The sequence below is a fragment of the Pristiophorus japonicus genome, chromosome 7, assembly GCF_044704955.1.
Source record: "Pristiophorus japonicus isolate sPriJap1 chromosome 7, sPriJap1.hap1, whole genome shotgun sequence".
In the NCBI taxonomy this organism is placed as follows: Eukaryota; Metazoa; Chordata; class Chondrichthyes; family Pristiophoridae; genus Pristiophorus; species Pristiophorus japonicus.
Window position 1 is genome coordinate 89765832 of NC_091983.1, and position 72089 is coordinate 89837920.

Consider the following 72089-nt stretch of genomic DNA (forward strand, 5'->3'; position numbering starts at 1 on the left):
GGGGGGTGGGGTGGGGTGGGGAGAAGGGGGGTGGGGTGGGGTGGGGTGGGGAGAAGGGGGGGTGGGGTGGGGTGGGGAGAAGGGGGGGTGGGGTGGGGTGGGGAGAAGGGGGGGTGGGGTGGGGTGGGGAGAAGGGGGGGTGGGGTGGGGTGGGGAGAAGGGGGTGTGGGGTGGGGTGGGGAGAAGGGGGTGTGGGGTGGGGTGGGGAGAAGGGGGGGTGGGGTGGGGTGGGGAGAAGGGGGGTGGGGTGGGGTGGGGAGAAGGGGGGAGAAGGTGGGGTGGGGAGAAGGGGGGTGGGGAGAAGGGGGGGTGGGGAGAAGGGGGGGAGAAGGGGGTGTGGGGTGGGGTGGGGTGGGGAGAAGGGGGGTGGGGTGGCATGGGGAGAAGGGGGGGTGGGGAGAAGGGGGGTGGGGAGAAGGGGGGGTGGGGTGGGGTGCGGAGAATGGGGGAGGGGAGGGGAGAGAGGAGGGAGGGAGGGAGGGGAGAGAGGAGGGAGGGAGGGAGGGGAGAGAGGAGGGAGGGAGGGAGGGGAGAGAGGAGGGAGGGAGGGAGGGGAGAAGGGAGGGAGGGAGGGAGGGGAGAGGGGAGGGAGGGAGGGGAGAGAGGAGACGGGAGGGAGGGGAGAGAGGAGAGGGAGAGAGAGGAGGGAGGGAGGGGAGGGAGAGAGGAGGGAGGGAGGGGAGGGGAGGGGAGAGAGGAGGGAGGGAGGGGAGGGAGAGAGGAGGGAGGGAGGGGAGGAGGGGAGGGGAGGGAGGGGAGGGGAGAGAGGGGAGGGGAGAGAGGAGGGAGAGAGGGGAGGGGAGGGGAGGGAAGGGAAGGGAGAGAGGGGAGGGGAGGGGAGAGAGGAGGGAGGGGAGAGAGGAGGGAGGGGAGAGAGGAGGGAGGGGAGAGAGGAGGGAGGGGGGGGAGAGAGGAGGGAGGGGGGGGAGAGAGGAGGGAGGGGGGGGAGAGAGGAGGGAGGGGGGGGAGAGAGGAGGGAGGGGGGGGAGAGAGAGGGAGGGGGGGGAGAGGAGGGCAGGGGGGGAAGAGAGGAGGGAGGGGGGGGGAAGAGAGGAGGGAGGGGGGGGGGAAGAGAGGAGGGAGGGGGGGGAAGAGAGGAGGGAGGGGGGGGGAAGAGAGGAGGGAGGGGGGGGAAGAGAGGAGGGAGGGGGGGGAAGAGAGGAGGGAGGGGGGGGAAGAGAGGAGGGAGGGGGGGGAAGAGAGGAGGGAGGGGGGGGAAGAGAGGAGGGAGGGGGGGGAAGAGAGGAGGGAGGGGGGGGAAGAGAGGAGGGAGGGGGGGGGGAAGAGGGAGGAGGGAGGGGGGGGGGAAGAGAGGAGGGAGGGGGGGGGGAAGAGAGGAGGGAGGGGGGGGGGAAGAGAGGAGGGAGGGGGAGGGGGGGGAAGAGAGGAGGGAGGGGGGGGAAGAGAGGAGGGAGGGGGGGGAAGAGAGAAAGGGGGGGAGGAGAGAAAGGAGGGGGAGGGAGAAAGGAGGGGGGGGAGAGAGGAGGGGGGGGGGGAGAGAGGAGGGGTGGGGGGAGAGAAGAGGGAGGGGCGGAGAGAGAGGAGGGAGGGGGGGAGAGAGAGGAGGGAGGGGGGGAGAGAGAGGAGGGGGGGGGAGAGAGAGGAGGGAGGGGGGGAGAGAGAGGAGGGAGGGGGGGAGAGAGAGGAGGGAGGGGGGGAGAGAGGAGGGAGGGGGGGAGAGAGAGGAGGAGGGAGGGGGGAGAGAGAGGAGGGAGGGGGGAGAGAGAGGAGGGAGGGGGGAGAGAGAGGAGGGAGGGGGGGAGAGAGAGGAGGGAGGGGGGGAGAGAGAGGAGGGAGGGGGGAGAGAGAGGAGGGAGGGGGGGGGAGAGAGAGGGAGGGGGGGAGAGAGAGAGGAGGGGGGGGGGAGAGAGAGAGGAGGGGGGGGGAGAGAGAGGAGGGAGGGGGGAGAGAGAGGAGGGAGGGGGGGAGAGAGAGGAGGGAGGGGGGAGGAGAGAGGAGGGAGGGGGGAGAGAGAGGAGGGAGGGGGGGAGAGAGAGGAGGGAGGGGGGGGGAGAGAGAGGAGGGAGGGGGGGAGAGAGCGGAGGGAGGGGGGGAGAGAGAGGAGGGAGGGGGGGAGAGAGAGGAGGGAGGGGGGGAGAGAGAGGAGGGAGGGGGGGAGAGAGAGGAGGGAGGGGGGGAGAGAGAGGAGGGAGGGGGGGAGAGAGAGGAGGGAGGGGGGGAGAGAGAGGAGGGAGGGGGGGAGAGAGAGGAGGAGGGGGGGAGAGAGAGGAGGGAGGGGGGGAGAGAGAGGAGGGAGGGGGGGAGAGAGAGGAGGGAGGGGGGGAGAGAGAGGGAGGGGGGGGGAGAGAGAGGAGGGAGGGGGGGAGAGAGAGGCGGGAGGGGGGGAGAGAGAGGAGGGAGGGGGGGAGAGAGAGGAGGGAGGGGGAGAGAGAGGAGGGAGGGGGGGAGAGAGAGGAGGGAGGGGGGGGAGAGAGAGGAGGGAGGGGGGGGGAGAGAGAGGAGGGAGGGGGGAGAGAGAGGAGGGAGGGGGGGAGAGAGAGGAGGGAGGGAGGGGAGGGGAGGGGAGAGAGGAGGGAGGGAGGGGAGGGGAGGGGAGAGAGGAGGGAGGGAGGGGAGGGGAGAGAGGAGGAGGGGAGGGGAGGAGGGGAGGGGAGGGAGGGGAGGGGAGAGAGAGAGGGGAGGGGAGAGAGGAGGGAGAGAGGGGAGGGGAGGGGAGGGAAGGAAGGGAGAGAGGGGAGGGAGGAGGGAAGGGGAGGAGGGAAGGAGAGGAGGGAGGGAGGAGGGAAGGAGAGGAGGGAGGGAGGAGGGAAGGAGGGAAGAGAGGAGGGAAGAGAGGAGGGAGGGGGGAGAGGAGGAAGAGAAGAGACAGAGGGAGGGGGGGGGGGGGGGGGAGGAAGGGAGGGGTGAGAGGAGGGACCTGGCTCCGCCCCCTACAGCTCATGCTGCGCTGCGCCCAGCTCCCAGAGGGCCTGCAGGGATCCGGGAGAGTAGGTAATTTTTTTTAGGCACACTTTCTGGTGCGAGAAAGGGCGTCCAGGTCCGGCGCGGCCCGAAACTTTGGCCTATTGTGTCCAACTTATTTTCTAACTCCTTGGATGCCTCATCAGATTAATCTGCCCTTAACCAGATATCCAAATTAGGTATTTGGACTGAATTTGACAGGTTTACATTGAATTAGAATTCAGATGACAAATGCAAGTTAATAGAAGGGCTCCCACCAGTAATCCACGCAGCATTTACTCCATACCAATATTATTCTCCCAACAAGTAACCTCTGCTTACCACTCAGCCATTTTTTCTATCCACCCCAGGTTTTACTTTGAATACCCAATACATCAATATCAAGTCGTCGTTTGTGCAGTTCTGTGTCAACGGTTTTTTGGAGGTCTTGGCACACTGTACTGCATAGTTTATGATTCGGGATATCACTGCCTCAAAACAATCAAGGGAGTTGATCAGGCATAATCTAAATCTTCTGAACCCATAAAAAGCTAAATACTGCAGATGTTGAAATAAAGAGAGAGAATGCTGGAAACACTAAGCAGGCCAGGCAGCATTTGAGAGAGAAATATAGGGTTAATGCTTTGAGTTGAGAACCTTTTATCACTGGTGATACGTCCTTACTATACAGTATAAATGCACACGAGGCCCATGCTTGAGAGAAGGTCAGTCTATGACCTGTCCTTTATTGTTCAGCTCCAGAGTGCCTCCCAGGTGTGGTGGTCACCCTTATATAGTCCTTATTACAGGTACTACCAGGGTTTCCCACCGCAGCGCCCTCTGTGGTGTGGCATAGTACTTACAATACATTTAAGGTACTGGGACGATACACGCATCATTACATAACATCACCTTCCCCCCCCCCCCCCACCTGGACGCAGGACAACGATACACACATCATTACATATCACACTTGTCCAACGGAAGGCAGGTGGGCATAGACAGTGCGTTAGTATGGTACATATTATCTGGTACATTAACTGGTTATTGACTGGTAGCGGAACCTTGATTTCCTTGTTAACCGTTATCATTAATTGTACTTCATCCATTATTTTACACAAATACAGTGGCCATTCAGCATAAAAAAAGTAATTCTTATTATAAATTCACTATCTCACATTAACATAGCTCATTTTAGACTCGCTATGCCAAACAGAAGTCCTTTGTGGGGACCACCTCTTTGTAAGGCCCTTTTAAGACTCCCGGGTGCATTTCTTCTTTAAGGCGCCATCTTTGATGCAGGAGGATTCCACGAGGCTTCTCCTTGGGAGCCGCCATCTTTGATGCTCTGCAGCTCCGACACGCTGCCGCCGCCATCTTCTTCTCCGCCGCTTCGAATGCCCTCCGCCGTCGCAGCCTCTGCTCCCCTCCGCTGCCACCTGACTTGCCGCCTCTCCTGCGGCCGTCGTGGCCTCTCCAGCGGCCGCACTTGCCACGTCCCCCGCGGCCTCCGTAGCGGCTGCCATGGCCGCCGACCAACACTACCAGCTCCTCTGCGGGGCCCTTCCGAACAGCCGGTCCCTGGATCCCTCAGCACCCCTCCCGCAGCGCCCCGCCGGCTCAACCCCCACTCCCCCTTGGGCCCCTCTGTGCAGGGCTGCTTGCCCGTGGGGGCTGGGGCTGCAGGGTCTCTGTGTGAGATCCGGGCCTGGGGCTTGCCTGTGGGGATTAAGGCTGCAGCTCCAGCTCGGTCGGCGCTGCTCTCTGGGGACTCAGGGCACGGCAGCACCCCGGGGAGCAGCAGCCTGTGGAGTGATGAAGTCTTCCCAGCTCCATTTCTGCAATTTCTGCAGGTATTTTGCTCATCTCTGCAAACTCCGGCTGAATGTATGCCTCCACTCCTCCAGCATGAGTTGCGGTTTGAAACAACAGGTCCCTTGCCTGTCGATCGTCCCTGACTGCCCCTGTTATTGTCCTTGAGTGCACCATTAACAGGTGTTGATGGCCCCATTACTGGCCGCATTGTCCCTTACAATGGCGTGAATCGCCGTTCAGCTTGCCATTGTCTCTGTCGAACTCCCCCTCTGGGTTCGACTACATGTTGGGGCATGCCTGACTGCCCTTGTCTGCCTGGAGAACTGTGTGCTGCTTTAACAATGTTGAATCTCTGTCCCAACCATTCCTTAACACAGTACCTCTCGTCTGTTCTGCTAGTGGCCATGCTCGCGTGGTTTAAATCCCAGTTTCTTGTCGCCATTGATACATCCTTACTACACAGTATAAATGCACACGAGGCCCATGCTTGAGAGAAGGTCAGTCTGTGACCTGTCCTTTATTGTTCAGCTCCAGAGTGCCTCCCAGGTGTGGTGGTCACCCTTATATAGTCCTTGTTACAGGTACTACCAGGGTTTCCCACCGCAGCGCCCTCTGTGGTGTGGCATAGTACTTACATTACATTTTAGGTACTGGGACGATACACGCATCATTACATAACAACTGGGTTCTGACAAAAGGTCATCCACCTGAAATGTTAATGCTACGTTTCTCTTACCACAGATGCCACCTAACCTTCTGAATCCATGCTGATAGCTATTTACAAGGTTGCTATCGTACAGGTAATTCTTACTTCTGATCAATTCTATTATTTTACTTGGCATTGGTGAGGCTGGCGACTGTCTGTTTCAGCATCCTTTTTGAAAATGTGCCCTCAGCAGCTTACGTTTATTCTATTTACACCTTTCCAGCACTGATCCATTTGCTCATAATAACCATTAACATGCACAAATCTTCTTCTTTGGCTCTCAGCACTCCAAGAAAAACATTCTGGAGATTTAGGGTGTGAAATTGGGCTCAGTAGCACCCGTTGCATGTCAGCAGGCTGCTTCCACTGCAGCACTCAGTCATTGGGTGGCTACTGCTTGTGCTGCAATGGAAGCTGAGATGTCGGCCATCAGGCAGTGCATCACGGTCGGCTCCACAAGTGTGCAAACGGATTTGACCACCATTAGCATGCTGGAAAAGATGGGCTCCAAGCTCTGTGCAAAGTCCTGTGTCACGCTGGTGCTGGGCTCCTCCATGCTCCTCGACATTGAATGCAGGCTTTCTGGCAAGCTTCCCAATGACCAAACATTTTGTTGTGTATACCCATCAGCCTTCTTCTGTCGGCTGCCCCATCAAAGTCCTCATCTGCGTCCTCTACAGCAGAACCCATGTGTGAGCTCCCTCTCTGGCAAGCTGGCATCTGCACAATCCTTGCACCCTGCCCTCACTGAAGCACACTCATGCTCTAATTTATTCTCTAAACAGTATCAGTATCTGAACTGGCAGCTGTGAGTATGAAATCAAGTGACAGTTCTGTGTCTTCGTTGTCACTCTCTTCTTGTTGTCCCACAACTGCATGTCTAGATTGCACCTACAGAAGAACAAAATAACATAAGAAATAGGAGCAGGAGTAGGCCATATGGCCCCTCGAGCCTGCTCCGCCATTCAATAAGATCATGGCTGATTTGATCATGGACTCAGCTCCATCTCCCTGCCTGTTCCCCATAACCCCTTATCCCCTTATCCTTTAAGAAACTGTCTATTTCTGTCTTAAATTTATTCAATGTCCCAGCTTCCACAGCTCTCTGAGGCAGTGAATTCCACAGATTTACAACCCTCTGAGAGAAGAAATGTCTCTTCATCTCAGTTTTAAATGACCAGCCACTTATTCTAAGATCATGCCCTCTAGTTCTGGTCTTCCCCCATCAGTGGAAACTCTCTGCATCCACCTTATCAAGCCCCCTCATAATCTTATACATTTCGATAAGATCACCTCTCATCCTTCTGAATTCCAATGAGTAGAGGCCCAACCTACTCAACCTTTCCTCATAAGTCAACCCCCTCATCTCTGGAATCAACCTAGTGAACCTTCTCTGAACTGCCTCCGAAGCAAGTATATCCTTTCGTAAATATGGAAACCAAAACTGCACGCAGTATTCCGGGTATGGCCTCATCAATACCCTGTACAGCTGTAGCAAAACTTCCCTGCTTTTATACTCCATCCCCTTTGCAATAAAGGCCAAGATTCCATTGACCTTCCTGATCACTTGCTCTACCTACATACTATCCTTTTTTGTTTCATGCACAAGTCTCCACAGGTCCTGCTGTACTGCAGCACTTTACAATCTTGCTCCATTTAAATAATAACTTGATCTTTGATTTTTTTTCTGCCAAAGTGTATGACCTCGCACTTTCCAACATTATACTCCATCTGCCAAATTTTTGCCCACTCACTTAGCCTGTCTATGTCCTTTTGCAGATTTTTTTGTGTCCTCCTCACACATTGCTTTTCCTCCCATCTTTGTATCATCAGCAAACTTGGCTACATTACACTCGGTCTCCTCTTCCAAATTGTTAATATAGATTGTAAATAGTTGGGGTCCCAGCACTGATCCCTGCAGCACCCCACTAGTTACCTCTTGGTTATCTGAAAGGAAAAAGGCATATGGATAAGGTTATGGGAGAAGCAAGAGGTGCATGCTTACACCAGCTGCAGCTTGTAAATCAGAAGAGATTGTGGGATGAGGGGGGGAAGTGGCATGTGAGGAGGATTAGGCATGAGGATACCGTTATCTTTGATGGTTTCATCCCTGCCACTGGCCATGGCCTCAGAAATGGCCAGCACCGTCTCCCCCATGCGAGTGAGGACATGCAGGCACACCTGTCCCCCTCTGGTTAACTCCTGCCGCTTCGGTTGCGCACCACCTTAGAAACATAGAAACAGAAATTTACAGCGCAGAAGGCGGCCATTGCGGCCCACCATGCCTGGGCCGGCCGACAAAGGGCCACACGACCCTCGGTCAGCAGCCCTGAAGGTTACATATAAATCGATGAACAACGAACAATGGCGGGCAGGTAAAGAGCATCCGGCCCAATCAGCCCGCCCCACGCAACTACGATACCCCATGTATCGCAACACTTTACACTCCACCCCACCCGGAGCCATGCGATCTCCTGGGAGAGGCAAAAAACTAGATAAAAACCAAGGCCAATAGGGGGAAAAAAAAAATCGGGGAAAATTTCTCTCCGACCCATCCAGGCGATCGAAACTAGTCCAAGTGATCATTCTGGCCGTATTAGATTCCCTAAAGTACTTACCATCGTATCTGCGCCAGTCAACAAGGTATCCAGTCTAATAACACTTACCAGCTCTAGGTCCGTAATCCTGCAGATCACATCATTTGAAGTGCCTATCCAAGCACCTTTTAAATGTGGTGAGTGTTTCTGTCTCTACCACCTTTCCAGGCAGTGAATTCCAGACCCCCACAACCCTCTGCATGAAGAAGCTTCCCCTCAAATCCCCTCTAAACCTTCTACCAACCACCTTAAACCTATGGCCCCTCGTAATTGGCACCTCTACTGAGGGAAATAGGCCCTTGCATTCCACTATATCCAGGCCCCTCAAAATTTTATACACCCCAATGAGGTCTCCCTTAGCCTCCTCTGTTCCAAGGAGAACAAACCCAGCCTATCCATTCTGTCCTCATAGCTAAGATTCTCCATTCCAGGCAGCACCCTCGTAAATCTCCTCTGCACCCTCCCCAGTGCAATCACATCCTTCCTATAATACGCTGACCAAAACTGCACACAATACTCTAGCTGTGGCCTAACCAGTGTATTAAACAATTTAAGCATAACCTCCCTGCTCTTGTATTCTATGTCTTGGCCAATAAAGGCAAACATTCCATATGCCTTCTTAACCACCTTATCCACCTGACCTGCTACTTTCAGGGATCTGTGGACAAGCACTTCAAGGTCCTTTTGTTCTTCTAAGTGGCCTACCGCTTAATGTGTATACCCTTTCCTTATTAGCCCTCCCCAAGTGCATTACCTCACAATTCTCCGAATTAAATTCCATTTGCCACTGTTCTGCCCACCTGACTATTGATTGATATCCTCCTGCTCTTCATTATCAACCACATAGCCAATTTTAGTGTCATCTGCAAACTTCTTAATCATACCCCCTATATTCAAATCTAAATCGTTGATATATACCACAAAAAGCAAGGGACCCAATACTGAGCCCTGCAGAACCTCACTGGAAACATCCATCCAATCACAAAAACATCCATCAACCATTACCCTTTGCTTCCTGCCTCTAAGCCAATTTTGGATCCAACTTGCCACTTTGCCCTGGATCCCATGGGCTTTTACCTTCATGACGAGTCTGCCATGTGGACATTATCAAAAGCTTTGCTAAAGTCCATATACACTAAATCGTACACATTACCCTCATCGACCCTCCTGGTTACCTCCTCGAAAAATTCAATCAATTTAGTCAAACACGATCTTCCCTGAACAAATTTGTGCTGACTGTCGCTGATTAATCCTTGCCTTTCTAAATCTAGGTTCATCCTGTCCTCCAGGGATTTTTCTAAGAATTTTCCCACCACTGAGGTTAAGCTGACAGGCCTGTAATTATTCAGCCGATCCTTTTCTCCTTTCTTAAACAAGGGTACCACATTAGCAGTCCTCCAGTCCTCCGGCACTATGCCTGAATCCAAAAGGGACTGGAAAATGATGGACAAGGCCTCTGCTATTTCCTCTTTTGTTTCACTCAACAGCCTGGGATGCATTTCATCTGGATCTGGGGACTTATCCACTTTCAAAGCTGCTAAACCCCTTAATACCTCTCTCACCATGTTTATTTCATCCAGAATTTCATACTCCTCCTCGATAACAGTATCTGCATTGCCCCTTTCCTTTCTGAAAACAGACGCAAAGTATTCATTCTTCCGCCTCCACACACAAATTACCCTCATGGTCTCGAATAGGCCCTGCCCTTTGTTTAGTTATCCTCTTGCTCTTAATATCTTTGGACTCTAGAATTGTTATTACCATCCTTTTTCGTTAAGGGCACATGCTTGGCCTGAGCCCTCCAGATCTCTTTCCTGAATGCCTCTCACTGTTCCGACACTGATTTACCTTCAAGTAGCTGTTTCCAGTCCACTGTGACCAAATCACTTCTCAACTTAGCAAAGTTAGCTTTTCCCCAATATGGAACTTTTATTCCTGGTCTATCTTTATCCTTATCCATAACTACCTTGAATCTGACTGAATTATGATCACTAGCACCCAAGTGCTCTCCCACTGATACCCCTTCCACCTGCCCAGCTTAATTACCCAAAACTAAATCCAGAGCCACCCCCTCCTGTGTTGGGCCTGTACATACTGACTAAAAAAGTTCTCTTGAATGCATTTTAGGAATTCCGCACCCTCTATATCCTTCACACTATATTTGTTCCAATCAATATTAGGATAGTTGAAATCCCATACTATTACTGCCCTATGGATTTTGGACTTCACAGCAATTTGCCTACATATTTGCTCTTCTATCTCCCTCCCACTGTTTGGGGGTCTATAATACATGCCCAGCAGCGTGATCACCCCTTTTTTATTTTTCAGTTCGACCCATGTGGCCTCATTTGAAAATCCCTCGAACATATCATCCTTCCTCACAGCTGTAATAGTTTCTTTAATCATTACCACAACCTCCTCCTCTTTTTTTTACCCTCCTCTCTGTCCTGTCTAGAAGTTCTATAACCAGGAATATTGAGCTGCCAAACCTGCCCCTCTTTCAGCCATGTCTCTGTAATGACTATAATGTCATACTTCCAAGTGTCTACCTGTGTTCTCAGCTCATCTGCCTTATTTGCTATACTCCTTGCCTTGAAGTATATAACATTTAGCACAGGAAGACCTCCTTGATTACCACTTACTAACTCTTGTTTCTTCTGTCTTACACTTTCTACATTCTTGCTTTTCAATTTCAGCTTTACTTCTTCCCTATTGAATTTGTTCTCAGGTTCCCATCCCCCTGCCAAGCTAGTTTAAACTCTCCCAACAGCACTAGCAAAACTCCCCATGAGGATACTGGTCCCGGCGCTGTTGAGGTGCAACCTGTCCGGTTTGTACAGGTCCCATCTCCCCCAGAAGCGGTCCCAATGCCTCAGGAATTTAAAGCCCTCCCTCCTGCACCAACTCTTCAGCCACACGTTCATCCTCTCTATCCTTCTATTCTTGTACTCATTAGCACGTGGCACCGATAGTAACCCGGAGATTACTACCTATGAGGTCTCACCTTTTAATTTTTCTCCTGGAGTCACGTCTACGGCCGCAGAAACGCCTCTCTATTCCCCTAACTATTGAATCCCCTGCCACTATAGCTCTTTTATTCTTTGTCCCTCCCCCCTGTGTAGCTGAGCCACCCATGGTGCCTTGGACTTGACTCTGGATGCACTCCCCAGGGGCACCATTACCCTCACTGGTGCTCAGAAGAGAATATCGGTTAGATAGTGAGATGAACTCAGTGGGGAGTCTTCTGCACTACCTGTCTAGCATTCTTTATCCATCTGGTGGTCACCCACTTCCCCTCTGCTGCATGCTGTGGGGTGACTCTCAGCCTTGCGGATGCAACTTATTGACTCCAGCCGCCGCTCAAGCTCCAAAATGCAGAGCTCGACTTGTTGAAGCTGGAGATACCTCCTGCACACATGGTTGTCTAGGCTGCGCGATGCGTCCAGGACTTCCTACATGCCGCAGGACATGCACTCCACAGGACTGAGCTGCCCTGTCATTCCTCTAATTAGACTTATCTGTTATAAAAGAAAAAGAGAGATACTTATGAATCAGACGGTGTTTATCCTCCCGCTGCTCGCCGATCTCCGGGCCTCCCGCTCCTTGCCGACCTTCAAGTGTGCAGCGCTCACTCAGTCTGGTGACAATGAACACACAATTTTCTGGCAACTCTTGGCCTCGCTCTCCCGAACTCACTGAATCTCTCCCGAACTCTCGGACTCTCTCTCGAACTCTCTCTCGAACTCACAAACTCTCTCCCGAATGCACGGATTCTCTCCCAAATGAACTTTATCTCTCCCAAATGCACAGACTCTCTCCCGACCTTGTCCTGCAAGAGAGAGGGAAGTGTGTCAATGAGTGTCGTGCAACCTGTTTGGGTGATGTGGCTGTCATGATTGAGTGCAAGTTGTGAGATGTGGGTGTGAGGTTTGCAGCATTGCTAAGTTTGTGAGAGTGAGGTGAAGCTATGAATGTGAGGTATGAGTCATGATTGATAGCGATTATAGGTAGGTGAGTGATGGAGTGAATTGAGAAGTGGCTGGGGCTCGTGGTGCAGTTGTTAAGATATGGCATTTGAAGATGCATTCACTGACCTTGACCACTCATGTGACGTCATTGATCTTCTTGTGGCACTGCATCCAGGTCTTTTGTGCTTGACTTCTGGCATTGACCTCTGTGGCTATCTGTTCCCACTGCCTTTTGAATGTGTGTATGAAGGGCCTCCTGCCCCCCTGTGGATACAGAACATCTCTCCTCCTTTCCACCTAGATCTTCATGCTGCCTGCATTTCAATCAACAGGTGCAGGTTAATTACGCATTGCAATTTCTGCGCCCGTTTGAGTGCTATCCAATTTCGCCCCCATATTGTTTTCAGCCTTTCTGGGTCTCCACTTCACTTATGTCCAAGTTGTTAATTCTACAAGGGTTATGATGGAGGGAATATTTTTCATCGGCCTTTGCTGATAAAAACAATAATTTCTGTCTTTACTTTAAAAAACTAGGGTTTAAATGGAGGCTATTTCCATCACACTCAACAAAATAACGGACAGACGCACTTCATCTGAAAGAACCAGATAGGGTTATTGTGCTAGATTTTCCAGTATTTTTGCATGCACAACGCCCACTTAATCTCCATTTTACCGCTGAAATGAGGTATAATGCCCAGATATCGCCCATTTAGCCACAAAATGGAAACTGACGCCCACTTTTCTGAGACTTATCGCCGAACGTTACTTTTGAAGGGTGCAAAATTCACAAAACCCCCCGACCCCAGTCTTTGGGCTCATTCAAAAGGGAATTTAATTTGGGACTATCTACTGGAAAGTTTGAAATCCTAAAGTGCTTATGGAAGAAACTATGAACTTTAATTGAATTTTGGACTTTTACAAGATAAACTCAAGCCTGTGGATGGGCCTAAGGAATTAAAGAAACCCACTTGATTATTGGAACTGTCTGGGTGTTGGGACTAAGTTAAATTGTCTGGAGGAATGGACATTCGAAAACCCTTATCCACAAGTGACATTTACATTACAACAATAACTCAGAGATGGCCAGCCATCAAACTAAACTGAGAAAAGCCATCTTCAACATGAATAAGAACAAAGGGCCCACTGCAGCCTGTATGTGAAAAACCAAGCACAAAAGGATATTGCGATTACCAAGCTAATATTTCCATCAGGAAACAGTTTTAGAAATGCAATCCGCCCTAGACATATTAACTCTTTTTAACAAGCCCGCCAAAATATTACAAAGAAAAGTCAAGTCCGCCAAATTGAAACAAAGAATTCTGAACTGATTTGGCGTGAAGATTAAGACAACTCAAACCATATAACTGGCCCCCTGTTTTAACAGAGAGAATGACACACTTTGCCATACAACCGAGATCACACTGATATCATCAAGAAGGGAGAGAAATCAATGCGACAGTTGTAAACTAACTTCTCCAGCCTCGAAGTCTTGAAGTCCTGAAGGAAGGAAGAACATCACCATTGCGGCAGCAACCGACCACAGCCAACGTGGTACCAACGAAAAACCACCGTGATCGACCAAACTCGAAACAAAACTTCAACAGGAAGAAACCAAAGAATCGAAAGTTTCCACTCTACAATTTAAGGCCTGACTACCAACAGGTGAAAACATTACCTAAAGAGACTTTGAATATATTTCTAACGAAGAAAACCGGGTACTTACCCCATAGATCCAAAACACGCCTTACCGCATCAGCAGACTCAACCCAACTGAAGACTGCGCAGTAAGAAGTCTTCTCCGACATTCGGGGTACGGCAAGCAGAACCTACAGAACTCAACGAATCCCGAAATCGTTAACTGACCAGAATGGATTGGTAAGCATAGTCCCTGCCTGCCCTGGAGACTAACCTAGCTAGAATTAGGTATTGGGAGGTGGGAGGTGTAATTTTTACTGTAACCCTCTTTGAATGTGTAATGTATTGTTCTTTATTAGAGTGATTATAAGTCTGACATTGTATTTTTTCTTGTCTGTAATAAAGTCAAAGTTCTTTTGCATCAAACCAGTTGTCCTTTGCACTTTGTCACACCCCCCAAATAAACTCAGAGTCTAGAACCCAAGGGAGTGGGAGCGATTCGAACCGCTCAAGTAGGTCAGAGGTGAACCTGACCCCTGGGACCACCCCTTACACTTTCATCATGTACGTAACACTGGGAAAAAATAATACCACCTGCCCACTTTTTTGGGGGCAGAATCATCAGAATGGGCGAAACCAACGCCCATAATATTGCACAGCGTTACTTTCGACACATAATTAATGGCGAGATTCAATAATACCGCCCGCCCACTTTCTTTTGTTGTAAAAATCTAATTTGCCGAAACTAACGCCCAGGAGATCGCCCAGTGTCACTTTCACCATCTCGCACACATCTCGCCCACAATCTTGCTCGCCCAAAACACCGCTCTGAAAAAGTGGAACTGTTCTGAACTAATCACAGCGGTGTGGGCACCATTTTTCAAATCGCAGGTCGCTTCATTGAAAAGGCTGCTCCAACTTCGGGGGAGTTTGGATTGACTCTGGAGTTCTTCTCAGGTGAAATGACCATCTCAGCGGACATCTTTTCAGACTCTGGACGATTGGGTTTTACTGTAGATGTCTTTTAGTGTGGAAAATATTGTTTCTGATCAATCGCTATTATACTTTCATTGGAATGGGGCCAGCCATTTCTCAGCCTGCATCGAATAACACGCAGATGCTGCAGAGTGCAAATGGCACAACGTTTAATGCACATCATTATGTGCCAAATCTAAGACGTGTCAGAATGAGGAGGAGGTCCAGACCATACACACCCCACACTTACAGGGAGAAGAGCTCTTACCTCGACGTGTCCGAGAACACCTGCCTTCAGAGACTGCGCTTCCACAAGGTGGTGATCACTGAAATATGTGAGCTCATCAGGCCACACATGCAGCCTGCCATCAGGACATCACTGTCCGTCGAGGTCAAGGTCACCGTGGCACTGTCGTTCTACACATCCGATTCCTTTCGGGCCTCCACGGTCAACATTTCCACTCTGTCTCACCATGCCACACATTACTGCATTAGACAGGTCACGGAGGCCCTGTACACGCGTAGGATGGACTTTATCAGCTTCCCCATGACACGGAGGCTTAGACTGACAGGGCTGGAGCATTCTAACGCATTGCTAAGTTCCCCAGGGTGCAGGGAGCAATACAGTGTACTTACATCGCCATGCGGGCACCTTCTCAGGACCCAGAGCTTTTTCATAACAGAAAAGGATTTCACTCCCTAAAGCTCCAACCAGTTGTCAACCACAACCAGATAATAATGGCAGTGGATGCCAAATGTCCGGACAGCTTTGATGAAGCTCACATCCTGCGTGAGAGCGCTGTCTCTGACATGTTGAAGAGTAGGCCACAAGGACAATGCTGGATGCTTGGTGACAACTGATATGGCCTAGCCACCTGGTTGATGACCCCCCCCCCTGCGTGACACCCACACTGAGGCCGAGAAGCGATACAATCAGAGCCACAGAGACACACACAATGTGGTCCAGAAAACAATTACTGTGCTTAAGCAGCGCTTTAGATGCTTGGAGCACTCAGGAGGGGAGCTACAATACAACCCTGAGCAAGTAGCTAAATTCGTGGTTGTGTGCTCCATGCTGCACAACCTGGCTATCAGGAGGGGACAAGAATTGCCAGAAGGGACTGATACTACACCTCAGAAGAGAGAGGAAGAGGAGGACGAGGGGCTGAACGTTGACCTAGGGCCAGACAATCAGGCTGGCTATGCAACCATGCCCACGGCCCCCTCCAGACCGCAGGAAAGGGCCCGTGGTGGCTACATAGCTGCAAGACTCTTATGTCAGGAGCTCATAAATGAGCGATTTGCCTGAAAGAACGTTGTTGTAATTGACAATGCTGACACACTGCTGTGTATGCAGCTCAGACATCAATGGTGGGCATCACTTTGATGCCAGTTAAAGTTTAAGTTGATTCAAGTTAAGTTTTATTTAACCCTTTCATGTTAAGGAATCACCAGTGTGTAACAGTCCAGCTATCTGAGACAATGCACAACAAGGTTATGTTGAATAAAAAACATTTTATAGTGACCATTGGTCTGAAATCATAAATATCACAGGCAAAAACACCCCACCCTCACCCCACTTTTTCGACCACTGACATTAATCAAATGGTCAACATGTCCAGCAACACAGAATACAAATGCAAAGCAGGAGGGTGGCCCCCTCCCCCCATACATTGCAACAAATTGCATACACCCAGATGGAGATATAACACAGCCATCACCTGCAGGCATGCACCTCCACTTTCCTTCCCCCCTCCCCTTCTTCTCCCCACCTCTACTCCTTCCCCTCCATGCCATCTGGCCGAAGAGCTCCTCAGGCGGTGCCTCATTGGGAGGGATGAAGGCAGAGGCGGTGGTTGCACGGGTACGGGAGCCGGAGGTGCCAAGGTGGGAACATTCTTGGATCCAGAAGCAGGATCTTGGTCCTGCCTCTCATGTGTCATTGGCACTGATGGTGCGGGACCTAGGGGAGGAGTGCTTCGCTCCGGGACCACTGGGAGGCCTGTGCCAGCAGTGTTCCTCGCTATCACCTCCGGGGCCTCCGCCATCCGCGGAATGTACTCAGTCATGGTGCCGGAGATGGTGGCCAGATGTCGGGATATGCCCCCAGTGCATTGCGGGTCTGCTCACCAACTGGACAACTGAACCATCTCTCCGCTCTCATCTGGCGCTTGTGGATCAGACCTGCCGCATCCACGGCACCTCCGCAGGGTTGGCGCCGTCCTGGGACAAATGAGGTGCCCTGAGGCGAGGTGTTTGGGCCCGTTACCTCCAGAGTGGTCGGAGGAGCACTAGATGGCCTTGGGGTGGAATGCCTTCTGGAGCCTGTTTGTGCAGGCTCCTCGAAGTCAGCACTCTCATCCGTGGAGAACAGACCCACCGGATTGACGGGCAAGAATCAGAGCTCCTCAGCAGCAATTGTCGGATCGTCTGCCGAGTTCGGCCCCCCCATCTTCTGGCCTGTGGTCTTGCCTGGGGCCACGCTGCTGGCTGAGCTGCAAAATACAAATTAGATTATTAGAGGAGAAGGGGGTGCTAGGGTCACAAGTGAGTCCAGCGCTACACACAGCATACGCACGACAAAAGCACCACCGATATCAAAATCATCACAGACATCACATTTCATGACCATCAACACATTGTGCATTGCAATGATTTTCATTAGGACAGCATTATTTATAGGACAATTTTAGAACCCATCTATCATATATTATTGTTTGGATATGAGTGGGTGTGGCATCAATTGACCTTACATCACGCAATAGTATATACTTTAGTCACATGGCATTACTTCAGGGTCTGCAGCTGCTTGCGTGGCCGTCCAGGTGTGCTTCCCCACGCGTGTGAGCACCCGCTCCTCCATGTCAGCGATGTCGCTGGGGACTGGTGGCCCCCCACCTGTTCGCCTCTGCACGGACCTCATTGTCGATAGCTTCTTCTGTAAAATGTAACAGGACGACATGGCATGAGATCATTGCATGATATCATTGCTAGGTACTGTCACAGAGACTGATACAACACATAACCGACAGATGTAATCATGATTATTATGATAATTATTATTCTTTACCTAAAGACGTACACCGTGAACATAGGCCTGGATGACAACATTCCTGGTAAAAGTGAAAGACCTCACATCTGATTATAGTCACTCATGACTCTTACAAATCAAATTATATAAATATATAAGTACATGTAAATAAATGGATACTTACTCTTACGGATCCAACAAAATCGTTCCATCGTTTGCGGTATTGGTTGCCCTCACGCACCTCGTTGGTCGTCGACGAGACCACCTCTGCTATCTCGGCACATATCTTCTGGTAGACCTTTGGGGTGGGTTTCCCACGCCCTCCGTGGGTCAAATCACCCCAGCGTAACTCGACCTCCTGCAGGAGGGAGGCATTTGCCTCGTCCGAGAACCTCCTCGCTCTTTGCGTCCTCCAATGTGCTCCTCTCCCACCTCACTGCTCTCTCCAGTCTCAGTCTCCACAGTGTGCTGTGTTGCCTCCTCCCCTCCCTCCATTATAGGCACCAAATTTGGGCAAATATCTGGCTGGTAACAGCTAATTTTTTTTTCCCAATTTGTTATAAAGCTCGAAACTCTCCCTCCTTCCTCCCAAAGCAGCCACAGCACACCCACACACGCCTTCACTCCCTCTCAGCTCCCTCTCTCTCTGTCTCCTCTTATGCGCATGTCATGATGACCCTTCACCTCCTGAAATGCGGGAATCGAGCGTTGCCATGCCATTGCTAAGGACGTCGACACTTTACGGCAGAAGGTCAGCGAGATTTAACGCTACCGCCCATTTCATATCACTCGCGGTAACGCCCAATTTCAAAAATGGAGACTAGTGGCTTTGAGAATGTGCGACAAGCCGGCGATCTGAAAACCCATTTTTACCGCCCACGCCGGAAATAACGCCCATTTTTGGGCGATCTGCATAAAAGTGTAAAATCTAGTCTACTGATTATACATTAGCAAATAAAGGGTTCCTTTGATGAAAGTGCAGCATGTTTAAAATGTTAATGTATGCAGCATTCAGACTGATATCTAGGGGCCGAAATTGCCCCTTTTTTAAGAGCCGTCACCGCCTGAAAGATGCGGCAACGGTGCGGGAAGCTCTCACCGCTCAGTCAGCACAGAGTCGCTGACAATCGCGACATTGCCCTCGTTGATTTTCCCAGCGGAGAGCGTCACTGCCCCGCTCCCCCCACTTCCACCCCACTCTTGCGTATGCGTCACTGACAACATCATCAAACTGCGCACTGCTTCGGCCCTGCCCCGGAAGCCAAATTGTCCTCAAATCAGCTTCCGACCGCTTCTTGGGGCCAGCGACAGCTTTTTTTGATGGGGCACAGTGTGGAATGAAGACCACCAGCAGGATTTAAAGGCACGCTGCAGCTCGCACCATTGTTGTCGGCCAAATTTATTTGCACCGTTTAAAGTTTGGAAAGTTGTGTGAGTAAGACAGCATTTGTGGATTAGTAGGCCTGGCTTTTCATAGTCTGCAAGAGAGAGATTTGAGGAGGTTGTGTTCGCACAGTAGGCCACTGGTTTCCAAAAAAGGGCTCAGTGTTGGCAGTGGAACACCTCCTCCACATTGTGTGCGGCAGGGAGGATCACAGAAGGTGCAGCGCTGATAATACTAGATGGGGAGGCAGCGGGCGAGGGACCCAGATGTAATTGTTCAGCGAGATGGAGAAGGCCATGGAGATGGCGACATACCTCAAAATAGAGAGGTATGCCGGAAAGGAAGTCAAGAAGGGCATGCCACGAGGACACCTAGCACCAGAGAGTGAGGGAGATGGAGAGGAGAAGGCAAGATCGCCAGGAGCCAGATGTTTGCAAGCACCAGGATGCAGAGGGTCAGAACCAACATGAGCAGGACGGAGAAGGCAATGAGGCGGCTGTCAGAGGATGACGCCTACACAGACGTGGTGGCGGAAGGCCCTATTGTCCAAGGGTCTTCATACAACAGTTCTCCTACTTGCACCTCACTGATGACTAGTGTCTCCGGAGACTGCGATTCCAAAAAGACATGGTAATAGAGCTGTGCAGTCTCCTGAATCCAGACCTCCAGCCTCCAACAAGGTTGAGGACAGCTCTATCAGTGGCTTCAAAGGTGACACTCTCCCTGAATTTCTATGCCACTGGATCTTTTCAAGGTGCAATAGCAGATGTCTCAAACATCTCACAATTTGTCACGCATTGCTCCATCCATCAGGTGCTCATTATAAGAGGAGGAGGAACTACATATCCTTTCCAATGACCGGCGAGAAGCAGCTGGAGCGGCACACCAGCTTCTTTAGGATAGCGGGCGTCCCCAGGGTTCAGGGCACCATAGATTGCATCCACGTGGCATTGAGGGCGCTGCAGACCAATCCCGAGATGTTCCATAACCGCAGGGGATACCACTCCCTCAATGTCCAGCTGGTGTGCGACCACAACCGTCAAATCATGGTTGTTGATGCCCGGTATCCTGGCAGCAGCCACGATGCTTTCATCCTGCGGCAGACCGGTGTGCCAGGTGTGTTTGCTGCCCCAAATCAAGATTACGGCTGGCTCCCAGGAGACAAGGGGGCTGCACTTGGCTGCTGACTCCCCTTCGCCACCCCAGGACTGCTGCGTAGCAATCCTATAATGAGTCTCACGTGGCCACTAGGTCCATCATTGAGCAGACCATTGAATCCTTAAACAGAGGTTCAGATGCCTGGATTGCTCAGGAGGAGTGCTGCAGTACTCGCCTGAGCGGGTCTCCTTATTCGTCATCATCTGCTGCATGCTTCACAACCTGGCAATCATGAGGGCACAGCCATTGGAAGACGAGGCAACAGTACCACCTGAGGAGCAGCAGGAGATGGCTCAGCGACCACGCAGGAAGTGACGTCACCATCCTGACCCTGCAAGGGAAGTCCGAGACCATCTCATTGCTGCTTATTTCTGCTGACTTGTTCGGCACTTCCACCTTCATCTGTGAATCTCCATGGGAAAACCAAGAGCCCTTCCACACATCAGTCCCCACACTGAAATCAGAGACATGCACGGATACTGAAAATCCAAATAAACATTTATATGACAATATGGTGCCAAAAAAACAACAGCAGCATTATCAGCCATCCTTGTGCAATTCCTTATAATTTTCTTACGCCTACTTATTCTACAACGATGCCACAGTGTCTCCCCTGTGGCTGCAGCATGGCTCTGGGAAGGCTACTGTGTTTCACCTGCAGAGGCTACAGATGTCCTTGTCGGTTACCCTCGACCAGCTCTGGCTCTAGAAGGGCCGGCTGCAGACTGGGACGCCTCAGCCTTGGCGCCAGCAGTCTAGATTGGCTGGGTGCAATGATGGAATGGCAGGGCTGGGATCTGGAATGCTGTGATCCTGAGAGAGAATCCTGGTCCGATGAGCCTGCGCCCCTCCCCCGGGGCAGCACCTCAGCATCCCCATCTGTCATGTATCTTACATTATTATATATAACTGTATCCTAACATGCTATACATGACTGTAATAAGATATGACCTGTAACCACCAGCATACCTTACCACCAGGGGTGCACTTGCAAGAGACAGGCATATAAGGACAGGTCTCAGGCAAGTGCAGCATTCCAGAGCTGTGAAATAAAAGTGTAGGTCCAGAGTGACCTTGACTTCACTACATGCCTCGTGTGAATCTGTACTGAGGGGACAGGACTTTACAGTGGCAACGAGTTACGGGATTACAGAATCCACAGAATGGCAAACAACGGATCAGATGAAAAGTATAATGCGGGAGACAATTGGGAGGACTTTATAGAAAGGCTCCAGCAAAGCTTTGTAACCAAAGACTGGTTAGGCGATGATAAGGCAGACAAGAGAAGAGCCCATCTCTTGACCAGCTGTGGCTCGAAAACATACGCTTTAATGAAGGATCTGTTGGCACCCGAGAAACCAGCAAGCAAGTCGTTTGAAGAATTGAGCACACTGGTAAGAAACCCCCTGAAGCCAGCGAACAGCCTACACATGGCCAGACACAGGTTCTACAACTACAGACGCTGTGTGGGCCAAAGCATACCCGACTTCGTGGCAGAACTTCGGAGGTTGGCTAGTTTTTGTGAGTTCTCCGATGAACTGAGGAGAGAAATGCTGAGAGACTTTTTCATTGAAGGAATAGGCCACGTAGGCATATTCCGAAAGCTCATAGAGACCAAGAATCTGACCTTAGAGGCAGCAGCACTGGTTGCACAGACATTCTTGGCAGAGGAAGAAGAAACGAGGTTGATTTACAATGCAGGTACGACAACTAACGAAATATCGGAACAAGAAGTTCACAGCACTAAACAAGCTGCTACCCCCACACACAGACAAAACCGGGATAACAGGCTCTCGACAGCAGGCAGAAGCCATCAAGGGCCACAGGAATGGCCGTTCACACCTCATCAACCCACAATGCGAGCAATCAACTGAGAGAAGCTCAAGAGAGATCAGCCAGACGAAGCTCATTCTTTGGGGACACTTCAAACAATAGAACAGGTTTGTGCTGGAGGTGCGGGGGTGGGCACGCATCAAGGGGATGTCGATTTCAGCAGGCTGTTTGCAGAAATTGTGAATATACAGGGCATTTGGCCCGCATGTGCAAAAAAACGGCAGCTCGGCTGGTATACGAATCGGATGGGTCGGAAAGCGGACCAGAAGATGGTGGGGACAGTACTCGGGACACCGATGTACAGTGGGTCAACACGATCAATAGCCGCTGCTCCTACAACAGGACGCCTCCTATAATGGTGAGAGTCCTACTCAACGGGATATCTGTCAACATGGAGCTGGATACGGGAGCGAGTCAATCTCTCATGGGCGCTCAACAATTTGAACAACTGTGGCCGCATAAAAGAGACAGACCAAAACTCACAAGGGTCGACACCAAACTAAGGACCTATACCAAAGAAATCGTACCAGTCCTCGGCAGCGCCATGCTCTCTGTCACACACAAAGGGACAGTGAAGCGACTTCCCCTGTGGATTGTCCCCGGAGACCCCCCAGCACTGCTGGGGAGAAGCTGGCTGGCAAAACTAAACTGGAAATGGGATAATCGTCTGCACACTGGCAATGATGGGCTCCATGGTGTGCGCAGAGCTGTCTGCAATGCGGGCGGCTGACTCCTCCACACTCCTGACCACTTGCGACAGGCTCTCGGGCACCCTTGACATTGCCCCCAACATCTCCAAGTTCATGGCCAGCACGATTTGTTCAAACGGTTCCACATCGAGGAGGTGCTCATCTGAGTGCGGTCCAGCAGAACTCGCGTGCGAATTCGCCTTCCAGAGAGGTTCTTTTTGCCCTTGACCCTGCTGCAGTCCGCTCGGCCCTGGTGCATCACCCAGTGCAGATCCCTCTCCTAAGTTAAACTGCAATGACTGCGTACTCCCAGTATCTGAGCTGGTGCGTGGGAGTGTAAGAAGCAGTGACACGGTGCTTGCAGCAGTCTCTCCCTCTTCATCCACCTCATCGGAAATGTCTTCAGTGTTGTCACTTGGATCATGAGTCTCAGTTTCAAGCTTACATTCGCGGTATTATCTGCAAGCATTAATGGGACAAGGATTCCATGAGGGTAAGGTAGCGCACTGCACCATGCAGCAACAAAGTTGCACACATTCCTCACCAATTGACTGATAGGCGTTTGGACAGTCACAGACAGATGGCATTAAAGGAAGGCCTTTACTTATCGATGCTGCCCCCAGCGGGATCCACGTTGCCTGTGACCACTGGGCAGGCAACATGTGGGCCCATTAGCCACAGGACCCTTCCCTCTATATAGGTTAACTGTTGGAGCTCAGCCTCTTCATCACCAGTCCTCTGCTGTTCCATCCAGTTGTGTGCCATCTTTGACTGCAAAGCAAAGAAACGTTGATGAGTAGCAGTGTAATGATGCATCGGCAATTAATGTATGTGGTGCTCCATTAGATGCAAGTGTAAGGCTCAAATAAAAGAGCCCCTCAATTGTGAGTCTGCACACATAGATATAGCTGCCTCACCACTCAAATGGTGCTTCACTAACTCGATAGTGAAGGTGGAAAATAAGAGTTGGTGAAGGAGAGGCTCAGAGATCGAAGGGGAACATGTACTCACTTTCACCAATCCAGTGATGTCGTTAAATCTTTTCCGGCACTGAATGGCCATCCGATCACGCACTGAGGTCTCTGAGACCTCGACAGCCACCGCTGCCTAGGCATTTCTGAAGACCTCCCAAGTGGGTTTGCCAGAATCAAGAAACAGGAGGTGCCCACTTCCCTCCACAGCTTGCACGGGTATCTCAATCTCTGCATCTGAAAAGTGGCTTGCCCTCCTGGAACCTGTTTCACCTGCCATGTGGGGATGACAGAAGCACAAAACGCATCAATGGTTGAAATCGAAATGCGTAGGACCTACCTGTTTAAAGCTGCCTCGTTATCACTCAATGGGAATCAGGAGAATTTTGGGACACAATCGGCCAGGCCGCCCCCACAATGCAACACACAGCCCATTCCCGCCACAAACAACGGCCAGTTCATTTTCTGAATTAAAGTCCCCAATATCGCTCTAATGGCCGCCCCATCGATTGGGGCAGTAAATCGTGAAAAAAATCAATAGATGCATCCCGTTTCGGTTGGAGGGCAATTTTGAGCCCCTAATTTCCAAATGTTGTCATGTGCTAATAATACAAACTGTTGAAATGCAGGGAAGGAATCAGAACTGTAACAGACTATTGTTTATGGGCTTATCGCCCAAAAATGGGTATTATTTCCGGCGTGGGCGGTAAAAAAAGGATTTTCAGATCGCCGGCTTCTCGCCCATTTTCAAAATACCTAGTTTACATTTTTGAAAATGGGCGTTACCGCGAGCGATATCAAATGGGCGGTAGCATGAAATTTTTTGACCTTCTGCTGTAAAGTGTGGCTGTCCTTAGCAACGGCATGGCAACACTCAATTCCCGTGATTCTGGAGGTCAAGGGTCACCATGACATGCGCAGAAGAGGAGACAGAGAGAGAGAGGGAGCTCAGAGGGACTGAAGGCGTGTCTGGGTGTGGTGTGGCTGCTTTGGAAGGAAGGAGGGAGACTTTAGAGCTTCACTGCAAGTAGGCAAACAAAAATTAGCTGTTACCAGCCACATATTTGACCGAATTTGCCCTATAATGGAGAGGCAGGAGGAGGCATCACAGCATGCTGTGGAAACTGACGCTGGAGAGAGCAGTGAGGTGGGAGAGGAGCACATTGGAGGCCGCAAAAAAGCCAGGAGGTTCTCGGACGAGGCAAATGCCTCCCTCCTGCAGGAGGTCAAGTTACGCTGGGAAGCCCACCCCAAAGGTCTACCAGAGGATATGGACTGAGATAGCAGAGGTGGTCTCGTCGGTGACCGAGGTGCGTGAGGGCAACCAATGTCGCAAACGATGGAATGACCTTGTGGGATCCGCAAGAATAAGTTTTACATTGATTTACATGTACTTATGTATTTCTATAATTTGATTTGTAACAGTCATGAGTGACTATCAGCAGATGTGAGCTCTTACAATTTTACCGGGAATGTTTTACTCAAAGCCTGCGTTCACGGTGTACGTCTTTAGGTAAAGAATGATAATACTCATAATATCATCATTACAGGCGGTTCCTTGTATCGAGGATGACTTGCTTCCATGCCAAAAAGGGATGAGTTCACAGGTATTTCAATGCAGGATCAAATATTCCAGGTCCCGAACTGTATCTTGAAGGGTGGAAGATGCATAGAAACATAGAAACATAGAAAATAGGTGCAGGAGTAGGCCATTCGGCCCTTCGAGCCTGCACCACCATTCAATAAGATGACGGCTGATCATGGCTGATCATTCCCTCAGTACCCCTTTCCTGCTTTCTCTCCATACCCCTTGATCCCTTTAGCCGTGAGGGCCATATCTAACTCCCTCTTGAATATATCCAATGAACTGGCATCAACAACTCTCTGCGGCAGGGAATTCCACAGGTTAACAACTCTCTGAGTGAAGAAGTTTCTCCTCATCTCAGTCCTAAATGTCCTACCCCTTATCCTAAGACTGTGTCCCCTGGTTCTGGACTTCCCCAACATCGGGAACACTCTACCCGCATCTAACCTGTCCAGTCCCGTCAGAATCTTATATGTTTCTATGAGATCCCCTCTCATCCTTCTAGAAAGGCCAAGTTGATCCAGTCTCTCCTCATATGTCAGTCCTACCATCCTGGCAATCAGTCTGGTGAACCTTCGCTGCACTCCCTCAATAGCAAGAACGTCCTTCCTCAGATTAGTAAACCAAAACTGAACACAATATTCCATGTGAGGCCTCACCAAGGTCCTGTACAACTGCAGTAAGAACTCCCTTCTTCTATACTTAAATCCCCTAGCTATAAAGGCCAACATACCATTTGCCTTTTTCACCGCCTTACGTACCTGTATGCCAACTTTCAATGACTGATGAACCATGACACCCAGGTCTCGTTGCACCTCCCCTTTTCCTAATCTGCCGCCATTCAGATAATATTCTGTCTTCGCGTTTTTGCCCCCAAAGTGGATAACCTCACATTTATCCACATTATACTGCATCTGCCATGCATTTGCCCACTCACCTAACCTGTCCAAGTCCTGAAGCCTCCTAGCATCCCCCTCACAGCTCACACCACCACCCAGTTTAGTGTCATCTGCAAACTTGGAGATATTACACTCAATTCTTTCATCCAAATCATTGATGTATATTGTAAATAGCTGGGGTCCCAGCACTGAGCCCTGCGGCACTCCACTAGTCACTGCCTGCCATTCTGAAAAGGACCCGTTTATCCCGACGCCCTGCTTCCTGTCTGTCAACCAGTTCTCTATCCACGTCAATATATATTACCCCCAATACCATGTGCTTTAATTTTGCACACCAATCTCTTGTGTGGGACCTTGTCAAAAGCCTTTTGGAAGTCCAAATACACCACATCCACTGATTCTCCCATGTCCACTCTACTAGTTACATCCTCAAAAAATTCCAGAAGATTTGTCAAGCATGATTTCCCCTTCATAAATCCATGCTGACTTGGACCGATCCTGTCACTGCTTTCCAAATGCGCTGCTATTTCATCTTTAACAATTGATTCCAACATTTTCCCCACTACTGATGTCAGGCTAACCAGTCTATAATTCCCCACTTTCTCTCTCCCTCCCTTTTTAAAAAGTGGTGTTACATTAGCTATCCTCCAGTCCATAGGAACTGATCCAAAGTCGATAGACTGTTGGAAAATTATCACCAATGCATCCACTATTTCTAGGGCCACTTCCTTAAGTACTCTGCGATGCAGACTATCAGGCCCCAGGGATTTATCGGCCTTCAATCCCATCAACTTCCCTAACACAATTTCCTGCCTAATAAGGATATCCTTCAGTTCCTCCTTCTCACTAGACCCTCGGTCCCCTAGTACTTCCGGAAGGTTATTTGTGTCTTCCTTCGTGAAGACAGAATTAAAGTATTTGTTCAATTGGTCTGCCATTTCTTTGTTCCCTATTATAAATTCATCTGAATCTGACTGCAAGGGACCTACATTTGTCTTCACTAATCTTTTTCTCTTCACATATCGATAGAAGCTTTTGCAGTCAGTTTTTATGTTCCCAGCAAGCTTCTTCTCAGACTCTATTTTCTCCCTCTTAATTAAACCCTTTGTCCTCCTCTGCTGAATTCTAAGTTTCTCCCAGTCCTCAGGTTTGCTGCTTTTTCTGGCCAATTTATATATCTCTTCCTTAGATTTAACACTATCCTTAATTTCCCTTGTTAGCCACAGTTGAGCCACCTTCCCCGTTTTATTTTTACTCCAGACAGGGATGTACAATTGCTGAAGTTCATCCATGTGATCTTTAAATGTTTGCCATTGCCTATCCACCGTCTACCCTTTAAGTATCATTTGCCAGTCTATTCTAGCCAATTCACGCCTGTGCTTGGATTTTTAAAAATATGTGTTGGCCTTTGCACACCAGCCACCACACGGGCTTGACAGAGCTAGGTCTTGGTCCAGTGGCAAGGATTAACCAAGACAATTGGAGATCAGCTCTGCTGTAATGTGATGTGATAATCATGATTACATTTGTCGGTTTTGTGTTGTATCAGAGTCTGTGACAGTACCTAGCAATGATATCACGCAATGATCTCATGCCATGTCGTCCTGTCACCTTTTACAGAAGAAGCTATCGACAATGAGGTCCGTGCAGAGGCGAATGGGTGGGGGGGACCACCAGTCCCCAGCGACATCACAGAGATGGAGGAGCGAGTGCTCGCACTCGTGGGGAAGCACCCCCGGACAGCCACGGAAGCATCTGCAGACCCTGAAGTGATGCCACGTGAGTAAAGCTTACACTATTGCGTGATCTAAAGTCAATAGATGCCACACCAAATCATATCCGAACAATCATATATGATAGATGATTTCTAAAAGTGTCCTCGAAATAATGCTGGCCGAATGAAAATCATTGCAATGTACAATGTGTTGATGGTCATGAAATGTGATGGCTGTGATGATTTTGAGAGCGTTGGTGTTTTTGTCATGCATATGCTATGTGTAGCGCTGGACTCACCTTGTCACCCTAGCACCCCCCTTCTCCTCTAATAACCTAATTTGTGTCTTGCAGCTCAGCCAGCAGCACGGCCCCAGACAAGGCCACAGAGGCCAGAAGGTGGGGGTGCAGGGCAGGAGTCGGCGGATGATCCTACTATATCTAGTGCTGAGGAGCTCCGATTGTCGCCCATCAATCCGCTGTGTCTGTTCTCAACGGATGAGAGCGCGGACTTCGAAGAACCTGCATCACCACGCTCCAGAAGCCATTCCACCCTAAGGCCATCTAGTGGTCTTCCGGTCATTCCCGCCTCCACTCTGGAGCTACCGGCCCCAAGTACCTCTCCACTGGGCACCCCATTTGTCCCTAGGACGGCGCCAACCCCACGGAGGCCTCATGGATGTGGCAGGTCTGTTCCACGAGCGCGACATGAGAGCGGAGAGATGGTACAGTTGTCCAGGAGGACTGTCGACATTGGTGACCAGCTCATCGAAGTACTGGGGAGCATATCCCGACACCTGGCCACCATGACCGAGTACATTCTGCATATGGCGGAGTCCCTGGTTGCGATAGCCAGGAACATTGCTGCCACAGGCCTCCCTGTGGTCCCCGAGCACAGCATTCCACCCCTAGGTTCCACACCATCATTGTGAACGAGAGATGAGAGCAAGGACCAAGATCCTGTTTCTGCATCAGAGAATGTTGCTCCCTCGGCAGCCCCCGCTCCCATACCTGTGCAACCACCGCATCTGCCTTCATCCCCCCCAAAGAGGTACCGCCTGAGGAACTCCTCGGCCAGGCGCCGTGGAGCGAGGAGGAGAAGGGGCAGAGATGGGGAGAAGAAGGGGAGGGGGGATGGAAATTGAGATGCTTGTGCGCAGGTGATGGCCGTGTTATTTCTCCATCTGGGTATATGCAATTTGTTGCAATGTATGGGGGCTGGGGGCCATCCTCCTGCTTTGCCTTTGTATTCTGTGTTGGTGGATGTGTCAAACATGTGACTTATGTCAATGGTGGAAAAAGCAGGGTGTGGGCGAGGGTTGGGTGTTATTGGCTGTGATACTTATGATTTCAGACCCATGTTGGTATTAACCTTTTGTTATTGAACATAACCTTGTTCCGCATTGTCTCAGATAGCTGGACCGTTACACACTGGTGATTCCTTACCATGAAAGGGTTAAATACAACTTAACACCAATCAACATAAACTTCAATTGGCACCAAGATGATGGGCACCATTGATGCCTGAACTGCACACACACAGCAATGTGTCAGCGTTGTCACTCACATCAGCGCTATTTCAGGCAAATCTTTCCAATATCAGCTCCTCACGTAAGAGTGGGATTTAACAAATGCCAGCCACACCACTGGCGTTTGTTCCGGTTAGTTCCACTTTTTGTGGGCTGTTTTTTGAGTGAGCGATATTGTGAGCAATATGTGTGCGAGGTGGTTAAATTGACGATGGACGATCTCCATAGCCACTAGTTTGGGTAAATATACGCTTTATGACAAAAAACAATGGGCAGGCGTACATATTAAATCTTGGCATTAATTCCGAGCAGAAAGTAACGCTGGGCGATATCATGGGCATTGATTTCGCCCATTCTGCTGATTCCACCCAAAAAAAGAGAGCGGGTGGTAATATTTTTTCCTGGCGTTAAGCTCATTGGGAAAGTAACGCTCGGCGATAAATTTCCTAAAAAAGCCCGTCAGTTTCCATTTTGTGCCAAAATGGGTGATATACGGGCGTTATATGTAATTTCAGCGGTAAAATTGGTGTTAAGTGGGCATTAAGCATGCAAAAAAAGTGGAGGTTCTAGCCCATATTATTTACAAAGGGTATGATGATTTAACATTTTGGTTGTTTGATGTGTTATTCATCTGAGGATGTTGTTCTAATCTAAGAAACTAAAAAAGTGAAAACAGCATAATGAAAAGGGTGTATTAACTCTTATGGACGGTTCCCAGTTCTTGTATATAAGTATTGGGCTGTGTAATACCATTGCCTGTATGCTTGAGTGAATCAATTTTCTTTGTAAATAAGTTTGCCAAAGTTTATCCTGTATATAATGGTCTGCTTGTGTGATATTTTTTGTCTTCAGTGTTCCCAGGAGATAGCGAGCATCTCGGTGTTCTCCAGTCAGCAATTTATTTCAATTGGGTTTGTAAACTCAGAATAGCAGAGAGAAAAGGGACAGGTTTCAGATCACAGGAGACATGGCCTGCTTACGGAAGGTCTTATCAAGCCAGTTGCACAAGAAACAAATGTTTGAAAGAAATTAAACAGCAAGCATTTCATATATTTACTATTTAATGTTAAGCCTCAGTTTCAGCCTCATTAACATATTTTAGGTATTCATTCCTTCTCTCACTGCTGCAGTACTGAATGTCTTACAGCTGTGCTCATTTCCACATGATGATTTGTTAAGAAGCTGACCCAAAGATAACACGGAATGGAAAATCTAAGACATCATTCATTCATTCTGTAATTAGACTTAAAAACTTAGCAGATACAACTGGCTTGGTTCCCAACTTAAATCATCAGATTACAAGGGTTGCAGGGCCAGTGGCACATTGTGTTAAGCATTGTGTTCTTATTGCAAACAAGGTCATGCCCAATTGAATGTCATCAATTTTAGATAGGTTGAGAACAGGTGAAAACAGAAGAACACTTAGTTTAATTACAGGGCAGAAGCTGATTCGGCAATGAGTCCTTCTAATCATACTTTAGTTTTCCAACTCAGGTTATACCTATCAGGAAAGATTGAACAGGCTATGGTTCTTTTCTCTTGAAAAGACAAGACTGAGGACTGACTTGATGGGAGTCTTCAAGATTATGAAAGAGTTTGATAGGGTAGACGCAGAGAAGATGTTTCCAATTGCAGGCGAGACCAGAACTAAGAGCCATAAATATAAGATTGTCACTGATAAATCCAAAAGTGAATTCAGGAGAATCTTCTTGACCTAGAGAGTGGTTAGAATGTGGAACTTGCCACCACAGGGAGTAGTTGAGGCAAATAGCATAGATGCATTTAAGGGGAAGCCAGATAAGTATATGAATGAGAAAGGAATAGAAGGTTGTGGTGATGGGGTTAGATGAAGAGAGATGGGAGGAGGCTTGTGTAAAGCATAAACACCGGCATAGACCTGTTGTAATATACGTTTCCTTTGGAATCAATGGACCGTAATTTACGTGAAAACCTGGAACATGTGGTCTGTCAAGAATTCTCTTGACAGACCCTCTGCATCCCCAGGAAAAAGGCCTCTGCGGGAGGAGAGTTGGGCTATTTTCCCAACTTCTGCCCAGCGAATACCTGTGCAATTCTTACACCTGGTAAAAGCAGATAAAGGCATGTGCCCTTATAATAGGTGGGGCTCTATGCAGGCTAACGCACAGAGGACCAGGTGCGCAAGTGTCCGTGGATTCCGAGGCAGATTTTTTGCTGGTCAGAGGCAGCTGCCCGAAGGAAGCCTCTGACTGCAAATTCAGCCTCGATGACTGTAAAGAAATCAACATTCTATTTGGAGCTACTTGTTGTCAGGCTTTATTGCAAATGACTCCTGACTGTGCAGATCCAAGCTGGTGAATATCCGCAGGAGGGATAAATAACAATTTTAAATATATGTTTCTAAAAGGGTGGAGCTTTGAATAATTTATTTTTACTTAAAACAATACTTAAATACTTGAGGTGAAAAGTGCTCTCCCGATGCTCACTTTTTTGTTTAAAGGAATACTTCATGGCAAAGTGTAAAATGAACTTTTTTTTTATTAATGGAAGGGAGACTTTAGTTGGAAAACTAAAGTACAATAAGAAAATTAACTACTCATCTAAGTCCCCAGATTTGATCATTACTCTCTACTCAATTAGTTGATCTCCATCGAAGGAACACAAGAGCTGTGTGCCATATTAGTCAGTGATAACATTTAAGTGATGCATTGATGCTTTCTGATGTGGTTTATATTTTATATCATGCTTTGTCTTTTTAACATTTATACACAGGATATTTACTTAAAAATGTATTCAGAACACTGGAATTGCTGGCTTGGTTAGGCAAGTGCTGAGTGCAATGTGCTTTTTCTGGTTATGGTCCTAGGTGTTAACTCAGTTGTAGACAGAAGAGGTTTTGCTTATTTAGACTAATTGCCTAAAGTTTGGGTCATCATTCTTTGCCAGGATAAAGCCTGGGGAATGGATTGGGTTTTGGTAGGGAGAGAGAGGGTCTAAACAGCTAGGTACTTGTTTCTTCTTTGGTTGCTATTTAGGCCAAGATCTAATTAGTGGTTGTTTGGAAGATCATACTTTGCAACTGAAAGGTAATTCATGAATTTAGCTTTTGGGTAAGGGTGAAAGAAATGCAAGAAGATGGTTCCTTGAGAAACATGTACACCACATAGTGTAATAGATATCCAGGAGGGAATTATACAGTCATAGTTCAATTGAAGAGTTCTGATGATGCTATAAATACAAGAGATGATGATGATGAAGAATTAATTAGAACTCATTGAATTACAGCCTTCCTTTCTTCTAGGGTATTTCTTTTTTTTCTGCAATATATATTTTAAAGAAGAAAATAGAAGTTCACTGTTGCCTAATACTGAGGCTGCTACTGGCTGTCTTTAATAAATTAGCAGGCAGGGTAGAAATAGTCCTTGTTCTAAAACCTTGATTGTTTAATTTGAGCTGTGCAATTTTATATGTGTTAAATAAAAGAATGAGTGTTTTAAGGCAATTAAACTTAATTAAGAACAGATGAAATATATTGAAAAAAATTAAGTGGTAAGCAAATATCCTTTGTGGTTGTTGCTGATCTTTATATGGCTTGAAATGGTTTGGCAGTCATTATGTATAAGGCTGTGTTGTTAGCAGTAAATAGTCACTGTGATGTCCCCTTTGTGAGCTGTTACTCATTCAAGCATAGTAATTGAGGTGAACAAATACAAGAGAAAAAGGACAATAAATTATGAATGTTGATGCATTTGCGCTGACATGCGCTGAAGGATATTATTTGTTCCTAAGCAGCAATTTACAGTGCTGTAAACTGCAAGTACCCACAATGGACCTGATTAATTTTGCAAGTTTTTTCATCTCTTACCTGCCCCCAAAGTTCAACTCACATCACTCTCAAGGCCTGAAGTCTGATACACAGACATTTCCATGGCTGTCGTTTATTCTGCGCCTGAACTTTATGGGAGATGCAATTAAAGAATGCGGGCAAACACCTCTTCCCAGCCAGTTCTTCCATTGTGCCAAGAATCCTAAACCCCTCTGGAGACATTCAACTGCAAGTATCATTCAAAACCACCATTTAAGCTTGGATCTCCTCACTGACAGCAGAGCTCTAGTACTGTAGCTCCTGAGTTATCACAAATATGCTTATAGACAAAGAAAATATTGGACCACTCTTCCTCTTCCGCTTCACTGCTTGGAAGCTCCAAAGCCTTTGTAATGACCAAATTATGAAGGATACAGCAAGCCCACATAATTCTTGAAATCCTTGCTGGACTGCAGTGTGGGATTCCCTCTGATTTATCCAGGAAATGGAAATAGGACTAGAGAACACCTATAGTCTGTTCAACCTTGATTCTGGTGGTGCCCAAGGCCTCATTCTTTTTGTTCTCAGACATCAGAAAAAGAGTCAGCAGCCAAGACTGAAGTCGGTATCTGTGGTCTCCTATCAGCCATCCTGTCAGTTATCTCGATGAACAGTGCAGGGATCCAGAATTGTCCAATAAAAGAATCATTGCTATTTCCCGTGTAAATGCATTGACATGCAAAATTAAGTGGCTGGTATCACTCAATGAAATTCTCTCCGATTGATGAAGTTAGTGACGCTTTTGAATGGGGCCTTTATAGCTAAGTGGGTGGCATCAATGGTACCCTATCCTTGTGGGAATTCAGCTACTGTGACAAGGTTGATAGCTCTCTCTTTCTCTCTGCTTTGCTGGGTCCAAGTGAAAGTTAAGAAACTTAAAAGGGTGTCTGAACGTGACCTGTCAGCGATGCACTGCTGACTGACTGATGTGACAAATATCACCTTTGGCCACCTAAAAGCATCTGGATACATAAAACTTCAGTGGTGTTTTCACTTTTGTAGCAACTGACAATACTGTGCCCTTGGTGGAAGGTGGCTTTCAAGTCACGATCCAACAGCTGGCATATTCTGACATTATCCTGGCAAAAATGCAGCCTTTGCAGGCACTGCCTGTTGGAAAAATCCAGTTAGGACCTCTATGGTCTTTGGTCCCTGTGGTGTGGATTCCTGTGGGTCGTCCATCGTGCGTCGTGAATGCCGTGAGCGGTTTGCTGTCCTCCGCTAGGGGTTTTTGCAGGTGCGGCGCATGTCGAGTTTCGTAAAGACTATTGAGCCGTGGAATTCTGAAGAGAGTTCATTGATGGTGGGAAGAGGGTACTTATCAGAGATGATGGCTTTGTTGAACTCTTTCAGGTCAATGCATAGGCAGATCTCCCCATTTTTATGCCAAGCAATGACTAAGTTCGAGATCCAGGGTGAGGATGCTCTCAATGATTCCCTGAGATTCAAGTCGCATTAATTCTGTGGATGCTTGATCGCGAACTACGAATGGGAGACGGTGAAGTCGCTGCGTGACCGATTTGACGGAAGGGTCAATGTGGGGACCATGGTAGTATTTTGTTGTCCCTCCAAACCCTGTGAAGATTGAGGGATATTGCTTGTCAAAGTCCACTGTGTGCACAGATATGCCAGTTGGGTCATAAACTTTGAACCCAAGCTTGTCAAAAAGGTCAACATCAACACGAGGGAAAAAACGACTTGACCTCGTCCTCACCAATCTACCTGTCAGTGATGCATCTGTCCATGAGAGTAGTGGTAGCAGTGACCACTGCACAGTCATTGTGGCGATGAAGTTTCGTCTTCACAACTGGGGACACCTACAACACTGGCATCTAACCAACAATATAGAAAACTGCCCGGGTGTGTCCTGTCCACAAAAAGCAGGACAAATCCAATCCGGCCAATTACTGTCCCATCAGTCTACTTGCAGTCATCAGCAAAGTGATAGGAGATGTCGTCAACAGTGCTATCAAGCAGCACTTTCTCACCAATAACCTGCTCATCAATGCCCAGTTTGGGTTCCGCCGGGACCACTCAGCTGCAGACCTCATTACAGCCTTGGTCTAAACATGGACAAAAGAGCTGAATTCCAGAGGTGAAGTGAGAGTGACTGCCCTTGACATCAAGGCAGCATCAAGGAGCCCTATTAAAACTGAAGTCAATTGGAATCCGGGGAAAACTCTCCACCGGCTGGAGTCATACCTAAGACAAAGGAAGATGGTTGTTATGGTTGGAAGTCAATCATCACAGCCCCAGGATATCACTGCAGGAGTTCCTCAGGGCAGTGTCCTAGCCCCAACCATCTTCAGCTGCTTCATCAATGACCTTCCCTCCATCATAAGGTCAGAAGTGGGGATGTTCGCTGATGACAGCATAGTGTTCAGTGCCATTCGCAACTCCTCAGAAATGGAGCAGTCCATACCCGCATGAAGCAAGATATTCAGGCTTGGGCTGATAAGTGGCAAGTAACATTCATGCCACACCAGTGCCAGGCAATGACTAACTCCAACAAGAAAGAGTCTAACCACTGCTCTTTGATGTTCAACGGCATTACCATTGCCAAATACCCCATCATCATCATCCTGGGGGGTCATCATTGGCCAGAAACTTTAACTGGATTACATAAATACTGTGGCAACAAGAGCAGGTCAGAGGCTGAGTATTCTGCGGTGAGTGTCTCACCTCCTGACTCACCAAAGCCTTTCCACCATCTAAAAGGCACAAGTCAGGAGTGTGATGGAATACTCTTGATGACTGGGGGGCAGTGCTGTGCGGCGAGGACAGGCTGGTGGAGGACCTTTGTCTTATGGATGTTTAGCATACGGCTTATGCTTTCGTACGCCGCAAGATCCTACAAATCCCCTGGGAGGACTGACGCATCAACATTAGTGTCCTCGACCAGGCCAGCATTGAAGCACTGACTACACTTGATCAGCTCCGTTGGGCAGGCCACACCATTCGCATGCCAGACACGAGACTCCCAAAGCAAGCGCTCTACTCGGAGCTCCTTCACAGCAAACGAGCCAAAGGGCAGAGGAAACGTTACAGGGACACCCTCAAAGTCTCCCTGATAAAGTGCAACACCCCCACTGACACCTGGGAGTCCCTGGCCAAAGACCGCCCTAAGTGGAGGAAGTGCATCCGGGAGGGCGCTGAGAACCTCGAGTCTCGTCGCCGAATGCATGCAGAAATCAAGCGTAGGCAGCGGAAAGAGCATGCAGCAAACCTGTCCCACCCACCCTTTCCATTAACGACTATCTGTCCCACCTGTGACAGGGACTGTGGTTCTCGTATTGGACTGTTCAGCCACCTAAGGACTCATTTTAAGAGTGGCTGCAAGTCTTCCCCGATTCCGAGGGACTGCCTATGATGATGATGGCAACTCTCTCTACTTGCCTGGATGAATGCCAGCTCCAACAACACTCAAGAAGCTCAACACCATCCAGGACAAAGCAGAGCCTGTTTGATTGGCACCCCATCCAATCCTTAAACACTCACTTCCCCCATCACCAACGTACCGTGGTTGCAGTGTGTACCATCTACAAGATGCACTGCAGCAACTCACCAAGGCTTCTTCGGCAGCACCTCCGAAACCCGTAACCTCTACCACCTAGAAAGACAAGGGCAGCAGGTGCATGGGAACACCACCACCTCCACGTTCTCCTCTAAGTCACGCACCATCCTGACTTGGAATTATATCGCCGTTCCTACAATGACTGTGCGGTGGTCACTGCTACCAATACTCTTATGGACAGATGCATCTGCGACAGGTAGATTGGTGAGGAGGTGGTCAAGTAGGTTTTTCCCTCGTGTTGGTTCTCTCACCACCTACTGCAGGCCTAGTCTGGCTACTATTTCCTTCAGGACTCGGCCAGCTCGGTCAGTAGTGGTGCTACTGAGCCACCCGTGGTGATGGGCATTGAAGTCCCCTACCCAGAGTACATTCTGTGTCCTTGCTACTCTCAATGCATCTTCTAAGTGGTGTTCAACATGGAGGAGTACTGATTCATCAGCTGAGGCAGGGCAGTAGGTGATAATCAGCAGGAGGTTTCCTTGCCCATGCTTGACCTGAAGCCATGAGATTTCCTGGGGTAGAGTCAATGTTGAGGATTCCTAGGGCCACTCCTTCCCGACTGTATACCACTGTGCTGCCACCCCTGGTGGGTCTGTCCTGCCGGTGGGACAGGACATACTCAGGGATGATGATGGAGGAGTCTGGGACATTGGCTAAAAGGTATAGGAGTGGGCAGGGAAGTGGAACAGCGTCCATGATCAGACCAGCCATAATCTTATTAAATGGCAGAGCAGACTCGAGGGGCCAAATGGTCTACTCCTTTTCTTATTTCTTATGTTCTTATGTATGATTCAATAAATATGACTATGTCAGGCTATTGCCTGATTTAATGATGTAGAGAAATTGCAAAGACTTCCATTCACTGTCCAAGTGGTTTATAATGCACAAAGGACTGTACATCTCAATGCCCATGGCTAAGGAGAAACACATGACTCTTTCATTTTCAGCCAGTCATCTCTGCCCCTGCAGGGTTGAACTGCAAGATTAAGTGTTTGGGTAATTGGTCTGTGGCATAAAAATTTGTTCTTACAATGCACAGACAGAAGGACATAATTACACCCAGCCACATGATGTGCTCTCAAGAAACAACTTGGTGCTTGATAACGTGAGAAGGATGAAGCGGGATTGAACTTTATAATACAAGCCAAATAAAACATGCAAAGCATTTGTTGTCTTTTGGATACTGCAGATTCTTGGTAATAAGAAGGATCTCCACTTCTGCATTGTTCAGTAAAACACCTGTGCCATGGTCCTGAGAAGATCAAGGATCACAATAGCTTGCATTTGGATACACAATGCAGGTCCAAGGCAAGGAAACTGATCACTGTACACTGCCCAGACTTGATACCAGGCTGCACATACTGGCCCATCAAACAAAACATGTGAAATATTATCCATTCTTGCCAATAACAATTGAACAATAAAATAAGTTATACATACTGCACTGTTATTTCACCAGCAACTATTCCCATTACCTGGTTTTAATATTGCATCTATTTCTAGTTAAATATCCAAGTTGTGATGTTTAGAACAAAGCCAAAGATAGCAATTGAAAAAAAATGAGACTATCCTTGGAATAAATGGAGAATGTGGCTACATTATGTACTTTGTAGTCTTGTCTTACCTTGCAAAATCCATGTACTTTGTAACTTGCAGTCACATATCTGAAGAGGTACCCATCACACCACCCTTATTGTGGAGATCCTGTTTACTTGGATGGCTATCTCTTCTTAGACTTTTTAAGCTACCATATTGATTGGGATGGCAACTTCTCTGCGAAAAATTACCACCTTCAGTCCACAATTTCATATGATAGAGAGCATGAGTAGCTGTAAAAAAATAAAAATACAAAAAGCTGGAATCATTCAACAGGTCGGGTATAGGAGGCCATACGGCACATCGTGCCTGTGCCTGTTCTTGAAAGAGCTGTCAAATTAATCCCCTCCCCTGTTCTTTCCTCATAGCCCAGCATTTTATTTCATTTTCAAGTTTTATTCATTTCCTTTTTCAAAGTTAATATTGAATCTGCTTCCACCAACCTTTCAGGCAGTGCATTCCAGATCATAACAACTCGCTGCGAAATGTTTTGTTCTTCATGTTGCCTCTGGTTCTTTTGCCAATGACCTTAAAGCTGTTTCCTCTGGTTACCGACCCTTCTGCCATTGGAAACAGTTTCTCCTTATTTACTCTATCTAAACACTCCATTGAAATAAGCCCTCCTCCAGTTGAATATTTTCCCATTTGATTTTCCCTTGTCCTTTTCCATTGCTACTCTAAACCAATGATATTATAATCACTGTTTCCGAAATTCTCCCCCAATGAAACAGGCTCTACTTGATTCCCTATAACTAGGTCCAGCACTGCTTCCTTCCTCGTTGGGCTGGAAACATACTGATCAAGTAAGGTTTCTTGTACACATTTCAGGAATTACTCCCCCTCTTTGCCCTTTACACTGTTATCTTCCCTGTCTGTATTAGGATAATTGAAGTCCCCCATTGTCACTACTTTAAAGTTCTTGTACCTTCTTTTGGATGAGACGTTAAATCGAGGCCCCGTCTGCCCTCTCAGGTGGACGTAAAAGATCCCACAGCACTATTTCGGAGAAGAGTAGGGGAGTTATCCCGGGTGTCCTGGCCAATATTTATCCTTCAATCAACATAACAAAAATAGATTATCTAGTTATTATCACATTGTTGTTTGTGGGAGTTATTGTGTGCAAATTGGCTGCCGCATTTCCTACGTTACAGCAGAGACTACACTCCAAAAAGTACTCCATTGGCTGTAAAGCGTTTTGCGACGTCCGGTGGTTGTGAAAGGCATTATGAATAAATAAATAAATATCTTTCTTTCTTTCTCCAATTTGCCTGCAAATTTGCTCCCCAATGAGCCTTAGTTCTCAAGTTTCTAATGAGCTGAGATCATCATCTTCATAGGCAGTCCCGCGGAAAAGACTTCCCTCCACTCTTAAAATGAGTTCTTTGGTGGCTGAACAGTCCAATACAAGAGCCACAGACTCTGTCACAGGTGGGACAAATAGTCATTGAGGAAAGGGGTGGGTGGGACTGGTTTGCCGCACGCTCTTTACTCTGCCTGTGTTTGATTTCTGCATGCTCTCGGCGATGAGACTCGAGGTGCTCAGCACCCTCCCGGATCCACTTCCTCCACTTAGGGCGATCTTTGGCCAGGGACTCCCAGGTGTCAGTGGGGATGTTGCACTTTATCAGGGAGGCTTTGAGGGTGTCCTTGTAATGTTTCTGCTGCCAATCTTTGGCTCGTTTGCCTCAATAAATACATCGACTATGTCCTGGAGTTCAGCCTCTGTATGTGTGCAGACGCAGGTGTCGTCCATGTGCAGTAGCTCGACGACATAGGTTGGGGTGGGTGGGACTAAGTAGAGTGCTTGCTTTGGGAGGCTCATGTCTGGCATGCGAACAATGTGGCCTGCCCAGCAGAGCTGATCAAGTGTGGTCAGTGTTTCAATGCTGGGGATGTTGGCCTGGTCGAGGACGCTAATGTTGGTGCGTCTGTCCTCCCAGGAGATTTGCAGGATCTTGCGGAGACATCATTGGTGGTATTTCTCTAGCAACTTGAAGTGTCTACTGTACATGGTCCATGTCTCTGAGCCATACAGGAGGGTGGGTATTATTATAGCCCTGTAGACTATGGGCTTGGTGGCAGTTTTGAGGGCCTGGTCTTCAAACACTCCTTTGCTCAGGTGGCCGAAGGCTGCACTGGCGCACTGGAGGCGGTGTTGAATCTCGTCTTCAATGTCTCTCTTGTTAAAAAGAGGCTCCGAGGTATGGGAAATGGTATACCTTGTCCAGAGCCGCACCGTGGACCTTGATGAATGGGGGGCAGTGCTGTGCGGCGAGGACAGGCTGGTGGAGGACCTTTGTCTTACAGATGTTTAGCGTAAGGCCTATGCTTTTCTACACCTCAGTAAATACATCGACTATGTCCTGGAGTTCAGCCTCTGTATGGCGTCGTCCACGTACTGTAGCTCGACGACAGAGGTTGGGGTGGTCTTGGACCTGGCCTGGAGACAGCGAAGGTTAAACAGGTTCCCACTGGTTGTGTAGTTTAGTTCCACTCCAACGAGGAGCTTGTTGACTGTGAGGTGGAGCATGGCAGCGAGGAAGATTGAGAAGAGGGTTGGGGCGATGACACAGCCCTGTTTGACCCCGGTCCGGACGTGGATTGGGTCTGTGATGGATCCGTTGGTAAAGATTACGGCCTGCATGTCGTCGTGGAGCAGGCGGAGTTGGTGACGAACTTTTGGGGACATCCGAAATGGAGGAGGCCGCTCCATAGACCCTCGTGGTTGACAGTGTCAATGGCCTTTGTAAGGTCGAAGGAGGCCATGTATAAGGGCTGACGCTGTTCCCTGCATTTTTCCTGCAGCTGTCGCGCTGCAAAAATCATATCTGTTGTGACTCGGAGGGGACGAAATCCGCACTGTGACTCCGGGAGGAGCTCCTCAGCCACAGGGAGAAGACGGTTGAGGAGGACTCTAGCGATGACTTTCACAGTGGCTGATAACAGGGAGATTCCTCTGTAGTTGCCGCAATCGGACTTGTCCCCTTTTTTAAAGATGGTCACGATCACTGCATCGCTGAGATCTCCCGGCATACTCTCCTCCCTCCAGATGAGAGAGATGAGGTCATCTATTCGCGTCAGCAGTGCCTCTCCGCCATACTTCAGGGATTCCATCCGCTCCCGTAGCCTTATTGTTTTAAGCTGTCTTATGGCTTTTTCTACCTCGTACAGTGTTGGGGTTTTACTGAGATGGTGGCGGGTAGCTTGCTGCGGGATGGAGTTGAGAACACTCGAGTCAAAGGCAGAGTCGTGATTGAGGAGATCTTCAAAGTGCACCTTCCAGCGGGCCCTGACTGCCTCGGTGTCCTTGATGAGTGCTTCCCCGTTCTTAGCCAGCAGTCGGGTGGGGCCTTGGGTGTTTGGCCCGTAGGTGGCTTTGACTGCGATGAAGAATCCTCGCACATCATGGCTGTCGGCCAGCTGCTGTATCTCCTGTATCTCCGATCTCTGGGATCAGTGGATAGTTAATTGCTTATGGGGTTAAAATGTTTGCATCTTGCAGGTTGGATTTTCGGCTTTTTGCGTTTTCGTCTGTTTTGGGCGCAACTCGCAGCGAATTCAAAAATTTAGCGCTGAATTAACGTTAGTGCCAGAACCCACAACTTTTGCCAAATGGAAGTTCACGAGGAGCATTCGTGCTAACTCCGTGTTGCACCACACAATTTGTGCACCGGAGCCAGAAGGTGCGGCGCGAAAAGAATTTGTCGTTCTGCGCATTCGCAAATTTTCTTTCTTCCCGCGCTTCTGGTCTGCTGTTCGATCGCAAACGCGAATGCAGCGCGCGGCCGCGCTTGTGTAGAATCAGCCATTTTACATTGGGATTTTGATGATGGAGGACATCGATTCAAGACAGTGTTCCAGGCGATTCAACCACGAGGCAAACAAAACTCTAGTGGGGGCTGTGGAAAGAAGATGGCATGAGTTGCATCATAGGGGTAGATCTAGACCACTGCTATCCATTTTTGAAAGGGTTTGGAGGGAAATCGCTGAAGAGGTCTCTGCCTCAGGCACTGTGATCAGGACTGGCACACAATGCCGAAAGAAATTTAATGACCTTTTAAGGGTCGTTAAAGTGAGTACAATCTTAATTCATACACTCCTTCATTACTTCAATTATAAATTTGACACACGATTTGTTCTTGTGCTGTTGGGCCACTCAGCACTCTGTGGGTTGCCTTCTAAAATGCATGACACATAGATGGGCTTAGTTTGGCACCCTGTTTGCCATGAATGATCTTTACACATTATTAAGACTGCTTTCTGAGATCTCATAAGATGGCTCCGCACTTCGGTGTCCTCCTGATGAACCACGTGCAACTTCCAAGGCATTAAACAGATTATATTCAGACAGTATGGTATAATTGCTTTGGTGGCTATCTGTGCCACCAGAACAGATAGACCCTCTTGTAACCATTCCCATTTTCATCTTTGCAGACAAAGTAGTCACACAATTGCCCCGAACAGGTGCGGACAGGCAGCGGTCCGCCTCAGACCCTGCCACTCACCGACATTGAGGAGAGAGTGGCAGGCCTCATCGCGTCTCAGGTTGGGCAACTGCTAGTGGGGGTGCTGATCCCCGCTCTGATACCGAGGGCAAGTTCTGCACACTCCCTGGGCTGGGTTGGGGCAATGTCAGGTGGTGTCTCTGGATTAGATATAATTGTGTAGCGGCGGTCCTTCAAATGAGCTTGCGCTATGCAACCTTCCTCGTGTCACCCTGTCCCCTCCCCTGCTGCGAACTACTCATCTGTTGCTTTCTATTTCCAGATGACCAGACACAGGCGCAGCATCCCTCAAGGGACCCCTCCACGTCAGGCCATCGTCTGGAGGAGGAGGAGGAAGAGGAGGAAGAAGAGGAGGATACAGATGAGCCGACTCTGGCGCAGCTGCAATCCACCCTGTTCCACCAGCAGCACTCAGCTCCTCTGAGTGAGTGTTCTCGGGGTTTGACAACTCCATGGCTCCTGGGACTAGTGGCGTGCAGCAACGCAGTGCTGGGGTCGAATCCCGTAGGCCATCTCTCCAGAGGGTGAATCGGCAAAGTTGGTCTGCTTAATTTGACAGGCAGACGTGGAACTGGACATGGTGGGAATGTCCAGGGAGAGCATCCAGGTCAGCCGTCAGCTCCTTGATGTCTTGGGTAGGATATAAAGACCTTTGACACTGTTAACCGCGAGGGACTATGGAGTGTCCTCCTCCATTTTGGTTGTCTCCAAAAAGTTTGTCGCCAATCTCCGCCTGCTCCACGATGACATGCAAGCCATGATCCTGATCAATGGATCCACTACAGACGTAATCCACGTCCGGACCGGGGTCAAGCAGGGCCGTGTAATAGCACCAACCCTCTTCTCCATCTTCCTTGCTGCAATGCTCCACCTCAAGCTCAACAAGCTCCCCGCTGGAGTAGAACTAAACTATAGAACCAGTGGGAACCTGTTCAACCTTCGTCGCCTCCAGGCTAGATCCAAGATCCTCTGTCATCAAACTACAGTACGCGGATGACGCTTGCGTCTGCGCACATTCAAAGGCTGAACTCCAAGTCATCGTCAACATCTTCACCGAGGCGTATGAAAGCAGGGGCCTGACACTAAGCATCCGTAAGACAAAGGTCTTCCACCAACCTGACCCCGCCACACAGCACTGCCCCCAGTCATCAAGATCCACGGAGCGGTCCTGGACAACGTGGACCACTTTCCATACCTCGGGAGCCTATTATCAACAAGGGCAGATATAAGAACATAAGAATTAGGAACAGGAGCAGGCCATCTATTCCCTCGAGCCTGCTCCGCCATTCAATAAGATCATGGCTGATCTGGCCGTGGACTCAGCTCCACTTACCCGTCCTCTCCCCGTAACCCTTAATTCCCTTATTGGTTAAAAATCTATCTATCTGTGACTTGAATACATTCAATGAGCTAGCCTCAACTGCTTCCTTGGGCAGAGAATTCCACAGATTCACAACCCTCTGGGAGAAGAAATTCCTTCTCAACTCGGTTTTAAATTGGCTCCCCCATATTTTGAGGCTGTGCCCCCTAGTTCTAGTCTCCCCTACCAGTGGAAACAACCTCTCTGCCTCTATCTTGTCTATCCCTTTCATTATTTTAAATGTATCTATATGATCACCCCTCATCCGTCTGAACTCCAACGAGTAAAGACCCAGTCTACTCAATCTATCATCATAAGGTAACCCCCTCATCTCCGGAATCAGCCTAGTGAATCGTCTCTGTACCCACTCCAAAGCCAGTATATCCTTCCTTAAGTAAGGTGACCAAAACTGCACGCAGTACTCCAGGTGCGGCCTTACCAATACCCTATACAGTTGCAGCAGGACCTCCCTGCTTTTGTACTCCATCCCTTTCGCAATGAAGGCCAACATTCCATTTGCCTTTCTGATTACCTGCTGCACCTGCAAACTAACTTTTTGGGATTCATGCACAAGGACCCCCAGGTCCCTCTGCACCTCAGCATGTTGTAATTTCTCCCCATTCAAATAATATTCCCTTTTACTGTTTTTTTTCCCCAAGGTGGATGACCTCACACTTTCCGACATTGTATTCTATCTGCCAAACCTTAGGCCATTCGCTTAACCTATCTAAATCTCTTTGCAGCCTCTCTGTGTCCTCTACACAACCCGCTTTCCCACTAATCTTTGTGTCATCTGCAAATTTTGTTACACTACACTCTGTCCCCTCTTCCAGGTCATCTATGTATATTGTAAACAGTTGTGGTCCCAGCACCGATTCCTGTGGCACACCACTAACCACCGATTTCCAACCTGAAAAGGACCCATTTATCCCGACTCTATGCTTTCTGTTCGCCAGCCAATTCTCTATCCATGCTAATACATTTCCTCTGACTCTGCGTACGTCTATCTTCTGCAGTAACCTTTTGTATAGCACCGTATCGAATGCCTTTTGGAAATCTAAATACACCACATCCATCGGTACACCTCTATCCACCATGCTCGTTATATCCTCAAAGAATTCCAGTAAATTAGTGAAACATGATTTCCCCTTCATGAATCCATGCTGCGTCTGCTTGATTGCACGATTCCTATCTAGATGTCCCGCTATTTCTTCCTTAATGATAGTTTCAAGCATTTTCCCCACTACAGATGTTAAACTAACCGGCCTATAGTTACCTGCCTTTTGTCTGCCCCCTTTTTTAAACAGAGGCGTTAAATTAGCTGCTTTCCAATCCGCTGGTACCTCCCCAGAGTCCAGAGAATGTTGGTAGATTATAACAAATGCATCTGCTATAACTTCCGCCATCTCTTTTAATACCCTGGGATGCATTTCATCAGGACCAGGGGTCTTGTTTACCTTGAGTCCCATTAGCCTGTCCAGCACTACCCCCCGAGTGATAGTGATTGTCTCAAGGTCCTTCCTTCCCACATTCCCGTGACCAGCAATTTTTGGCATGGTTTTTGTGTCTTCCACTGTGAAGACCGAAGCAAAATAATTGTTTAAGGTCTCAGCCATTTCCACATTTCCCATTATTAACTCCCCCTTCTCATCTTCTAAGGGACCAACATTTACTTTAGTCACTCTTTTCCGTTTTATATATCTGTAAAAGCTTTTACTATCTGTTTTTATGTTTTGCGCACGTTTACCTTCGTAATCTATCTTTCCTTTCTTTATTGCTTTTTTAGTCATTCTTTGCTGTTGTTTAAAATTTTCCCAATCCTCTAGTTTCCCACTAACCTTGGCCACCTTATTCGCATTGGTCTTTGATTTGATACTCTCCTTTATTTCCTTGGTTATCCACGGCTGGTTATCCCTTCTCTTACCGCCCTTCTTTTTCACTGGAATATATTTTTGTTGCGCACTATGAAAGAGCTCCTTAAAAGTCCTCCACTGTTCCTCAATTGTGCCACCGTTTAGTCTGTGTTTCCAGTCTACTTTAGCCAACTCTGCCCTCATCCCACTGTAGTCCCCTTTGTTTAAGCATAGTATGCTCGTTTCTGACACAACTTCCTCACCCTCAATCTGTATTACAAATTCAACCATACTGTGATCACTCATTCCGAGAGGATCTTTTACTCGGAGATCGTTTATTTTTCCTGTCTCATTACACAGGATCAGATCTAAGATAGCTTGCTCCCTTGTAGGTTCTGTTACATACTGTTCTAAGAAACAATCCCGTATGCATTCTATGAATTCCTCCTCTAGGCTACCCTGTGCGATTTGAGTTGACCAATCGATATGTAGGTTAAAATCCCCCATGACTACTGCCGTTCCTTTTTCACATGCCTCCATTATTCCCTTGATTATTGCCCGCCCTACCATGACGTTACTATTTGGGGGCCTAGAAACTACGCCCACCAGTGACTTTTTCCCCTTACTATCTCTAATCTCCACCCACAATGATTCAACATTTTGTTCATTGGAGCCAATATCATCTCTCACAACTGCCCTGATATCATCCTTTATTAACAAAGCTACCACACCTCCTTTCCCTTCTTGTCTATCTTTCCGAATCGTCAGATACCCCTGTATGTTTAATTCCCAGTATTGGCCACCCTGCAACCATGTTTCTGTAATAGCCACTAAATCATACCCATTTGTAATGATTTGTGCCGTCAACTCATTTACTTTATTTTGAATGCTGCGTGCATTTAGGTACAGTGTTTTAATCCTAGTTTTTAAACCATGATTTTTAGTTTTGACCCCTCCTGCAGCCCCTTTATATTCAGTGGCCCTTTTTGTTTTTTGCCTTGGGTTTCTCTGCCCTCCACTTTTATTCATCTCCTTTCTGTCTTTTGTTTTTGTCTCCTTTTTGTTTCCCTCTGTCTCCCTGCATTGGTTCCCATCCCCCTGCCATATTAGTTTGACTCCTCCCCAACAGCACTAGCAAACACTCCCCCAAGGACATTGGTTCCGGTCCTGCCCAGGTGCAGACCGTCCGATTTGTACTTGTCCCACCTCCCCCAGAACCTGTTTCAATGCCCCAGGAATTTGAATCCCTCCCTGCTGCACCACTGCTCAAGCCACGTATTCATCTGCGCTATCCTGCAATTCCTACTCTGACTAGCACGTGGCACTGGTAGCAATCCCGAGATTACTACTTTTGAGGTCCTACTTTTTAATTTAGCTCCTAGCTCCTTAAATTCGTCTCGTAGGACCTCATCCCTTTTTTTACCTATGTCGACGATGTTTTTACCTTTATCAACGATGAGGTTCAGCACCACCTCCAGTGCACCAGCGCAGTCTTCGGTCGCCTGAGGAAGACAGTGTTCGAAGATCAGGCCCTCAAATCTGGCACCAAGCTTATGGTCTACAGGGCTATAGTGATACCCACCCTCCTGTAGGCTTAGAGATGTGGACCATATACAGTAGACACCTCAAATCGCTGGAGAAATACCACCAACAATTTGTCCGCAAGATCCTGCAAATCCTCTAGGAGGACAGACACACCAATGTCAGTGTTCTCGATCAGGCCAACATCGAAACACTGACCACACTCGACCAGCTCCCTTGGGCAGGCCATATTATTTGCATGCCCAAGACTCCCAAAGCAAGCGCTCTACTCGGAACGCCTACATGGCCAGCGAGCCCCAGGTGGGCAAAGGAAACGTTTCAAGGACACCCTCAAAGCTTCCTTGATAAAGTGCAACATCCTCATCAACACCTGGGAGTCCCTGGCCAAAGACTGCCCTAAGTGAAGGAAGAGCATCCGGGAGGGCGCTGAGCACCTCGGGTCTCGTCGCCGAGAGCATGCAGAAAACAAGCGCAGGCAGCGGAAGAATCGTACTGCAAACCAGACGCCCCACCCACCCTTTCCTCCAACGACTGTTTGTCCTAGCTGCGACAGAGACTGTAATTCCCATATTGGACTGCTCAGTCACCTGAGAACTCACTTTTAGAGTGGAAGCAAGTCTTCCTCGATTTCGAGGGACTGTCTATGATGATGATGATGTCTTGGGTAGAATTCCCGCGAGCATCAACAGTCACAAAATGACCATTACGGAGGTAGGGTCGCAGATTGTCAGTGCGAGCCATGATACATGACGTTGGTGGCCTCTAGCAGTGACAGTGGAGTCCCAGAGAGTGTGGTGCCAAACCTTGCGGAACATGGCGCTTCACAGGCACATGGTGCTTCAGCTTGAGCAGGTGATGCAGTCCATAAACCCTCCCACCACACACTCTGCGTTCCACACTGTCACACCCAGACCCACACCACCTGTGACTGGCGACGCTGATGAAGAGGCTCATCAGTCAGAAGCCAGGCCTTCCATGCCACGAGCTGGTCCAGTGTGTCCCCAGGTGGCGTCTTCATTGTCTCTTCCCCCCAACACAACATCGTGGTGTCACTTTGGTTAGGAGCAGCAAGCAAGGGAGTGTGATAAGGGAAAGAGGGGCAAAAGACGGTGGGAAAAAATAGTGGGGCAGCGGTTGCTGCATTATGTTGTTGATGCTCAATGGATCTTATGTTTCATGTCACACTGTTATTATGTTCTGGATTATGTTGTTGATAATGTTGTTGAATGATCACACTGCTGGATGCAGCTAATTATTTTATGTTACGTTATTAAAGTTTCACAATGAAGGTTACATTACAAAATTTCAAATGTTACAATGTTTAATAAATTCTTTTGTTCACCTGAAACTATTCCTGTGTAGTGTCTCATTTGCAGAATAAGAGCGGGAATAGGCAACATGGTGGGATAGAGTGGCCAGGCAACGGTCAAACGTGCCATTCACTCTTCAAACAAAGCATTCAATTATGAGCTGTCGATGTAAGGCTTTTGCAGTGGAAAAGTCTCCACGGTGCCTCCCCTGTGGTTGTGGTGGTGGTGGTCCTCGCCAGGCTCCTCTTCCTCATCTTTCTCCTTCTCCTCTTTCTCCTGAGGTGGTCCTGCAATCTCCATTGGCAATTCCTGTCCCCTCATGATGGCTAAGTTATGTAGCATGTGGCACACCTCATTGAACTCAAAGACCTACTGAGGGGAGTATTGCAGGCAGCCTCCAAAGTGGTCCAGGCATTGGAAGCGATACTTGAGCACTCCAATTGTCTGTTCGACGATGTTATGTGTGGCTATATGGCTCGCATTATAGCGATGCTCGACTTCTGTCTGAGGATTCCAGAGGTGGGGTCATGAGCCAGGTGGCGAGGCCATAACCTTTGTCCCCCAGCTCTGGCCTTGTGGTTGATGCTCGAATAAGCATGAGACACTGCTCTCACGCAAGATGAAAGCATCATGGATGCTCCCTGGATATTGGGCATTGACTGCCATGATGCGCTGAGTATGGTCGCAGAAGATCTGTACATTCATGGAGTGGAATCCCTTTCGGTTTCGGTAAACCTCAGCATTCTGTAAAGATGCTCGCAGGGCCATGTGCATACAGTCAAGGGCATCCTGAACCTTGGTGAGAAGCCAGCAAATCGTCCAAAACCTACAGCCCTCTCATTTTGGGTCTCCTTGGTCATTGGGAAGTTTATAAAGTCCATTCTGCATACAGTGCAGTAGTCACCTAGCAAATGCAGCAATGTGTAGCACACTGTGAGATAGAGCATATATGTCCCCCGCTGATGCCTGAAAGGAGCCGGAGGCACAGAAGGCAAGTGCCACAGTCACCTGGACCTCGACAGGCAGTGCAGTCCTGTTGCCACTGGTAATCTGTATGAGCTGGAATATCTCTGTGACCACCTCTTTTTGGAAGCGCACTGTGCCTCAGAGAGCTGCAGGTATGAGCGCTGTTCACTGTAAACTCGTGGGGGGGTAAGGCCTCCTCTCCATATGTCTGCGACCTCTTTGATTACATTGCAAATGATCATCAATAAGACTTCTTCCAGCTCAAAGCCGTATGGATACAGCAGCCAGGATTACTGGCTCTCGCAATAGCATGGTCCCCATCTTTTAAAATGTCCTTAAATGTCCTTTATAAAACAAAGTAAAAACTCACATAAACTTCACAATCAGTAATGCAGTAACGCAGCGTTCTTCTCCCAATCCTTTTAATCACTCACAACTCTGACTTTCTCCTCCATTTCAAGGTGGCACCGTTAGCGCCTGGTACACCCTGGGTCCAACTGTTTATTTTTGGCAGGTTCTCGGGCAGACGTTAAATCGGGCGAAATGCTCAAAAGTTCCACCCGGAGCACTAGCGCAGCGATGCACAATGATTTATGTCATCCAAACGGTCAAAACAATGGTGAGGTGCTAAGTTTCAGTGCCGCCGCCAAACCATTGTTGAAAATTCCGCCCGGGCGCAAAATCTTGTGTGCCTCATTTCACGCCCCCCCAAAAAAATCATTTTTGTGCCCTGCCAAGGCGGTAAATGGAGTGCAAATAAGCCGAAAATCCAGCCCTATGTGTTAAGGCATTAAAGTATGATTATCAACGTTGAACTCTGATTTGGTGGCTTTGTTTCCAAAATTGAGTATTAGACTACTGCTGAGAAAATTTACTTGAACTTGTATTTCTCAATATTGGTTAAATTGAGCAGCTTGTACAAACAATTCTTTCATTACAGTTAGTAAAAGATGACACCTGGAAACTTGCTCCCTTTTGGTGAGATTGCTGGTTTTGCACTGTGGCTCCATGCACACTGGGAATTGGTTTGAGACTGCTCTAACCCATTTGATACAGGATGTATACAGAGCAAAATCAGAAGAGGATTGTATTCCAGCAGTAAAACAAGGGTGTGCTAACTAGCCTACTGCACCAACCAGTTCCTGTTATATCCTCTTATATTACATTGAAATGTATTTATAAACCTATTTAACTTGGCTGCCCTTTTAAGGTTTAAGTGCTGGAAATTGAGACCAAAATCTGTTAATTTTATTGAAAGATTGATTGCAGCTTTTCCCACTCTATCCATTTAGTAGCTGAGTGCAGATTCATTCTATCTGTGCTAAGAGTTAGGCAAACATCTTCTGAACGTTTAGTGGTGAGCTGCCACCAAGTTAAGATCATCCAGGCTTTTTCATACAGAATTAAGTATCCACTTAACATAAATTATGGTGATGGTGTCTAAGCAGAAGTTAAGTTCCATTGAAAAGACTATATAGATAAAAAAATAAGGTCTGAATTCAACAGGCCGATTTAAAATAATTTAGAAACTCTTAAAGATAAATTAAACATTGAACATTTTAATTTTGCTGTGGTGCTAATTTCTGACATTATTTCAGATTTTTGTCTCCTTATTTGTTTAGTTTTATAGAATCCTTTAATTACATTATCCTAAAATATTTGTTGCCAGAATCCAAGGAATTTTGGTAAATTACAACTAATGCATCCACAATCCTTGCCGTTACTTCTCTTAAGACCCGAGGATGCAAGCCATCAGGTCCAGGGGATTTATCTGCCTTTAGTCCCATTCTCTCACTGAGTACCACCTCCTTAGTGATTGTGATTGTGTTAAGTTCCTCCCCCCCCCATAGCCCCTTGACTGTCCACTGTTGGAATATTGTTAGTGTCCTCTACTGTAATGACTTATATAAAATATTTGTTCAGAGTTTCTGCAATCTCCATGTTCGCCATTACTAATTCCCCAGTCGTGTCCTCTGAGGGACCAACATTTACTTTAGCCACTCTTTTCATTTTTATATACCTATAGAAACTCTTGCTATCTGTTTTTATATTTTGTGCTAGTTTACTTTCATAGTCTATCTTCTTTTTCTTAATCATTTTTTTCGTCATTCTTTGCTGGCTTTTAAAAGCTTCCCAATCTTCTGTCCTCCCACTCGTTTTGGCCACTCTGTATGCCCTTGTTTTTAATTGGATACCGTCCTTTACTTCTTTAGTTCCACTTCCCTGCCCGCTCCCCATAACCCTTTATTTCCAGCCTCCACAGCTCCCTAGGGCAGAGAATTTCACAGATTTACAACCCTCTGAGAGAAGAAATTCCTTCTCATCTCAGTTTTAAATGGGCTGCCTCTTATTCTGACACTATGCCCCATAGTTTTAGTTTCCCTTATGAATGGAAATATCCTCTCTGCATCCACCTTGTCGAGCCCCCTCATTATCTTATATTTTTCGATAAGATCATCTCTCATTCTTCTTAACTCCAATGAGTATAGTCCCAACCTACTCAACCTATCTTCATAAGTCAACTCCCTCATCTCTGGAATCAACCTAGTGAACCTTCTCTGAACAGCCTCCAATGCAAGTATACCTTCCTTAAATATGGAGACCAAAACTGTATGCAGTACTCTAGGTGTGGCCTCACCAATACCCTGTACAGTTGTAGCAGGACTTCTCTGCTTTTATACTCTATCCCCCTTGCAATAAAGGCCAATATTCCATTTGCCTTCCTGATTACTTGCTGGACCTGTATATTAACTTTTTGTGTTTCATGCACAAGGACCCCAGATCCCTCTGTACTGAAGCACTTTGCAAGTTTTCTCCATTTAAATTATAATTTGCTTTTCTATTTTTTCTGCCAAAGTGGATAATGTTGCGTATGCAATAACTGCAATAATATGCTTAGTACCGTGAACTCAATCAGATGCGACCTGACTCTACTTTATTAGCTCTCAAAGTGAGGATTAAACATGGAGGCTTTCTTTATATACAAGGGCTGCACATGTGTGTCTGTGACCCAATGACCTCCGACGGTCGCTCCCCCTGGTGGCAGGTAAACCCAGGCATACATACATTACATCATTCCCCCCCAAGATCTTGGTATCAGTCCTATTTACAAACTGAGATGGTTAGTGGCTTTCCGCTGCCTAGTTGATCAGCTCAGTTCAATTCCAGATCTAGGTGAGCTCTCCGAGTCATTCATGACTTGAGGCTGGGTAGCCGATCTAATGGGAGTGGCAGTGCATTGAGGGGATTGCGGATCCAGATTAATTGACAATAGCAGGGTTTTCTGATGGCTGAACATCAATCGGTTGGTCATTGATGGTGTCTTCTTCAAGCTGTTCCGGTTTGTCTGTGTGCCGCAATTTCATCTGATCAATGTGCCGCCTGCATGTTTGCCCATTAGTGAGCCTGACAATAAGCACCCCGTTACCCTCATTGGCCGTAACAGTGCCAGTGACCCACTTGGGGCCTTGACCATAATTTAGCACATACACAGGATCATTAATAGAGATGGCGCGTGACACGGCAGTGCGATCATGATACCACTGCTGATGTTAACGTCTGTTTTCGACTTGATCGTTAAGATCAGGGTGGACAAGCGAGAGCCTGGTCTTGAGACCTCTCTTCATCAACAGTCCAGCAGGGGGGATCCCGCTAAGTGTGTGAGGTCTCATCCTGTAACTAAGCAGTATGCGTGACAAGTGACTCTGCAAAAAACCGTGAGTTACACATTTCAGGCTCTGCTTGATGGTTTGGACGGCCCACTCCGCTTGACCATTGGACGCGGGTTTAATGGTGCTGACCTTACGTGCTTGATACCATTGCATCTCATAAACTCTTGAAACTCCAAACTCGTGAAGCATGATCCGTTGTCGCTCACAACGATGTCGGGGAGACCATGAGTGGCGAACATGGCACGAAGGCTCTCAATGGTGGCTGTGGATGTGCTGGATGACATAATTACACATTCTATCGATTTGGAATACGCATCCACCACCACCAAAAACATTTTGCCCAGGAAAGGACCGCATAGTCGATGTGGATCCTTGACCATGGTTTGGATGGCCATGACCACAAACTTAGCAGAGATTTCACTTGTGCATTGCTTAACTGCATGCAAGTGTTGCACTGATGCACACATGATTCCAAATCAGAGTCAATGCCAGGCCACTAAACGTGAGACCTGGCAATGGCCTTCATCATCACAATACCAGGATGGGTACTGTGTAAATCCCGTACAAATCTCTCCCTGCCTTTCTTGGGCATAACAACATGATTACCTCATAGCAAACAATCAGATTGAATGGCTAGTTCATCTTTGCGATGGTTGTAAGGTTTGGTCTCATCACACACTTCCCTGGGAATGGCCGACCAATCACCACTAAGGACACAACGTTTTACAATCGATAAGATCGGATCCTGGCTGGTCCAGATCCTAACTTGTTGAGCAGTGACAGGCAACCCTTCACTCTCAAAGGCATCTATGACCAACAGTAGGTCTGTGGGCTGTGGTGTTTCCACCTCCGGCGTGGGCAACGGTAAACGGCTCAATGCATCGGCACAATTCTCGGTGCCAAGTCTATGGCGAATGACATAATCATAGGCAGATAATGTCAGCGCAAACCTCTGGATGCGGGACGACACATTGGTATTGATACCTCTATGCTCTGAAAGCAAAGATATGAGCAGCTTGTGATTGGTTTCAAGCCGAAACGAAGCCCAAACAGATACTGGTGCATCTTTTTAACCCCATATATGCAGGCTAAAGCTTCTTTTTCTACCATGCCATAGGCTCTTTCCGCTTTAGACAAGCTTCTTGACACGTACCCAAGGGTTGTAGTTTACCCGACTCATTCTACTGTTGGAGCACGCAACCAACCCCATGTGATGAAGTGTCACAAGCCAATGCTAAACACTTGCATGGGTCATAATGTACCAGCAATTTGTTGGAACAAAGCAGATTTCTAGCCTTCTCAAAGGCCCTGTCTTAAGATACACCCCAAACCCAGTTGTTGCCTTTTCTGAGCAGCATGTGCAGTGTCTCTAATAATGTGCTCAGTTTAGGTAAGAAATTACCAAAGTAGTTGAGAAGATCAAGGAACGAAAGCAGCTCTATCACATTCTGGGGTCTGGGTGCATTTTTGATGGCCTCTGTTTTCGAGTCCATAGGCTTGATGCCATCTGTAGCAATCTTCCTTCCCAGGAATACGACTTCCAGTGCCATAAAGATGCACTTTGAACATTTCAGCCTGAGTCCCACTTTGTCCAGATGACGTAGAACCTCTTTCCAGGTTGTGCAGGTGTTCGGCAGTGTCATGACCTGTGATCAGAATGTCGTCTTGGAACACCACTGTTCTAGGGACAGTAAACTCTCCACGTTTCTCTGAAATATGGCTGCAGCCGAGCGAATTCCGAAAGGACACCTGTTGTCAATGAATAGCCCTTTATGCGTAGTGATGCACGTAAGTTTCTTCGACGATTCGACAAATTCCTGTGTCATATCATAGGCGGTCCCTCGAAACGAGGATGACTTGCTTCCACACTAAAAAAAGGACCGAATTCACAGGTGTTTCAATGAAGGATCTGAATTACATCCGGAAGCGTGGAAGATGCCTGTGGGTGAATTTTTTTAACATGGGGTGGCCGTTGCACCACATGGGCTTGTCAGAGCTAGGTCTTCGTCCAGTGGCAAGGATTACCCAGGGCAACTGGAGACCAGCTCTGCTGCACGGACCTAGTGCGCACACATATCACAGTGTGGGCTGGTCCGTGCTGCCCCTGGCCCTAAACTCGCGTCTCCCCTGGGCCCCGATCACATCCCTCTACAGTTTCTCGCCACTCCTGCTGTATCTGCCCAGGCTCCAATCACCGACCTGGATCTTGATGACGTCACGCTTCACAACCGTCGCCCGCTTGCGCTGTACCTTGCACAGGAACAATAGGGCTAGCCCATTTGTTAAATTTGACCGGTGAAATGACCCCTTCACGTTGGAGTCTGTCCAGTTCTATTTCGATCTTCTCCCTCATCATGTACGGGACCGCCCAGGCCTGTGATGGCTGGGTCTTGCATCTGAGTCCAGGTGGATCTGCACCTTGGCTCCCGTGAAGTTGCCGATGCCCAGTTTAAACAGCGAGGGAAATTTGCTCAGCACTTAAGCACACAAAGCATCATCCACCAATGACAAAGCTTTAATAGCGTTCCAGTTCCATTTTATTTTTCAAGCAAATTCCTGCCGAACAACGTTGGACCATTGCCTGGAACGATCCACAGCGATAGATCATGAACTGCCCCATCGTATGACACCGTGACTGCTGCACTGCCAATCACTGGTATGAGCTCCTTGGTGTTGGTATGCAATTTTGCATTTATTGGACTCAGCTTCACAGCCTTGGTGTCCCACAGCTTTTTGAAAGTCCTCTGGCTCATAATTGACTGACTCGCACCCGTGTCGAATTCCATAGATACCGGCACGCCATTCAATTTTACTTCAATCAATATCGGTTGGCTCTTTGTCAGGAACAAATGTACACTATACACTTTCTCCTTGGGTATCTCGGGTTGCATTGCCGGATCTGCTCCGGATCGGTCATCATTATCCTCGTGGTGTGTCGCAGCACGCTTGCCGAGCTGCGGACACATCCGCTGAAGGTGATCCATTTTCGCACAGCCTCTACAAATATACTATCTGAAACGGCACTGATGAGGTCGATGATTGCCCCCACAACACCAACAGGGTGAAATTGGATTCGTGCCCAATGCTGGACTTCGAGCAGCTACAGGTTTCACAAACACAGTCGGGTCGGCCCTGCCCAGTGTAGCTCTGCCAAGGGACGATATAATCTGGTACACAGTTCTTGCTGTGGAGTTCCAACTCTGCGAGGATATCTGCTTTGTACTATCGACTGTGGTCAGGCAAGCCTGGGCGATCGTGATGGCCCTGCTCAGATCCAGCGTCTCCGCAGCCAGCAGCTTCCGCAGGATCACCTCGTGGTTTATGCCTATTACAAAGACGGCGCGCAGCATGTCTTCCAAAGCGGTTCCAAACTTACACGGCCCAGCACGACATCTCAGGTCGGCAACAAATTCCGCCACGTCCTGGCCCTCAGAACGAACATGCTTGTAAAAGCAATATCTCGAGATAATGATGCCTTCTTTAGGTTTGAGATGGTCCCGAATCAGAGCACACAATTCCTCATAGGTCTTTTCCATTGGACGTGTAGATGAGAGCAGATTCTTTATGAGCCCATAGATTTTTGGACCATGAGGAAAACCGGCCTGCGCCTAACTGCGTCAGCGTCTTCATCCATCTTGTTGGCCATGGAGTACTGGTTGAAGGGACCTGTAAAATCGTCCCAGTCTTTTCCCTCCATGAATCGCTCCAGGATTCCAATGGTGCTCATTTCTTTTTTTGTGTGTGAATGTCGTATTTGTGCCTTGTCGCCATATGTTGCGTATGCAATAAGTCAATAGGCTTAGTACCATGAACTCAATCAGGTGAGACCTGACTACTTTATTAGCTCTTAAAGTGAGGATTAAACATGGAGGTTTTCTTTATATACAAGGGCTGCACGTGTGTGTCTGTGGCCCAATGACCTCCGACGGTGGCTCCCCCTGGTGGCAGGTAAACCCAAGCATACATACATTACAGATAATCTCACATTTTCCTACATTATACTCCATCTGCCAAATTTTTGCCCACTCACTTAGCCTGTCTATATCCCTTTGCAGATTTTTTATATCGTTCTCACAACTTGCTTTCCCACCCATCTTCGTATCATCAGCAAACTTGGTTACATTACGCTTGGTCCCTTCATCCAAGTCATTAATATAGATTGTAAATAGTTGAGGCCCTAGCACCGATCCCTGCGGCACCCCACTATTTACTGTTTGCCAACCGGAATGTGACCCGTAAATCTCGACTCTCTGTTTTCTTTTAGTTCGCCAATCCTGAATCCATTCTAATATATTACCCCCAACCTCGTGAACTTTTATCTTGTGCAGTAACTTTTTATGTGGTACCTTATCGAATGCCTTCTGGAAATCCAAATACACCACACAGTCAATGGTTCCCCCTTGTAAAAGCAAGATGAATTATCAAGGATGTTATCTGGCTATTGTGAAGGCACTGAGCTGGCTAAACAAGAGGTATGCTTAAAATCACACGTATGCATAAAACACAATACAGCCACGAGATGACCACACGTTGACCTCGGGCTCAAGGGAACAGTAAAGAAAATCCAAAGAGGAACTAACCATAGAAGGCGAGTGACACTTGGAAGAAGGGAACAAATGGGTATTCGATCACGCGTTGGTACAATCAATCATGTCACTGTTAAGGTCCGTCCATGAGGACACTCATGTGTCAAAACCTGTATAATTAAGGTGTAATCTGAATAGCTCGGTGAAGATCCTCTCTCAGGCGGCTTAGATGTGAGATGCTGCCCTTGCACGTGCTGGAATAAAAGATCGTTGAAACTTATCCAAGGTATCTGTCTGTTGAATCTGGGCTTGTTAAGTAGAGAAGGGAGATTCTCCCCATCACCCCTTATCCACCCTGCTCATTACATCCTCAAAGAAATCCAGCACATTTGGCAAATATGATTTCTCTTTCATAAAACCATGCTGACTCTGCTTGATGAATTATGCTTTTCCAAATGTCCTGCTACTGCTTCCTTAATAATGGGCTCCAGCATTTTCCCAATGACAGATGTTAGGCTAACTGGTCTATAGTTTCCTGCTTTCTGTCTGCCTCCTTTTTAAATAGGGGTGTTACATTTGCGGTTTTCTAATCTGCTGGGACCTCCCCAGAATCCAGGGAATTTTGGTAGATTACAACCAATGCTTCCACTATCTCTGCAGACACTTCTTTTAGGACCCTAGGATGCAAACCATCATGTCCAGGGGACTTGTCGGCCTTTAGTTCCATTATTTTACCGAGTACTACTTCTTTAGTGATAGTGATTGTATTAAGTTCCTCCCTCCCTATAGCCCCTTGATTATCCACTATTGGGATGTTTTTAGTGTCTTCTACCGTGAAGACTGATACAAAATATTTATACAAAGTCTCCGTAATTTGCCTGTCCTCCATTATTAATTCCACAGTCTCATCCTCTAAGGGACCAACATTTACTTTAGCCACTCTTTTCCTTTTTATGTATCTGTACAAACTCTGACTCTCTGTTTTTATATTTTGTGCTAGTTTATTTTGATAATCTATCTTCCCTTTCTTTGTTACAGATAATGGGGCCGAAATTGAGCCCTGCCCCAAATGGGGTGCACCTACCGTTCTTGAAAGTTGGACTGGGGCGGAGATAATGGAGAAATTCAGTACTTTGCAATTGTTTTTGGCTCGGGGCGGAAGTTGTGGTGGCTGTGGGGCGGAAGTGCTCTTGCAGCGGGTCCACCGCCCCGACCAGTCATTTGTGAATGTGCCACATCACACTGACGGTTCACAACTTCCCTCCCCTTCAGTTAAAGGGGAGGGTCGCTGTGAACTCTGCAGCAACTTCAGTGGCAAACACTGGGCCATGGGGAAGGGTTTCGGTCAGGCCAGCAGTTTGGCACCCAAGAGAGGGTGCCAGGCTGCTTGTGGCGGCCGGCCGAACCTGCGGCCATAACTGTCGGCCCGACCTGGTAGTCATCCAACAAAAAAAAACATGGCGTCGCCGACAGCACCACCTTCCCTTTAAGGGTTGCCATACCGCCAAGCCACAGAGAGTGCACCGACAGCAAAAGCTGTCAGTAGCACCAAGCGGCGGCGGGGTCGCTCCGGCGGGGCAATTCTGGGAAAGGGGTAATTTCCCGAGGGGCAATTTCAGGAAGGGGTTCCCGCCGGTCAGTAAGGGGTTGGTGCGTGCATGACATGGCAGGAAAACGGGCAGAGCGGTCCCCTACACCACTCCAAACCTAAGGACGGGCAATTTAAAAAATAGCGGCCCCTTTGCCATTCCGCAACAACCCGTGGCTGCCGCTTTCAGGCGGCTAGAGGCCTTATAGAAAGGGGCAATTTTTGGGCCCAATATGTCAGCTACTAAATTTCAAGAAATTGGTCACCAATTTTGCAATATGGTGACCCTCACTGTGATAACAAATGTCTGTATCAATCCCCAAGTGATGAAGAAGTGTTACAATGTGTGAGATTTTTAAAACACTGCTATGCTCCAGCATAATTTTAATGCAATATGGACATAAGCTGTGGCTCAGTGGGAAGCACACTCGCTTCTGAGTCATGAAGATTGTGGGTTCATATCCCACTCCAGGAACTTGAGCATAAAAACCCAGGCTGATAGTGCAGTGCTGAAGGAGTGCTGCACTGTTGGAGGTGCCGTCTTTCGGATAATTCGTTAAACTGAGGCCCTATCTGCCCTCTCAGGTGGACGGAAAAGATCCCATGGCACTATTTTGAAGAAGAGCAGGGGAGTTATCCCCGGTGTCCTGGTCAATATAGATCCCTCGATCGACATAACAAAAACAGATCATCTGGTCGTTATCACATTGCTGTTTGTGGGAGCTTGTTGTGTGCAAATTGGCTGCTGCATTTCCCACATTACAACAGTGACTACACTCCAAAAGTACTTAATTTGCTGTAAAGTGCTTTGAGATGTCCCTATATAATGAAAGGCACTATATAAATGCAAGTCTTTCTTTTATAAAAAGGCATAGAATAGAAAAATGCTTGTCAGCAGACCATGTGCAATTAAATAAAGTTTTATCTGTTTCAGGAGACTTTTGCTTTGTTTGTTGGTGCTTCAAATTTAGAATATAGCAATCAGTTAATTTCCCAAACCACAAGAATGTATCACACTCCCTGCACTGTATCAATTCATTGACATCTCTGTAACTCACAACTTTTCAGACATCTCATTCGATTTGCTTGTTGCAGAACAAATTCAATTAACCCAAGAGAGTTCAGCTTATATTTAGCTCAGCCATGATGCCAAATGTTGACTTTAGGACTATTAATAAATCAAATCCTGACACGGTGCTTGTGATGTGCTGTTACAGAGGCTATATTGAAAAAACTATAGAGGGACTATATCACAATCACACTACAAGAAGGGAATTTCATCAGCTTTTTATAATGGAAGAAATATTGAGGAAATAAATCAACACATCCTACTCAGAGCACTGATAGAACAGGAATGGTGCCTTTATGCAGAGAAAAAACATATACAACAAATCAGCTTATTGATTGCCAATGACTGAACAGGCAGAATAATATCCAAAGTTTTCACCCTGTCCCATGATCAGAGTTCTCAGTTCAAAACTACAGATCTAATAAAAATGGGCCTGATAATGGAGTTTGAGTTCCACTGATTATGCCACCATTAGGAGCTTGGGGAAGCCTGCTGGGGTCTTTGCGGCCTATCTTGGAACAGATATGACCACTTACATTAGCAAAAGGGATTTGGAGAACTATTTAAAAAGGAACAATATATATAAAATTGGGGAAAGAGGAAAGAGAAATGGGATTAGAATAGTTGAGTAGCTTCACTAACACAGGCACAATGAGCCTAATTGACTCTTTTTGTGCTGTAATTTCTTTGGGCTAGACTTTCCACATCACATCGCCCATCTATGGCCCATATATGGCCCAAAACGGACCTCCATCGCCCATTTTGAGCAAAAAGTGGAAACTAGGCCCAAAGTATTGCCCGAAAAACAGGTGGCTAAGTTTCCACTTTGATCGGCGAGAAGATCGCCGAAATTATAGCCCACCCAGGGCCCATCCCAAGTTTCAGCATCTAGCATGCACTTCGCTGGATTCACAAGGGTGCCAGAATCGGAGAAGTGCGGATATCTCGTAGGGTTGTAGGGCTGGAGGAGGCTAGAGATAGAGAGGGGCGAGGCCATCGAGGGATTTGAAAACCTAGTATGAAAATTTTAAGTCGAGGCATTGCCAGACCGAGAGCCAATGTAGGTCAGCGAGCACAGTGATGATGTGTGAATGGGACTTGTGTGAGTTAGGATACAGGCAGCAGGGCTTTGGATGAGTTAAAGTTTATGGAGGATGACAGGTGGGAGGCTGGCCAGGGGAGCACTGGAATACATAAGAACATAAGAAATAGGAGCAGGAGTAGGCCATCTGGCCCCTCGAGCCTGCTCCGCCATTCAGTAAGATCATGGTTGACCTGATCTTGGCCTCAACTCCACTTCCCTGCCTTCTCCCCATAACCCTTGACTCCCTTATCGTTCAGAAAACTGTCTACCGACACCTTAAATATGTTCAATGATCCAGCCTCCATAGCTCTCTGGGTTAGAGAATTCCAAAGGCTCATGACCCTCTGAGAGAAGAAATTCTTTCTCATTTCCGTTTTAAATGGGCGACCCCTTATTCTGAAACAATGCCCCCTAGTTCTAGATTCCTCCATGAAAGGAAGCATCCTCTCTGCATCTACCCTGTCAAGCCCCCTCAGAATCTTACATGTTTCAATAAAATCACCTCTCAGGGTGAATAGTCAAGTCCAGCAGTAGCAATGGCTTGAATGAGAGTTTATGCAGCAGATGTGCTGAGGCGAGGCAGAGACAGGCGATGTTACGGAGATGGAAGTATGCGGTCTTGGTGAAGGAGCGAAAATGTGGTCAGACGCTCATTTCAAGCTCAACTAGGACAGCAAGGTTGCGAACAGTCTAGTTCAGCCTCAATGTCCAGGGAGAGGGATGGAGTCAGTGGTTAGGGAGTGGCGGTGACCAAAGAGAATGGCTTCAGTCTTCCCAATATTTAGTTAGAGGAAATATCTGCTCATCTAGGACTGGATGTCGGACAAGTAGTGTGACAAATCAAAGACAGTGGAGAGGTTTATCAGAACATAAAGTGCACATGGATATTTAAAATTGTTTCAGTTATACCTTTTTCATTCTTTAACATACTTCTAGTGCGTGCATTACTTTTTTGAGATCACTAGTGTGCATTGTGAAATAAAATGTATCGTGTGTGGATCTACTCAGATACAATTCCTGGCAATGACTGAAAGGCCTAAAGTATGAATTTTTTCAACAATACATTGTATATTATACAATTTTTAAAACAGTTCAAGTGGCAGTACTGTAATTCTGATACAGATCAAAAATATAAGCATTACATTTGTGCTCAACAGTATTTACAGTGAGTGCTTTAATGTGTGCTATGGTAACACAGTCATTCACCCATTTAAAGTAAACTGGTTAACCAATGCTATGAAATAGCACACAGAGGAATTTCAGACAAATGTGCAAATTTATTTCTTATAGAAAATAATGAGAGAATCTCAAACTTTTAGTTATCACAAAATCATGACCGGTGCCATGTTGGAAATTGTAGAATAGGATCATCCTGACATTTAGTTTGGAAGATGGCTTAAATCCTTTAATTGTAATAATGTTCTAGTTTAGCAACATACCCAGATTATTCTCACACAATTCCTTGAATAGGATATTGTCTTAATACAAATACAGAGTCCAACAGGTATAATTGTACTTATATAGACTCAATGATAACAGCGAAAATGTGCTTCTGATTCCTGCCTAAAGCAGATGATGTTTATAAATCAATATCGTCTGATTCCCAACAGGGGATTTGGAAGAATCTCTAATGGCCTGAAATTTGCGCTTGTTGTCATTACTGTGTAAAACTGACAGTAACTTCTGGTGCCCACAGATGCGCAGTTATATGTGAAAATCTGAAAGTTGCTGTCAGTGATGCCCTGCTCCTCCACAGGGTGCACTTTTGCAGCCTTCACAGAAGCAATCAACACAAAATCAGTGATTTGATGTGAACATCAACATTTTACACACTATTCTTGCTGTAAAAACCATTGGAAAAAGTTGGAGCTTTGTTGAATGAGGTGTAACAGAGTTTTGAATGGCGTACTGAGTCATAATTATTGCTGAACAACCTCTGCGGAAAAACGAATTTTATAAGTATGAGGTGTCATTACCTCCATTCTAAGATAAAAATTCCATAGGTTATTAAAGTAATAAAAATACATTTTTATTTTGGTTGTTAAAGTTTGTTTATATTTCAGCTTCTACCTTAATCCCATTTGTATGTCCCAATCTTTATTTCACTTTCTGTAAAATGATTAACAAGTGACGGATAATCAGTGCTTTTTTACGTCATGGTTTGCTGTGTGAGATTTCTTCAGTCTGATTGGCTGCTCAGCCTGCTTGATGATCCCCAATAGATGGCACCAGATAGAGGGGCCAAAATTGCCCCTTCCCTTAAAGCCTGTTACCATCGGAAATCGGCGGCCACGCTGCAGAGTGCAATGGCCGGCGATTTTCCGTGGAATGGCCGCCATTTTGAAAATGTCACTCCTGTGGTATCCTGGCAGTGACCCGCTCCCCCAACTGCTGCTGATCCATCTTAAGTGCATCATCAGAGCGTGCACCGCTGATGTTTCCCCCTGATAGCGAAATTCCGCTGAAAACATCGTGCTGCCACCAACAGCTTTTTCTGCCGGTGCACTGAGCTTGGAGAACTTGCAAAATGGCGGTGCGGCTACTCAAATGGGAAAACCTATTGCTGTGGCCGCCAACTTTTATTTTGTTGGCCGATTGCCGTGTCAGGCCAACAATCATGCCCCCGGGTTCGGCCGGGCTGCCAACAGGCAACGTGGTACCCCTTTTTGGGTGCCATGCCACTGGCCCGGCCGAATCCAATGGCCCAGTGGACCAAACTTAAAGAATCGCACCGATTTCCCCTTTAAGTGAAGGGGAGAGACGTGGTGACATGCCAGTGCGATGACTGACAGCAGAGGACAGTCTGCCCGCCCCCAAATTCCGCCCCTCTACTGTGCGAACTTCCGTTCACCACTGCACATCTGCCCCCATTATGGCTGACTTCCGGACCGGTGGAAAAAAAAGCCAAAGAGTGGAATTTCGCTCAGGAGGCCAATGCATCAACCATGCCAGTAAAAACACTCGAAACACGATAGGTGCGCCCCGTTTCCAGTGGTGGGCAATTTTGGCCCCAGAAAATCATGTCGGAATAGGGGAAATCGACACCACAGAACCCGGTAAATCTTTATTGGCAACTTTCTTTGAGCTCAACAGTGAGCGCCATCCCCTCGCAGCTGACTGTAAAATCCAGGGCATTTTATTTCTGGTTTATTAATTTAAAAAAGTTACATGTTATTTATTTTATGGTAATGATAAACATTTTTACATTTTGAAGGGTACTAAAGTCATCTACATATATCGAACAACTGCAGCAACTTATTAAGAAACCATCTGATGGTTAGGCATTAAGGAATAGAATTTCTACTAGTTTTGCACCAAGATTTCAGTGTAATTGGCTGAACCAGTGCAAAAGATCGGATAATTTAAAATACAAGTGAGTTACACCCAAAACCACTTATGCTCATGTTTACAGCAAACTTTTATGCTGGTTCAAGTTTCAATTTTCCCAGATCAGATCCTGCCCGCAAAACTGGCAACGGCCCCACATTGAAATTGTGAGATTCTATCGATTGTGCTAATTACCTAAGAACATAAGAAATAGGAGCAGGTGTAAGCCATTTGGCCCCTCGAGGCTGCTCCGCTGTTCAGTAAGATCATGGCTGATCTTTTACCTCAACTCCACTTTCCTCCCCTATCCCTAGATTCCCTTAATATCGAAAAATCTCTCTGTCTTGAATATTCTCAATGACTTAGACTCCACAGCTCTTTGGGGTAGAGAATACCAAAGATTCACCACCCTCCGAGTGAAGACATTTCTCCTCATCTCAGTCCTAAATGGCCGACCCCTTATTTTGAGACTATGACCCCTGGTTTTAGACTCCCCAGCCAGGCGAAACATCCTCCCTGCATCTACCCTGTCAAGCCCTGTAAGAATTTTGTATATTCAAAGAGATCACCTAAACTCTATAGAATATAGGCCTAGGGGCCGATTTTCATCAAGGGCTCCGCCTGCCCAAGTGCTGCCCAAAATGCCGTTGATGCACCGGACGGTACTTTGGGCGGGATATTCATGGCCGAGGTCCCTCGAAGGTCGGCGGGTGGCAAATGGACGCGGCCAATCTGGGCGGCAGCAGGCGAGAGTCTCATTCTCGGCGGCAGAGGCACTTGCCGCCCAAGTGCCCCCGAGGATGGAGTTGGGCCCACGGAGGGTCGAAGACCTAAAAAAAAATCTCCAATAAAAAATAAAAAAACTATCCGAAGACCTTCAGGGGACCCCATGCAGATAAGTCGCTGTTGAAAATGTTTTTTAAAATGTTCACTTACCTTTTTTTCAGGTTCTTCATATTCACCGTCGGGGACAGACCAGCCTCAGCCTGCGATCCACCCCCGTTCTGCCGCCGACTCCCGCTAACGCCCGCCCGCAGGAATGTGGGAGCTCGGCGGGCGGGAGGTCAGTTGTGCCACTTGGCCATCCGCTGACGTCAGCTCATTCCATGCTAGTATACTACCCCAATCCCATGAGCCCTAATGTTGTTTACTAACCTCTTGTGTGGCACCTTATCGATGCCTTCTGAAAATCCAAATACACCACATCTGCTGGTTCCCCTTATCTATTCTGCTAGTTACAACCTTAAAAAACTCTAACAGACTCATCAAACATGATTTCCCTTTCATAAATCCATGTTGACTCTGCCCAATCCCATTATTATTTTCTAAGTGGTTAAGAAAGGCTTGTCAAATACTAATTTACGAGAAAACAGACAATTGTACAGCAATGAAACTATTAAATGGTTCTGTTTTTTTTTCATTTTCAGTGATTTTAAATCAGGTTACTCATAGAGGGATGACTTATTAAAAATGCTTACTTTTGATCATAAACCCATTTTCAGCTGTATTAATAAAACCAGGAGACAACTCTTAAATATGTCAAGGAATACTTTCCAATGGAAAGAAAAAAAACAATTACATTCTATTAAGCTGCCTGATTGTACTGGTTCATGGAAGATTTTATGTTTGTTATTATGCAAATAATCTAACCAGTGTAATTTCAAGCATATTATGGGCTCAATTATCCAATTTCACCGAAAGCATAAACTCTACTCCATAAAATCTAATTATAAAAACTTCTGAAGTTTTACAGTATCACCTTCATTTTATTGTGTGCTGAAGGGTTTGAAGTGTGTGATACCTTGAAAACTCTTGAGTTGTTTAACTCCAAAATGCTTTTTCTACAATTCCAGATAATGTTTTAACACATTTCATTCTCATGGATTATTTCCCAAAAAACTTTCTGATGCTATTTGCCATCTGTGGAGAAATATTTGACATAGTTTTAAAATTCCCATGACTGCTTTGCAAAGCTGATAAAAGGCAGGTTGCTCACAAAGTTCAACTGTCACACACATATGCTAGGATTTTCAGAAATGGAAGATTGCAAGAGAAAATCAGGAAGCACTCACGTACTGCGAGATAACACGCCAAGATGATTGGTCAAAGGTTGATCTAGCATAACTACCTTAACAATCATAAAACATAGTAACAGCCGCATGTCTAATAGTTGCCTGATTTGTTTGTGGTACTGTTGACAATACAGTAGCCCTTAGAATATCTTCAGAGATGGAAAACATATTTGCAATTCATTCTATAGATATTTGCATCTTCTTTGATGTCAAAGACAGTATTGAAAAGCAACGAGTTATGACATGCTTCTGACAGTTTAAATGCTTCCTCTTTAGATGTGAAATTGCTGAATTAGGCAAAGGCCAGTGAAAAAAGGCAGCAAATGACCTACAAATAATCTTCTGAATACTTATTAATCTCTAAACTAGCTTCCATTTTATTTTTGTTCTACAGACAGTAATTTTTCTTATTTCTGACTTTAGTTTTAGTTCTCTAGACTCCTGCTGACCACAGATGAAATCATGCAGTGTTCAACTCAGTAGGTGCTTGAGAGGACTTTAGGCATTTTGATAATGCATTTCAGATGCCTTGACTATTCAAATGGTACACTAAAGTACAGCATGTAATATTCTGCATAACAATGATGTAATTCTGGATTAAGGATTGAGGTATACTTTGATCAGTGTCAGGGTAATCATAAACAGATACAAATTTAAATTAAAAGAAAATGAAACACGACATGTGGAAGTAAGCACAAGCAATCTGTTTTAAGTTAATAACTTTTACTTATTTGTAACATTTTGCACGTGTTATGTAGTCAGCCTCAAATGTGGAAATAAATTAATCTCATCTGAGGCAGCTCGGACATGTATTGAAACATTTAATATATTCTTTTACATTAAAATGAACAATGTACCACATATTGGCAAACCTGACTTATACGCAACTATTTCCTTATCTCAATCAAGTGCATATAATTGTGGAATGAGATAATGTTCACCAATGGATACTATTTTTTTGACTGACATTATGGTGCCAGCTATGCTGGTTTTGTTGCTTTAATTATAGTTGTTGTATTCGTGATGGTACTAGCTCAAAGGTAGCACTCTTGTCTTTGATTCAATAGGTTGAGTTTAAGCCCCACTCCAGAGACTTGAGCACATAATCGAGGGTGCAGGACTGTCATTTTTCAGAAGAGATGTGAGATTATTCACTTTAGTAGGAAGAATAGAAAAACAGATTTTTTTTTAATGTTGAGAAATTATTAAATGTTGGTGTTCAGAGAGATTTTGGTGTCCTTTTACAGGAAACACAGAGGGGTCGAAATTCACTCCTGCCATTTTTGAGACAGTATCACCGGCTGAGACAATTTTTTTATGCCAGGCGGTAGGCGAAGACCCCAACCGCGAAATTAAGTTTGGCAGTGGATAGCAGCATTAAATCATGACGTTGCACACTTACCTGGAGGTGCTAAGTGGGCCGTTAAGCGTGGGCTCAACATCTGGGTGTTGGGCATTATATGGAGTTGCGCCACAGACATAGTGGCGCCACCTGGATTCCATTGAGGCATTGATTGGGCACCTCAATACCTCGTGGGTATCTTTGTTTCCTACACACTCACGCTGAAGATGAGCACGGCAGACCCAGCAGCAGCTCGTCAGCGTGCTCATCAGTTCTCGGACGCCGCAGTGGATGCACTCCTTGATGTCCTGGCGAGGCGGCAGGGACCAACTCACAGAGGCCTATGGAGGGAAATCTCACAAGTTTTTGTGAGTGACACGGTGGCCAGGACAGCGACTGAATGCCTACAAAAGTGGAATGAGATGATGCAGCTGGTGAGGGTGAGTATCTTAAATTTGAACCGTCACCATGCTAAGCTCTCAATGTACATTCTCTGCTCAATGTACTGTTTCGACATCCATGCTCTACGTGGGTGAGGTCAGATGGAAGGTTCCCATTTGAAGCCTCACCCACTGCAAGGGCCTGCGTACGCTGCTAACCTTGCCACTCAGTTCTGCAGACCCACCCCTGATGTTGTTAACTGCTCAGTCTTCATATGCGTCTCGAAGATGGTAGCCTCCCATTACTGTTAGGTCCTGGAACCCTAATTCAAGCATTGTCACAGCAAGTGCACACAGTGAATGGAAGTTACGTCGAACTGTGAAGACTCTCATCGTGTTTCATCCACTAAATTATGCAAGGCACTTGGGATACACTGATAGAAGGGCTCTAATTCAGACAATCTCACAGGTCAAGCACGCCACAACCGCAAGGAGCAGATGTGGACTGCAGGAAGGGAGTCTGAACTCCTGGATCTGACTCAATTCAAGTAACGTGTCTCGACCCTGATGGGCGTTCAAGTTGGTGCCATGGCAGTAGGTGAGGCCGAGCCCCCTGGGGACAGTGACGGTATATTGAGTTCCTTTGCAGCATCCAGCAGGACACTTAGACCTGACACCACAATTCTTCAGCTCTTTCCAGGAGGTTGACATTCTCGAATGCGTTTGCCGTTCCTGGCCAATCCCCTAGAAAATACAAACGTAAGAAAAAGGAGCAGGAGTAGGCCATGCTGCCCTTCGAGCCTGCTCCGCCATTTAGTACGATCATGGCTGATCCGATCATGGACTCAGGTCCACTTCCCTGCCCGCTCCCCATAACCCCTTAATCCCTTATCGGTTAAGAAACTGTCTATCTCTGTCTTAAATTTATTCAATGTCCCAGCTTCCACAGCTCTCTGAGGCAGCAAATTCCACAGATTTACAACCCTCGAAGAGAAGAAATTCCTCCTCATCTCAGTTTTAAATGGGCGGCCCCTTATTCGAAGATTATGCCCTCTAGTTCCAGTCTCCCCTATCAGTGGAAACATCCTCTCTGCATCCACCTTGCCAAGCCCCTTCATAATCTTATACGTTTCGATAAGATCACCTCTCATTTTTCTGAATTCCAATGAGTAGAGGCCCAACCTCCTCAACCTTTCCTCTTAAATCAACCCCCTCATCTCTGGAATCAATCTAGTGAACCTTCTCTGAACTGCCTCCGAAGCAAGTATATCCTTTCGTAAATATGGAAACCAAAACTGCACACAGTATTCCAGGTGTGTCCTCACCAATACCCTGTACAACTGTAGCAAGACTTCCCTGCTTATATACCCCATCCCCTTTGCAATAAAGGCCAAGATTCCATTGGCCTTCCTGATCACTTGCTGTACCTGCATACTAACCTTTTGTGTTTCATGCACAAGTACCCCCAGGTCCCGCTGTACTGCAGCACTTTGCAATTTTTCTCCATTTAAATAATAACTAGTTGTTCTTTGCTAGCTTTTAAATGCTTCCCAGTCTTCTGTCCTCCCACTAGTTTTGGCAACTTAGTATGCCCTTGTTTTTAATTGGATATCGTCCTTTATTTCTTTAGTTAGCCACGGATGGCTATCTTTTCTCTTACACCCTTTCCTCCTCACTGGAATATATTTTTCCTCAGCGTTGTGAAATATCTCCTTAAATGTACACCACTGTTCATCAACCATCCTACTCTTTAATCTATTTTCCCAGTCCACTTTACCCAACTCTGCCCTCATACCTTCATAGTCTCCTTTATTTAAGCTTCGTACGCTGGTTAGAGATCCAACTTTCTCACTCTCCATCGAATTTGAAATTCAATCATGCTATGATCACTCATTCCGAGGGGATCCTTTACTAGGAGATTGTTTAGTAATCCTGTCTCATTACACAGCATCAGATCTAAAATAGCCTGCCCCCTGGTTGGTTCCGTTACATACTGCTCAAGGAACCCATCCCTCACGCACGCTATGAACTCCTCCTCAAGGTTCCCCTGACCAATTTGATTTGTCCAATCAATATGGAGGTTAAAATCACCCATGATTATTGCTGTTCCCTTTATACAAGCCCCCACTAGTTCCTGGTTTATGCTCCGACCAACAGAGTTGTTACTGTTAGGGGGCCTATAGACTATGCCCACCACTGACTTCTTCCCCTTATTGTTCCTTATCTCCAACCAAACTGTTTCAACACCCTTATCATTTGAGCCAATTATCGTTTCTTACTATTGCAGTGATTCCATCTTTTATCAATAGAGCTACTCCACCTCCTTTTCCTTTCTGTCTGTCCTTCCTGATTGTCAAATACCCCTGAATGTTTAATTCCCAGTCCTGGTCACCTTGCAACCATGTCTCTGTAATGGCTATCAGATCATACCCATTTGTCTCAATTTGTGCCGTCAACTCATCTATTTTGTTACGAATGCTACGTGCATTTAGACAAAGTGCCTTTAAATTTGTGTGTTTACTCTTTTTTCCTGCTTGTTTCCTCTCTCCTTCAAACTCACTTTCTTTATTTTTGCTTTCTAATTCCCTCCCTACTGAATCTATTTTCAGGTTCCCATCCCCCTGCCAAGCTAGTTTAAACCCTCCCCAACAGCAACCCCGCCCCTGCGAGGATATTGGTCCAGGCTCTGTTGAGGTGCAACCCATCCGGCTTGTACAGATCGCACCTCCCCCAAAAGCAGTCCCAATGCCTCAGGAAACTAAGGTAACCACTCTTCTCTGGTTTTGTGCTTTCTGATGATGACTCAGACAGCCAGGGGCCTGCACGTCAGCCTTCCACTGTGGGTGACGGTGGAGAGGATGAGGAGGCGGAGGACACTTCTCTGGATATGACAGACCACCCAGCATCCTCACAGAGTGGGGCCAGCAGCTTTTTGTCAGAAGGCATAGTCGGGGAGATGGAGGTGGGTGATGCTCCGGGACCCAGTGGCCTGCAGCACCGCCAGGGGGGAGGGGAGATCAGGGGCCTGCCCCCTGATCTCCCCTCCCCCATGGGTGAGTGAGCACCAGGCCGACGCTATGGTAGGCCTGCA